The sequence below is a fragment of the Plectropomus leopardus genome, chromosome 7 (assembly GCF_008729295.1).
Source record: "Plectropomus leopardus isolate mb chromosome 7, YSFRI_Pleo_2.0, whole genome shotgun sequence".
NCBI lineage: Eukaryota > Metazoa > Chordata > Actinopteri > Perciformes > Serranidae > Plectropomus > Plectropomus leopardus.
The window spans coordinates 22,545,634-22,600,296 of NC_056469.1; the positions used below are offsets into that span (position 1 = coordinate 22,545,634).

The 54,663-nt window shown below is 37.7% G+C and overlaps 4 protein-coding genes across 4 annotated transcripts; 2 read left to right on the forward strand and 2 right to left on the reverse strand.

Annotated features, from left to right (window-relative positions):
* The first annotated feature begins 753 nt into the window (after positions 1–753).
* LOC121945197 (meprin A subunit beta-like) lies at positions 754–51,441 on the forward strand. Its single transcript, XM_042489251.1, has 22 exons — positions 754–810; positions 1,440–1,536; positions 20,923–21,086; positions 36,478–36,558; positions 41,165–41,208; positions 41,974–42,070; positions 43,581–43,663; positions 43,827–43,913; positions 44,252–44,267; positions 44,388–44,426; positions 44,589–44,614; positions 44,784–44,868; positions 45,222–45,339; positions 45,480–45,658; positions 46,170–46,388; positions 47,779–47,940; positions 48,701–48,931; positions 49,059–49,508; positions 49,598–49,771; positions 49,894–49,999; positions 50,108–50,170; positions 50,503–51,441. The coding sequence occupies exons 8-22, from the start codon at positions 43,851–43,853 to the stop codon at positions 50,579–50,581; spliced, it is 2,010 nt and encodes a 669-aa protein (XP_042345185.1). The 5' UTR covers positions 754–810; positions 1,440–1,536; positions 20,923–21,086; positions 36,478–36,558; positions 41,165–41,208; positions 41,974–42,070; positions 43,581–43,663; positions 43,827–43,850; the 3' UTR covers positions 50,582–51,441.
* Positions 15,152–16,840, reverse strand: apoeb (apolipoprotein Eb). The gene is made up of 5 exons (XM_042489248.1): positions 16,800–16,840; positions 16,474–16,539; positions 16,234–16,384; positions 15,781–16,068; positions 15,152–15,614 (listed from the first exon to the last, which is right to left on the reverse strand). The coding sequence occupies exons 2-5, from the start codon at positions 16,514–16,516 to the stop codon at positions 15,269–15,271; spliced, it is 828 nt and encodes a 275-aa protein (XP_042345182.1). The 5' UTR covers positions 16,517–16,539; positions 16,800–16,840; the 3' UTR covers positions 15,152–15,268.
* LOC121945196 (apolipoprotein A-I-like) lies at positions 24,500–25,980 on the reverse strand. Its single transcript, XM_042489250.1, has 4 exons — positions 25,793–25,980; positions 25,634–25,684; positions 25,377–25,527; positions 24,500–25,255 (listed from the first exon to the last, which is right to left on the reverse strand). Exons 2-4 carry the CDS (start codon positions 25,671–25,673, stop codon positions 24,679–24,681), a joined length of 768 nt encoding a protein of 255 aa, XP_042345184.1. The 5' UTR covers positions 25,674–25,684; positions 25,793–25,980; the 3' UTR covers positions 24,500–24,678.
* Positions 28,035–30,730, forward strand: LOC121945195 (apolipoprotein A-IV-like). The gene is made up of 4 exons (XM_042489249.1): positions 28,035–28,323; positions 28,430–28,481; positions 29,400–29,550; positions 29,908–30,730. Exons 2-4 carry the CDS (start codon positions 28,442–28,444, stop codon positions 30,482–30,484), a joined length of 768 nt encoding a protein of 255 aa, XP_042345183.1. The 5' UTR covers positions 28,035–28,323; positions 28,430–28,441; the 3' UTR covers positions 30,485–30,730.
* Positions 51,442–54,663: the final 3,222 nt, after the last annotated feature.

Below are 54,663 nucleotides of genomic sequence, written 5' to 3' on the forward strand. Positions count from 1 at the left end.
TGTCTTGCAAACTACAAAATCCAAACGGATGTAGTAAAACATCCTGGTATTTTTGGTATACTGAATTTGACATTCTGAGACATACTTGATCTTTTTCTGGTATCTTATATATTATAGTAATATGGATGTTGGATCGCACAGTCTCAGGGTAATTGTATCCAATCTCAGATTTCTTTGACCAGTATTCAATGTGTTATTTCAGTCTTTATCTTGTATGCCAGCCACAGATAAATAAGAGTAGGAACCAGCCACGAAATGCAGTCCATTAAATTAGTGCAAGACAAAAAACATGTTAAATTTGATCATTTTTACAACACGAAATGGCTAAAAATGAACAATATAACAATCCAGTACCTAAATGCTTTATAAAATAGATGTTTCAGTGAAGTCTTTTCATATGTAGCATCAGAAAAGAAGCTGTAAAGGCTGCTGCAGTAAGACGAGTGATTACCTGCTGTTGTGTTGGATGTACAGATCCAAGATGTGATAGTCTTCTCTGCAAGAGAGTTTTCTCAGCTCACATCTGCACAGGATGATATAGAGGGGGATTGCAAATAAAAGTGTGCATGCACATTTACACACACACACACACACACACACACACACACACACACACACGTTCACCTTAACAAAGTCTAGAGTACACGACATTTACTTTAAATGTTGTTTTTTTGTGCCTTTATTTGATAGGACAGCTTTAGGGTAAACGGGGGACAGAGATAGAGGATGATATACAGCAAAGGGCAACAGGTTGGAATTGAACCTGCAGCAAGGACATAGCCTTTGTACTTTGGGTGCCTTCTCTACCAGGTGAGCAACTGGGCACAAAATATGACAGTGCACGTATGTTATAAGTGGAACATCTTCTGTGGCAAACAAACCTTTAAAGCAGCTCAGGTGTTGTTAAGGAAAGACATTTTTTGAGCATCTCAAAGTCAAATGGTCAGCAGGTCAATCAACCAGGACATTTCTAGATATGATGCACTGTACCCAGAACAAGGCATGCTGGGATTTCTACCTGTACCATTAACCATCACAATCTGAGACAGACTCCATGCAGGATGATACACAAACAGTTTTATAATGATCTAAGTTTATTTATTTATTTCATTTTACACTGTATTTTTCTTTTAATCTGTCTGTCCTAACCTTTACATTAATGCAAATATTAGCACTTAATGACAGCAGCAGCCACTAAAATTGGGGGATTTATTTGTTTAATAGCAGGACTGAATGTAACTTGTTGAATGTATTTCAAGGGAAATGTCAACTACAGCAGCAGCGCACCTTTTCATACCAAGAAACTGCAGGTTATTCTCATAAATGCTGTATAGATACCATGTCATATATGTTAATGAATTTACCTCCTCACATATTTTATTCATTGTTGCCTTGAAATATTCCCTCTTATGATCTTCATCTCTTCCTATTTCTCGCAGAACAAGCTGGGTTCGTACAACAACATCTACTACAGAGACTGACATAACCAGCAAAACATGATGAAACCTTAAGACATGATCAGTTCACCATCGAGTGGTAAGAATATTCATTTATTGTCAGCTTGTCTTAAGTTTTGAGGGGGTTGATCAGTTGGATTGGTTACTTTCAGTGGCTTCTAATTGCCAGTGGTTGTCTGGATCTTCTACCACACAGAGCTTTTGACATGAGAGGCCCATTAAACGTAACAGAAGTCTTCCTGGAGAGTCGGGTTGTATTGGGGCTGGTGTCTGAGCCAAAAGTTGGCCACATGCTGAAGAGATATTTGTCAGTCAGGAGGAATAAAGACGCCATAAGCTCAGAATTACAGAAAGTGAGACTGAAGATCTAGAGACCGTACCTTGCAACAGTAAGATGAGACCGAAAACAAGCTCTTTTACATGCATCTGCCATGAGAAACACAACTGTCAGCAGTTCATGCGTCATGTTATTATTTTTACAATGCAAGAGTTGTCTGCCAAGTCAATCAATTTGCAGTGCAAGTTAGATGTCACAATTACTGTTTTCTCCCCACATTACTATAAATCAGTTCTGTCTGCAATAAATTCATCTGAATATCAAAGAAAATCCCCCGATTTCAAATCAAATGTGTCCATTCAAAACTAATATGTGCAAAGGAGTGACTAGAGCAGCATTTCCATCAGCAGGTCAGTTCCTTTCAGTACATAGTTTTTTGCATTTCCATTTTGAAAAGTTGTGTATGGTTCCTTTGGTACCTTTGAAACTGTCCTAATTTTTAGGGGCACCTAGCACGCTGATCCAGCAATAAAAGGTGGAGCTAGAAACACTGCAGTCCATTAATTGGTCAGTAGAAAATCAGCCCTCTGTGCTTAGGGCTGAACTGTGGCTGGTTTAACCGCTGTTCCTACCATCACAGTTTTTTAACACATTTGTAAATTAAAAATAAAAATTTAAATGATGTTTCACAGCCTTTAGCAGCAACTGAGAAAAATAATAATTTCATTAACTAGGCTGACTGCTGGCAACTTTTAAGGTTGAAATTATACCTTTGATGTTACTCCATCATGAGCTGACAACGTGACAACAACACATCTTAAATTACAATATGACAACTTTGACCACTCCATCTGTTTTTAATGTCTCTTTTGGATGACATACACTTTTAGTAAGCTTTTAAGAAATGTATATTAATCGTGACTAGATTATATGACAGCCATATTCTAATCCTCACTTAGAGAAAAAAACGTCAGAGTGTTGTTCCCGTTGCCCTTGGACAGCGCTAAACCCCTGCTCGTCCTCATTAAAGTTTTTTTGGGGGGAGATGTAAAGGATGTCCTATGATGTAAAGCCTTCTGAGGCACATAGTGACTCATGATAACAGGCTTTATAAATAAAATTGACTTGACAAGGAGTCAATGCGCAAACCCACTATTTATAAATATCTCATGGAGAGTGACTCTAACTCCAGCCTGCTCTTTTTTGTTCTGAAAATGTTGCCATGCAGCCCTTTTTCTGTGGACAATAAATGGGGTACAGACTTCACTCTCAGTGAACACAATAAAACAGTTAGGGCTGCTAAATTGGGCAGTGAGTGACAACAAACTCACCCTCATGTAAGAGTACTGTCTGCGGTGGAAAAGCTAAATAGATCTAGGGTCTAGGTATATGTCCTTACGTGTTACTTGTGGTTCCAAAGGTGCTATACCAACAGCTTTTGATAGAAGTGCTGCTAAAGTTTTAATTTTACCTTTTCCTCCAGCTCTGGCCAACAAAAGCTGAATCAAACAAGTGTTACTGAGACGTTTTATTTGTATTAGGTGACTGCAACAACATGCACATTGGTCCAGATCAGATGACCATTCACAGTGCTGTTTTATAAATAATTTTTTGACAAACATCTGAGAGACAGCAAAGCAACAGGTCTTTGACTAAAATATTACAAACATAAAGTAGAAATCTGTTCTCTCTTAGTGTCTCTTAGACTGTTTTGATATTACAAATAAGAAAACACTGATAATTGTTTTGAAAATTTTATAAGATTTCAAAGACTAAGAACTTAAAAGCAACAGTGAAACCTGACCTTCGCTTGTGTCACATGAAACTACTTCTATTTTTCACAAATATTTGTGTGATTTGTTTTTCTTTCCTTTTTAATGTTTTTTTTGAATGCCAATGTAAATGTTTGATCTGCAGATCATGAACTCTTGATATCTTTTAGCGATCAACATTAGCTGAGTTCAGTAACTGTCGGGGCGCCCTTTGGAATCAGATTTCTCAACCCATTAGGTGGGTGCTGATATGTATTCAGGTTAGTCAAAGTCTCTGTGCCTCCGAATGTGTGTTTTTATTATGTCAGTACTTAATATCACTTACTGATATTTACACCGTTATGCCATGGCCAGAGAAAGGCTCTGTGCTTGCTGCATGTCCAGAATGGGAACATCTCAATAGTTCTCATTCATTAGTTAACAGCTCATAACTACATCGCACTCACAAACTTGATCTCACAGCTGTGTAAACACATTGGGTTGAGATTTTTTCTTTTTTTTAAATTGTGTGTGTTTTTTTTAAACATTGTACTGTTCTATCGTAGTGTGTTAAGGTGACTGAATGGGTGAACAAATGAATTGATTCATGGCACACTTTTTTATATCATACATTTCAATCTTTGGGTTTGGGGCACAGAATCAAGTATTTTCAAGTCAAAAGACTCAAGTCCAAGTGAAGTCACGAGTCAGCACGAGTGGTGTTAAAAGTCCAATTCAAGTTGCAAGTCTTTTTTGATTCTGTCAAGTTGAGTCTAAAGCAAGTGGCAAACTCCGGGACTGAAAATGAAGCTAGCGCAGAATTGACAGCTCCTGTAATGGCCAGTGGAGGCTGACTCCAGAAGCCAGTCAATCCCCATAGACCCCAACACGTTCTCATCCCAAGTCATCGCGTATTGCCACTTTGTCAGTGGACTTTTGCATCTACATATTATGCTCGAGCTATCCACCTGTGTCCGCTGCTGACATTCCTTGAAGCTGCACATTAAAAGCGCATGGTTAAATTAGGCAACAAAAGCAGGTTGTTTGATTTAGAAAAAAACATCTAGGTTAGGCTCAACATTAATACTGCAGGCAAACAGCAGGGATCTTTCGGCTCCTTATATTACATCGTTACCGGCAGCGTTTCAACCTGATGCCGTCTGGCAGCGTTAGCATACGGTCACAACAGGTTCCATTTGGCCAAGATATAAACTGACGGCGCCAATCTGCGTATTATACTGCCGTGCTAGTTACGCCAACCAGCAGCTTATCATAACACAGAGCATTGTTCTGTCCAGTGTTGTATTCTGTACAGATTGTAAATCCCTTTAAATTCACTACTCAGTGAAATGGCTGAAAATGATGTGCTCAGTGACTAACCAAGAAGTAGAAGTAGTTGTATCTTAAACTAATTGAAGCAAATGTAATTTAACATTAGTTTAATATGATGCAATGTGATACTTATCTGTGACCTCTGCAAACCATCTGCTGACCTCTGTCACCCTGTTCTCTTCACGGGAAAAGATTTCAATGTACTGGGACACCTGGTTGATTATTAACGCAGTATAAACAGTGACTTTAGCCCAGGAGTTGTGAAATGCCAGAAAAGCAGCAGTGTTGGCACTTGCCCTTTGGTACAACCTATTGACACAAATCAGCTGTTATCTGCCAGACGCTGCTGGCTGTTCTTTGGTAAAGTAATCAACTTTAGCGCCCACTCATTTGATATCAACCCTAGTGCAAACTAATTACTAGGCTGAAGTTCTTGAAATTCACATAATCCCATTAATGCTTGGTTGTTTAATTAAATCAGGGTAAACTTGTTTTTTGATGATCTGGAATTGGTAGTGTTTTTATTGAATATGTTTGTAAATGATAATAAGAAATACAGCATCAAAAGAAGTTTAGCTACATCTAATACAGCATTTGTTTGTTTTTCCTCTGAACAGAAATGTCTTACAAGTCTGCTCTTAAATACAAAAAACAACAGCAAAAATCTCATCATGAAAATGGGACTTTATTATCAGGATTAAGTACAATGAAATACAGATGCTCCTCGTTTTAACATAACACTGATTGTGCTCTGATTGCATCAGTAGAAACTCTTAAATGATGAACTGCAAGGCTTGAAACAGTTCGAGTTAAACAACGGCCTCTCTTAATCTGTTAATATTCTAACCAGTGGCACCCAGAGTTTTTCATAGGGGTTTCAAGATAGGGCCACCAAAAATCTTGGGGTGGTACACAAAAACCAAAAGCTGTAACTGAATTTCAGGACTTGTATTATGATGTTGAAGTATATGGGGTAGTTGAAAACTACAGGGAGCATTAATAAATTGCATACTGATAGGCTTAGAATTATTTTGCAGTTAAAATTATTAATTACCTGATGTGCATAGACTTACACTGGAACAGTTGACATTTTTAGCTTCACAGCCATCCTGAGTTGCTTTAAAATAAGTTGCATTTAAAATACAGATTATGAGTGGTTGTATTCTATTACAGTTACAGTTTAAATTGGAGATATTCTGAATACTGTTACTTTCTTTAAAAGAAATTGCTTTAAGATTAGTTTATTTGTTTCATTATATTTGCGTAAACATCATGTCCTAACTGATTGCGATGTGAGCGAGCATCAGTTTGTGTGCATTTCTTTCTATTTAAATGTTCCAACAGGCTGCAAAAAGTGTGTGCAGTGCACCTGCCACACAATAATGACAGAGGAGATGCACAGTCAGGACACTGTCATGTGTTTTGACATAAAAATCGAAGGCAAATGAGCTCAGTAGGATGACTTTGAAGTATATCAAAAGTAATCCAAAGCAGTCTTTTTTTTAGTATATTTTTAGATATGGATTCATTAATTCAAGTAAATCAGTGTTTAATGTATAAAAAATGCAAAGACAGAAAATTCAGCCTGCAATTACATTTAATTTCCTAGTTGTAAAATGTAATCTTTAAAATAAATTAATCAGTAAATCTAAAATTACTTTGTTCATGCCACTTTCTTCTATAAAGTTTCCCTTGTCTTAAGAAATGTCCAAAACATATTGCCTTTAACTTAAAAGACAAGTGACACTTCTTTCCAAAAATTAAAAGAAAAGGAATTTGGGATGCTTTGAATTTGAAACTAATCTCAACCCATCAACCAGCTTCTTAAACTTGACTTATTTGCTGAGTACACTCACTTCTTATTTTATCTCTGTTGAGAAATGTGGATGTTAACACACAATTAATTTGAAAATGGGAAAAAAAAACTTTTTTTAAATGTCTTTATTTCACTTTTCCACAAAGTTTCTTCAAAAAGATTACATTTAAATTATTTTACCAAAAAAAAAAACCCCAAAAAAACACCTCTTTACAAAGAGGGAACATAACCATTTTGTGTGGTGAGCAGAGCGGTGAGAGCAGGTCAGAGGGCAGGTTGTAGGATGGAGGCAGGGACCTGTTTACTGGGTTGAGTCCGTTAAGCTGGTCTTCAGCCAATCAAACCCTCTCTGGAGCAAGTCCCTGAAGAGGAAGAGGACAAAAACCGCATTAGCTGAGAATCAAAATGTGCGTGTGAATATCTGCGTATATGCTATTTTACTATATGTGTGCGCACGCTTACCTTGACTTGGTTACAAATTCACTCCCTTTTACTTCATCAATGAATGTCTTGGCCTGCTCAGTCAGCGCTTTGCCCGCCTCAGTCAACTGGTTGCGAGCGTTGGCAAATCTCTGTTCCACGGTGTCGTCCTGAGCCTCTGCAGGTTAGACCGATCGACAGAGACAAAGTTACACAACTTGGTTTAAAGGGAAGAACAAAACGAAGGCTATTTTTCAAAGGCCATAATTAACACAAGACCTACCCGTGTATGCGACCAAAGCCAGCATCAGCACGGCAACGGCAAGGTACAGTCTCATCTTGGCTGTGACTCTCTGAGGAGGAAGAACAGACGCAGGTTGCGGTTCATTCGTGTTGCGCAAAAAAGACGTTTTTATGGCACAAGGATAAAAACAGTTTAAAATAAACACCCCTGTGCGTCAGCACCGCCGCAACCGGATAGCTCCCTTTAGGTCCAGTCCATCCGTTACAATTTCATCATTAAAAACTAAAAGCTCAATACCCTACTATCTTTGAATTTTCTCAATTGTGTTTTACCACAAAAAAAAAAGTGAGAAAAGTGCATAAATTCAAACAAGTCATTGTTTAAAAGCTATATGCTTTAGCGTCAGCGTCTTCTATTTAAGAATAATTGATTTAATTTCTAGGAAAGATGAAAAATAAATGTCAAACAAACCTGCTGTCCGTCTCAGAGGAGGGAAAAAAGTTGTGTGTGTTTGAGTGTCTGTGTGTGTTCCTCTTTGTACGCCGCTCGGTTCTTGGAGGGTGCCGCAAAACACCAGACTTCAGTCAACAACATGTACACGTGGAGACCTTGAGGTGTCACTGCTCCCTTTATTGACCAGTACTACCAGTACTGATGATAAACACGCCACAGAGCAAATCAGCTACGTGCCCAATTAAATAATGATGTAAGACTGCGCCGCACGCGCATGAGGTGATCTAGTTAAACACAATTATCCGCAACCACTGTGTGCAGTCTTTAATCAACATTTGCAAAGGGAAAGTGAATGAATACCAGTGGCTGAGTGTTTGTATTAGCAGGAATGTGTCCCTGAGGCACATGTAGTGTAAAATAAAATAATGATGTGATCAGAGTTTATCCGTCAGCTGCAATGGTGTCAATAGATAAGGTGAGATGCAATGCAGGAGGAACATAGTTCAGAAATGATAAAGTTATTGCTAATAGACTTGAGCTATTTGGAAGCTCCTTTGGACCTGAAGTGTTGACCAAACATGAACTCAAATAGCCTCACATTTATTGGTAATGGCTAGTCAAGTTTTTTTAGTTTGTTTGTTTTTTTTTGTTTTTTTTTAAATATCAAGCAACTGGACTGCTTCAGATTCAAATACGTGTGTCCTAGGACTGAAAATATTTGTTTGTGAGAATGATGTACTTTCACATCATGTAGATTTTCCTTGAAATTAAGTTCGTTTTTTGTCTTGTCTCATTTTTTTATGTATCAAGTAGTGATGGATGAAATACTAAAAGCCATAGTTGAGTAAAAGTACAGATATCTTACCAGAAAATGACCAGTAGAAGTTAATTTGTCTATTAGAATAATACTTGCATAAAAAACTTAAAGTATCCAATGGTGTAATGTAAGTAATAATACTTTGTTGCAGCATTTAAGTGTTTTTTTTGGGAGTATTTGTACTTTACCCGAGTTTTTATATTTCTGTCAGCGTTAACTTTTATTCCTCTACATTTCCCCTATACATTTTAGTTAGTAACTACAAAATAGAGAAGGAGAGGAGGAAGGGAGGCAGGGACAAATGGATGAGTGAAGAAATGGGAGGAAGGAAAAACTGGATTTTTTGGTTTAAATCCTGTAAGTTATAGGAAAAACCCCAACTATTTTTCTTAAGAGTAATTTAGTGACCATTTTTTAAGGTGATGTATATTACAAAGACAAACACTTCATAATTCTCAAAATTTTGACCACCTATTTTTTATGTAACAGCATTTACTTGAACTTTTACTTTTATACTTAAGTACATTTAATATCATACAAATACTTGTGATACTTAAGTACAGTAAATAACAGATTCTTTATTATTTTTACTCAAGTGTTACTCAAATAAAAGAATTAAGCTTCTACCAAAGTCTTTTTCTGGTAAGAAATCTGTACTTTTACTCCAGTGTGACTTTCATCCACCACTGAAAATATCTAATATTTAATGTATTTAATTATAAAAAATATATTGTATTGTATTAAATGTACTTGGAAGTAAAGTAAAAGTAAATTCTCTTAATTTAAAAAAAAAAAACAGTCATAATTATGAGTTGTCTTCTAAGCATCCACCACCTTAAAAATACAGTACACTTGAAAGAAGAACAAGGTCTTCTTCCTGACTTAAAGCATTTACAAAATCCCTTTTTTTATTTTAATTATTATTATATTTTTATTCCTCTTAGTTGAGTAAAAGTATACATTTTGTTTAGGAAATGTAATGAAATATAAGTGAAAGTTGACAGAAATATGAAAACTCAAGTAAAGTTAAGATACTCCCAAAAATACTTTAGTACTGTAATGAAGTACTATTACTTCATTACATTACACCACTAGTATTGACACTATTATTTTATAACTGTTTTGACTTGTTGCATGCTTCAGATAACATTCAGATAATTTACTTTAAGTTAAGTTAGCAGTGCCACACTATAAAAGTACTTCAGTACAACTAGTCCTGCATTCAAATTTCAAAGTAGCAAAAAATGTACACAAAGTATCAAAAGTAAGTACTCTGCACCATAGCACCATTGCCCAACTAATGCTTTTTATGCCTCTGTAGTGGCAAGAGCTGTGGCAGGAGGCGTTATGTTGTCAAGTTGTCCGTTCATCCCATTCTTGTTAACATGATATCTCAAGAGCAACATGAGGGAATTTCTTCAAATTTTGCACAAACGTCCACCTGGACTCAACAATGATCTGGTTTGATTTTAGTGGTCAAAGGTCAATATCACTTTGACCTGGATTCTATCTCATTCTTGTGAATATGATATCTCAAGAACATCTTGAGGAAACTTGGCATAAAGGTCCACATGCACTCAAGAATTACACAATTAGAATTTGCTGGTCGAAGGTCACTGGGACTTTACAAAACATGTTTTTGGCCATAATTCAAGAATTCATATATTGAAATATGACAGAATTCCGACTGAATTATTATTTTATTATTCAATCATTAGTATTGAAACATTAACTACAAGCAATACTAAAGTGTCAATATGATCAAGATGGAACTAGTTTAAACAGTAACTTCAGCAGTCAAATTGATGTAGTTGAGTAAAAAAAATAATATATCCATCTGAAATGTAGTGGAGTTTAAGTAGGAATTAGCATGGAAATGTTTCAGGTAAGCACAAGTACCTTAAAATGTAGGCTACAGTATGTTTTCATTGATAATTCCGAATTATTTTGGCCAACTTTTCTAATTGAATATTATCCCTGGTATCCACAAACCTACATTTTGAAGTGTATAGTCTTCACAGTGAAGCAGACAGATTTTTTTGCACTGGTCTTTTTCTCCCCTTTACCGCTTGACTAAAAATTCCATTGTCTCATTCAAAGTTCTCTTTTATCCCAAACTTCCCTTTCTTCAAAGGGAAGTAAGTCAGACAAAGCCATTTTTGGCCCACCTTCTAAGTTAGCATGCAGTAACACAACAGTACAGTCAGTTGAACTGCAGTAACCCCTCATTACAAGTGTGACCTGAGTTAGCGCCAGGAAGTCTGTGTCTGATGGTTTGAAGGCCTCGTCTCTGCTTAGCAAATCTGTTTTCACACCAAGCGGTCTGCTGCAGAGGGCCAAATGCCCATTCGTTGCCAATGACTTGGCCTATAAGGTGCTATCGCTATGATGAATAGTCTACAATTGAGTTAAACGAGCCTTCACATGCCTCAACACCCACACATTACATCTGAAAGGCTAAATCTCCATCTCTTTTGTCATCAAGTGGCCAGCAGGTTTATGTATGAGCTTGTGCTTGCGTGCATATAAGCTCTTCTTGAATAATTGTAGGAGGCACACGGCGTGAAAGTGCACATCTTGCATGCTCCTAATTTGCAATAACAAGCTTACAAAAAAGCTGTTTTTGTGTTTGGCCGAAGGCTCCTGTGGTGACTGATTGTGCGTGCCAGCTCTGACGGGGAGGGAAAGAATGGAAAGAAGAGAGGGGGTTGTAATACGAGGTAAAATCTCTGCATGGGGTGTTTTTTTGGAAGGTTACTTGCAGTCATGGGCTAGCTAGCACCTGCTAGTTTGCTGGGACTTTTTTGTTTTGTAGTTGCTGGGCAGTACTCAGGGTGCAGACAGCCTATAGGAGCAGACAGAGCAGAAGTGCTGAACTGGCAGGATGCTTGTGGTTTTCCTGTTTTTACCATCCATGAATGTTCCTTGCAACAATGGATGGTTTACTGTAGGAGTTTCACTTGTCTGTTACTAAATAAGCACTGGTTCCTGAAAGGAGTGATCTAATAGGGGACAAACACCTATTCATGCTGTTAGTCATTCTTTCACTTTGCATGCAATGCCCTTTAACACAGATAAAAAGGGTAAACATGTTTTCTCAAAACACAAGGTTGTTTTGTTGAAAAAAAGAAGAAGAAGCTTATATTTACAGATAACTGACTTTCAGAGACCAATATACAGTTTACTCAGCATATACAGGTTATATAAGATTATTCTGAGGCATGTGCCTTTTTCTGATAGCGTGCAGTAGATAGTTTAAAAGAAATTGTGTGGACTTGTATAATTGTTTGCATACCATTAGGGCATGCAAACAATTAAATTATATCAGTTCTCAAGCTGTCATTTTATGTGACCGTCATGATCTTAGATTTCATAGCTTTATCTTAATATAACATGCCTCTCAGAAATTCTTAAACCATCTCCAGCTCCTTAATCAACCCACTGAAACCTGGAAAGACATAATTTTTCCTGTACTGCTTTCAAATGCCTCTGACATGTCTTAAAACCCTTGAAATATGTGCAAATTAGTTTGATTTCTTTTGAAAAAACCAAAGGCTAAAAGGCACTGAACAACTTGGAAAGACATGTCCCACAAATTGCATTTGAATCAGGAATAATAATATGTTAATAATGATTTTTAAAATATATGGGAAAATGTCTTGAAAACTGTATTTATTAGTATTATTTTTAGTGATCTTTTTATTTATTATTATTAGTTTTAAGATATGCATATACAGTGACAGCAGGGGTTTATGATTAGTATCATAATAATCATTATTTGTTAACTACTTTATCTATCCATTTTTTTTGTTTTGGTACATTTTTCAGTTTTTATTTTACTTTTTTCTTTTCTTTTATACCATTTTCTTTTTTTTTTCTCTACATTTCAGGTAATTTTCTTGTAACTCCTGTTTGCTAGCCAATTTGCTTAGGTTTTAAAGGGTTACAATTAATCTCAGAAAAAAAGTGTGTCCTGCTATTGAAATTCACAGGGTTTGTGTTCCTTTATGAGGAGAATGTAGTTTACTTTATCTCCCAAAAAAGAAAACACAGCTGCATCTCTGTGCAGCATGGATTCAAGCGGAGGGGTCAGACGAGAGGAGAGGCTATGATCAAGGGACAAATGGTGTCCTCTGCTGGCCTCTGCTCTGTACTTCAAAGAAAAAAATCCTGCTGAGATTCATAAGCATAACCTTTCTTTTTTTAATTTTAGGGTTGAGTGATCTGAGTTTAAAAAAACTATAGCCATCTTTCCCCCTTAGGTGGATCCAGATGTGAAGCAAGCTGAAAATCTCCTTTGGGATTTATATCCTTTGTAACCACCATAGTGTGGTAGGGTTTCAGACTGGGGACGGATATGTTCCTTAAAGGAACACTTCACCCACAACATGACCATTTGTGTATTGGTTAGTCATGAAAGTTAAAATAAATTAACAAGTTCTCACACAACTCAAGCATTATAATCCAAGTCTCATGTTTCCAGTCAAATGCTCAGCAATTCCCAAACACATGCATTTTCCAACCTCACTGTTTAAGACTGAACTAAAAGGGACAAACTTGTGTGCTCCCTTCAAAGCCAGATTCTAATAAAGAGGTTTTTAATGAAAGTACTTGTTTTGGGGAATTACTGGACATGTTGACTGGATAAATGATGCTTAGATTATATTGCATGAGTTGTGTGAGAGTCTGTAAAAAGATGTTATGATATAGCTTTGCTGTTAAACATGGTCCCCAGACAATCAAAAAAATCAATACATTTGCCACTTTCTGCAGAGGCATGAATTCAAGGAAATTACCCCAAATTAGTAGAAAAATACAAAAGAAATTACTTAATGTAATGTGTTTGGCGTAAATCGTAAGAATTCTCTAGAATAATTTTGAATCAAAAATCAAAAATTAATCACAAAAAATATGAATATAAGTTTAGTTTTAGAAATGTTCCCCTGAATTTTTAAGTTATTTTCTGAATTAGTAATTTAGATTTAATTCAATTTCTTGTCAAGCTACTCGTTGCTTTTTTCCCCATGTTTTTGCAAGAAATCAAACCAATTTGCTCTGGTTTCAAAGGTTTAAATACTTTTGATAGGCACCTGAAAGCAGCACAATAAAAGTGATGTTGATCCAATTTTAAAGACTTTTTTTGTGGCAATTTGCCTTTAATAACAGAGTGTGGAGACAGACAGGAAATCTAGCAAGAGAGAAAGTTCAGCAGCATGCAGGGATGGTCTCCCTCTAGAAGAAAACATTGCAGTTTAATGAAATGCATCCTAACCACAAGGCCACCAGAATGCAAGTGCTTGCAAACATATAAGCACATGAATGCACAATGTTTAAAAACATGACCAGTGCATTGATGACTATCTTTTATTGGCTTGTCAAAGCAAACGTTTGTAAGTAAACGCACTGATGCACAGTTTCTAATCTGATTTTAGCCGGGATAAAGGTCGAGATGATAATGTCACCATCAAGAGAATTCAGTGCAGGGCACAGTGTGTTCCTAGATATCTGCCTGGATCAAGAGAAAGGAATCTGGGAAAACATCTTTACATGTCAGGACTGGAAATACTAAGCTGAGGGTTTCAGGGGTGGCTGGATGAGATATTGAGAAAGGGAGGGCGGAGTAACAAATACCTTTTTTTATGATTCATAATTAATGTAGTAAAGTAAATTCAAGCCACAAAAAAACAAAGACGGCGAGGGGGCCACTGTTTTCATGTGTCAGAAAAGAGCTCACATGCACCAGTAGCTTCAGATAAATGCTGTATATAATTGTCCCCTGAGGCCTTATGCAACAACTGATTCATGCAATGATTTAACTTCAGAAGTTGCTCAAGACGATAGTATCAGCACATGTGGTGCTTTTCAGATATTCATTCCTCTCGAGATTATTTTGGACATTTTCAACATTATATTTAAACTGCTTTTGAGGCTAAGTGTACAATAGTGGATCAGCATTAGCTTTGTTAAATCTCCACTTGTTAGCGTAACCAAACCCAGCCTTAAATAATAGATTACTCTTAAATGTTTGATCAGAGATATACAAGCAGTGGAAGCAGAGCATGTTTTTCTAGGTTCTTTTATTCACTCAGCACTGTTCAGCACTCTGACAGGGCACTTACAGTGAGCAGCATGGTGGGCATATGACATGTGACACACAAGGGACTGACAGACAGGCAGCATTACACTTGTCCAGAAATGAATTGTTTTACATCCCCCTTCTCTGTGAAGAACAACAAGAAATGCACACAATATGGAAGGGCACTTTAGTGGTTCACCTCTAGGAAAAAGATGTGCACACATTACTGGATCTTTTGATCATCATCACAATTCAGTGCATTTATTGAAATGGAAGACACTTGCGTTTGGTGCATTTAGGGATGATACAGGCTGGGATCCCGGCCTGTGAAGCTCAGCAGGTATATTTACATCCAAACAAAATGTAGGAAAGTCAATACAAAACCTTGGGGGGGGGGGGTAGGAAGCTAGACCAGTTAATAAAAGTAGAAAAGCAAAGCCTTTTTGGGGTATTTAAAGCTGTTATTGGTGCTATTGTTCAGTGATCAAAGGGTTGATAAGAGAAGCCATCATCAACCCCCTTATCATGGACAACAAATCACCCACATGAACATATCATCAGTAACTCTCAACCCCCAACCCCCCCCCCCCCCTCTGCCCGCGTATTTAGAAATCAGAGTCTTTCTCTAAGAGGTGGTGGTCTCCTTGACCTTTTCCATGACATTCTCAATCTGCTCACGGATCTGGGTGGCGTAGGGGGCGATCAACTCGGTCAGCTCGTCAATTTTGCCTTCCAGGGAGGTGCGCAGCTCCTGAGCGGTGGCCTCCAGCTGGGTCTTGATGCCCTCAGCCTGGGTCTCCAGCTGCTGGCCCAAGCCCTCAGCCTGGGTCTTGAGAATGCTGGAGATGTCGGTCATCTTCTGGCTGGCGGTTTCCCTGACCTGCTGGACGTAGGGCTCAACTTGCTCCTTCATGCTGTCCATGTTCTGAGAGGCACGGGACTGGATCTCACCCATGTAGGTGGACACAGTGCTTGGGAAAGAAGAAGGAAACATTAAGATTTCATATTTCAAAAAAAGATTTTTTGTTTACCCTTTTTATCTGTGTTAAAGGGCATTGCATGCAAAGTGAAAGAATGACTAAAAAAATCTTTTTTTTAACTAACAGTTAAGAATGCAGAAGTCTCCATAAAACTTACTTGCGAATCTCCTCAGTGTCCTTGTTCAGGCGCTTCTTCAGTTTGGTAGTGTAGGTGCTGATGCGGCCGCGAACATCATCGCTGTTCTGCTCCACCATGGACTTGAGCTCACCAAGATACTGAGTGCTGCGCTCCTTGGCATCCAGCATGTCCTTCTGGAGCCTGTTGGTCAGGAGCTGCAGGTCCTGAGTCAGCTGGCCGGTGGAGACGTCGGTGTAGGGAGCCAGCTTGGTCTGGATTTCATCTTTGTACGCTGTTAGCTCTGCCATGCTGTCAGTGATCAGAGTGCTGGAGGAACAAGAACAAGATGATCAGACAGGAGGAATGTAGGCATAGTGTTAAGGGTTAAGAAGATGCAAGTTTGGAAATAACAGAAATGCATCAGCTAGAGGGTAAAGTATTGAAAGTGCCCATTGAAGATAAGTAAACAAAGGAATGACAAAGTTAGCTTACTCTAGCTCCCTGCTGAGCTGAGAGGCCTTGAGGTCCTGCACGACTCCATCGGCTTTCTGGTTCAGGTCAGACACGTATTGCCAGAAGCGATTCACGCTGTCCTCCCAGCTTGGGGTGGCATCAGCCTGGCGCACAGCACGGGCATTGCAGCCTAATATGGGAACATGCAGAAAATCAGACATAAAATCCAATAAACTGGATTCATGTAAGTAAAGACTTGAACAGCAGTGGTGCACTTACCAGTGATGACTGCCAGAGCAAGGATCAGAGCAACAGCCTTCATGATTGTTGGATAGACAGATGAACCTGTGAATTAAAGGATGGGAAACGTCAGCAATCAGTAATGTTAAACTTTTGTCTACATGAGTTGTTTTACAACATAAGTTAGTGATGTCCTAATGACATACATTAAACAGAGAAACATAATGTGAAGGAATGTAGTATCAGTGTCTCACTTAATAGCAAAAGAAAACACAGTGACTCACACACTAGGCAAAATAGACTATAGAGGCTAAAATAAGATAAAAGCAGGAGGTCTCTGCGGGACCAGCGCTCCTTCCACTCACCTGAGAAGTCGAGCTTCCTCCGTGCTCCCTGCACGGTGACTGAGGGCTTTTATACAGTGGCGGGAGGCTGCTGCTGCCGCTGCGCGTGTGGCGCGAGGGGAGGGCTGTTGATTGTCCGCGTGCGCGCGCCTTCACGTGGTGATGATGATTTGTCTGCACAGATTCCTGTTTCTCCTTCCACGCAACCTGCTACCACACTGCGTCCGAAGTTCTCACAGGTTTCCATCGTCTGAACGAGTGATTGAGCAATGTGCAATAACGGGGTGAAAGTTTCCCATTCAGTGTTGTAAAAAAAAAAATTTTTTTAAATCTGTGTTTGTATTTTTCACACAGTGAAGTTTACAAAGTTTCAACAGCAGAGAAACTTTCATGTATTACTGCCAGAGGTAGCAATAAGGCAAATGTTAAGAGGAAGTTTGTTTGGGTATGAGACTGTATTTGCTATTCTCGTGTTTTATGTGAATCTGTAAAGTAACTAATAAGGCTGCCAAACGAATAAAAAAGATGTAGTGCAATGAACATACAGTGTATTGCCTGTGGAGTACAGGTAACGCAAAAATTAAAAACTACAGTAAACCACAATGATCCTAGATGTTTATTTAAAGGGGAATTAAGCCTATTTTCAAAATTCATACATGTAATTCCCATGGTCCAAGACCATCCAAAAATCTTAGTAAACATGAACAAGTCTCTCCCAAATTCAAAAACTGGAGTGCTAATGCTGGGTTTCATCCAAAGTCAGAGGTCGGGATTTCCTTGTCATTTTTGACTTTGAACTTCCAAGTGTTCTATGTGCTCAACACCAAACATAAAGAAAAAACATGACAGTGAGAACTGCTGTTTCTGTGGCTGCAACTACACGGTCAGCAGGGCCAGAGGAAAAACTAAGCATAAGCTAATAGACGCCGTTATATATTTTATTCTACTGCATTTTTATACGTTGTTATATATTTGACATCAATTTTCATGCATAACAGGTTTTACTATATCATAGTAGATGTGCTATTTTAATTGAATACATGCAAATATACTTTAGGTTGCCTTTAAATGGATTTAATGTGCACCTCAGTGGCCTCCATGGAAGCTGCTTTTTCTGTGTGATGTCAGACCACTGAGGTCAGGGTGCATTGATTTGCCCTGAGTTCACAATTAGGAACTCTGACTTTGAGTAGCGTTCCATTATATGTTTTTTAGTTGGAGGTTGGAATATTATGAAATACCCCACTCATGAACTTTCAAGCTTTCATGTGTCTTAAAACAGAAAGCCGATAGGATTTTTCCATTGTAGTTTGGATTACTGTAGAAAAGAAGCTCTTTGACAAACATAATGTCTCTTACATGTTTGTTCAGAAAAATAATCTTCTTTTTTTTATGCCTAAATGCAGTTGTCAGAAGAAAAATGCTAATGTTAGGCCACAAACAAACTACACCACCAAAACAAGGCTGCAAAGCCTGGTAGGTCTGATGAGGATCTGTAGTTTCATTTAGCCACTTGTTAGCAACCTTTTGTCTTAAGACACATGAAAGCTTCAAAGTTCATGAGTGGGGTATTTACTGACAAATTTTATGTCGTAGAACAGAATGTGATCTGTTCAGCTTGTGTTAACCACAGACCTCATTTCAGGCTTCCAACCAAAAACACATTCAAAATTCGCATTGACTTTGAGATAAGGAAAAGAGCGATGCAGAAATGTTAATTAATTTTCAGGTTTTAGGAGTCATTGCAGGGGCGCTCTAGAGAATCATGATGTAAGCGGTACTGAGCAACACAAAGCATTGTGGGACTTAAGTACGCAGAAGCTACGGTAGAGACCAAGTACTTTCAGACCACTTGGTTAAGTTTATATCTTATCCAGCTTAAAAACACACTGGATTGTTGAACGTTTGCTGCATTATCAACTACCAAAACCGTTGTCTGTCAAACCTATAAATGTTTAAGTCAGTCAGTGACCATAAACCATAAACCTGCAAACCGAACCTGAAAGTTTCTGGGAAGGACCATCACTAATAGCAACCATTTTGCTGTTTGTTACATTATATGTCATTTCCACAGGCCTAAATTTCACAATATAAAACGTGTTTTTTGCATTTTGAAAGTACAAACATAGGAAGAAAGCAAGTATTTGCCAGTCTTTTATGTGGTTAAATCTTAAGTATGATCTTGAGCACGCAGCTGACAGGTATAGTGGTTAGTTTACATGATGTCACAAATGTGCTCTCAGTGTGGACAGAGAAGCACTTGCTTTCTGTTGGGACATGTTGTTAGGCCTGCAGTGACATACATTTACAGGACATTATGACTGTATGTTGGACTTCATGATGGCATGAATTAGAGTAATATACAACAGTATAAACAGAATTATATGGATTTAGCAACAGTGTACCAATAATTGTATGTCAGAAGTGAATTTGGTGCTTTTGGTACGTAAGTATATTTTGTTCCTAAATTCATTGTTGTACTTAACCTAACTTTTACCTCTTTGTGGTGGTAATGCTGCTTTTACTCAAGTTAAAGACTTAAGTCATTCATCTGCAACTGAATAGTGTAGGCTTGCTGTTAAAGGCCACAACTTTGCAAGTTTTTGCAGGATTGTTAGCACCAACACTTTAACACATGCATTTCAATCTAAATTGAAATGCAGTGATCTCTGTTGACACCCCACCCATGCACCCTGAAGACACACAACCCCCAACACATATGGCAGCTTTTTTCATTTCAATGCAACTCGCATAGTTCAAGTAGTGAAGCAAATGTAACTTCTGTATTGATATCATATGCAGTGAATTGCACTCTCTGTGTACTTATTTTGCTGTGTTGTTTCGTGACATTGAGCTATAAATTACCAGTAAGAGCCTGAAGTACAAATAAAGTGTCAGCTTGGGCATGTTCAGGCTTGGGGGATCCTCAGGTACAGCCAGCCCACTTTACAAAACAAGCTTTATAGGTAATAAAATACAGAGAAAATAAACTAATTTATTCCGTGTAAACTGGACTCTGAACAAAAGTAGTGATTATACATAAATCAAAACTGAAAACATATCTGTTTTTATGTCCTAGATTTCCACAGAGAAAGAAATTTCCAGGATTTGAAATTGCCACAGGAAAGGGAATGTTCGATGCAGAAAGAAATTGTTATTGGGCAACACATACTTGTTTAGTAACAGAACATGAGCATGTTTTTGTCCCACAGATGTGTTTTCATCAGAAAGACCTGCTATTTTCCTGTTATGACAGATCATTGTTAGAGATCTTTTTTTTTTAATAATTCAAATTTGGCAGGATGGTTAAACGCTAACAGCTATAACATCTGGTTATATTTTGTGATTTTAGGTGATAAGATAAAAGACGTATTTTAAAAAAAACTCACCATGCATTTACAAATCACATTTAAATAGTTATGCGACACCCTATTAGCTATGACATACTGTATCAGTGTTTGTTTTGCAGCTTAGTTATATAAAAATCAAATCTCTGATTTCATCATAGCCCATGTGTAAAGCCCTTTGCCCTTTAGGACTTGGCTTCTTTGTTGTCAGCCAAACAATCATTTTTCATAGAAACCCAACTTTACACAGGAACAAAGTTTAAATGGGCTGGCTTGGTCAGGTAATTAGTGTGAGAACATGATAACAATACAGCGTGATAACCCAGAGGGGTGAACTGTGTTAGATGATTTGGAGATTGTACCTCTACGAATATTTCAGCTATTTGGGAATAAAAATGTTTAAATAATAATTAACACTGAGATGTAACATGAGATATTCAGTTCAAACTCAGAACGGTTGGGTGTCACTTTTCAGTCAAAAAGCAGAAGACCTTTGACCTTGATATGTCACGATGAGTGTGTGTGATACTGCCAGAGGTGTGTCGCACACAGAAAGATACTGCATGTTCAGCTAGATAACAAGTCCAGTCCAGTTCAAACACACAAACAAATCAAGATCAGTAGCATAATCCCACCATTCTGCATAAAACATTGTCACGCAATGTTTTTGTATGTTTGTTTCAGGATTTTGTCTTCTTGTCTTGTTATCAAATTTGAGGAAACTGTTTAATCTCTTAAGATGTATTTCTAGTCGGATAAAGACACATAAACTATATTTTTGTGTTTGTATCATGCAGACACGATGGACCGCAGAGGCCAAACTACACACATGTACCAACAAAGGTCACAGGCCAGAGCTCACAAACCAACAATGTTGTGCCTTCCTCTGCTGAACCTCCAGGATACAGAGGCAGAGGACAGACGGGGAAGTGAAACAGAGAGAATCAAGAAGATCCATGAGGTAATACAGTAAAATAATCTGACACAGTCATCTAAACTGCAGCTGCTTCTCCTTTTGCTGCGCACCAACAGACGCAAAGTGCAATGTTTTTCACCAGTGCGTGTAAGGGCATCTTTAGATGGTTTGAACGAAAGTAACCCCAGCCTGGTGGTGATGTTCTCTGGAAGATTTTGGTTTTTGATGATGTCTGGATGATCTCACCCCTCTGAACAGGTGAGTCAGCAAGGTTACTGCAGTTAATGTCTGTGGGTTAAAAGTTGTTGAACTTGACGTTCAAGTGTTTTTTTTATGCAGCATATCCCCCATCATCTAATTGTGAGTCAGAGTGCCATCAGCTGATGGGGAAGGTGTGCCAACAGAGCCAAATGTCTGAGCAGGCCTGCTGTGTGTGTATAGCATTGTCTCACTGTAATGACGGGGTCACAGGTTTAATGCATGCAGCAGCTCATGCGTGTCCATCAGCAAAAGTAACCTTGAGTCACATTGCGGCCTGCTGTCATTCCCTGTGCTGTGCTTAGGGAAGAGGGTAGGGTAAGTGCATGCTTCTGCTTTAAAGCCAAAAAACAGTCTCATGTCTACCAAGGAGTTCAAGCTGTGCAAAAACTTGGTTGGTTGGTTCCTCAATGTTTAACTAAAGAGTTAGCTTGACATTTGAGGAATACATTTGATGGATACCTCTCTTTTGCCAATGTTAAATGAAGCTTCGGTCAAGAATTAGTTAGCTTAGCTGAGCACAAAGTCTTAAAGCCTTGAAGCATGCTTGAAGCATGGAGTGTCACATGAAACCAAAAAAGCTTAATTTTCATGGTATGAAATGCCCTGTATCTTTTGTATTATTGGGCCCATAAAGCGAGTGACACTCACGGCAGCTGAGCAGCTACCACTCAGTTTAGCCATCTGCTAACTTGAATGGGGATGAAATGATCTAATCATGTGGCCCTTCTGGACTTTTAAAATCAAGGCCTGATAGTGAAACAAGTCATTTTGTGAGCGTTGTGATGCTCAAAATATGTATGCACTGATTTACAGATGTCACTTTCACATTGTAATTCCATGAAAATAAAAGTTGTTTTTTTTTGACCGCACGTTATCAATCGTCCACTTTAAGACACAATGTAAGGTGAGCTTTAAAGCCTGGTGCTGTACCTTGGGGGTAAACAGCGAGCTTTGTCAGAAATCACAAAAAAAAAAAGAAATATTCCCAGACATCACACTCTGTTAAATAACATCTTGACATTTTTATTCTTTGATTTTTTTTTTCTGTACAGATCCAGCACTTTTTATATAACTTGTTAGTTAGGTGCTACGTTTACCTTTGGACAGAGCCAGGGCAGCTGTTTCCCTTGTTTTCATTGTTCATATTTACTGTACAGACACCACAGTGGTATTAATCTTAATCTGACTCTCTGCAAGAACACTGAACGCTGTTATTCTTTTTATGCATCTCCTTAGATACATTTTCTGACAGCTGAAAAAACAAAAAAAAAAGACTAAACTTAAGTGATTCGTACAACAAAACAAAGTAAGGGCCTTGACACTCCAAGCCGATAGATGGCTCTTGGTCACTGGCGAGCTGTCAGTGAACATCTGTCACGCTAGTTTTTGCATGTCCCTCGACGTATAGGCACAAGTTGGCCCTTGTCACTTTTTTTCAGGAGATTCAAGGCATGAGTTTAAAACACATTTGTTATGTAAGGTATGATTATTTCTTTTAGCTATTGAGCTCTTTTGCAGGAATGATTCATAATAGTTTGGTTTTGTTGTTTACTAATGCTCAGTAAATATGATTTGTCCTTTCACCATCGGCTTTGTGTTGCTAACATGCTAATTGGCTCCCTTTCTGAATGACAAATACAGACTACTGGGGCCTGCTGGTATGGAGAATTATTGTCTCTCAAACAGACCCCGAATGTTCGTGGTAGTTGGCCATTGGCTGCAGTCGTTGTGTGTTCAAGTGCAACGTTTTGGCCAAGACACAGACATCTTGAGGCAACACCAGTCAGCCGTCATCGCCACTAGTTCTTTGATGATGGTTTGGTTTGTCTGCAGCAGATTATTTTGTTATAAACAAAGCCATGAATTTGTTCTGAGAATGCACATTGCACAACACGCTTTATTAAACAAGCTTTTTTCTGTTCATCATCTCCTGTCTGATTGCGCAATGCTTAAAACAACATCTTGTTTTTGCTTTTAAAAATCTTTGAAGGTATTTTCTCTTTAAATAATTGTCTAATAACTTGGTTTATAACCCCCAAATCATAATTTTGCAGCTGTTGTACAAAAATGCAAACTTATATCCAAACTAAATAACTGAAATGCAGTAAAAATAGAAAAGAAAGAGAAAGGCGTAAACATGGGTTCTTAATTCGGTGACACCCCAGTAAACATTTACCTTAGTACATGAGGAAAAGTATTACAACTGTTAACATGAAGATTTGGAATACAACCAAAAAGCCTCACATAATCGGACATAATGAGAAATGAGAGCTGTGTGTGTGCTTGCAGGGTTAATGGTGAGCACAGTCTGTGACAGCTGGGGGCTGAACAGAGGAATGTTGTTTGCCACTGGGTAAGGCAGCGTGGGAGCAATCTGGCAGCAGGGATGGAGGCACAAAAGGAAAACTAAAAAACAAGGGGGAAGCAGGATGTGTTATATAAATCTCCAGACTTGCAAAGACAAACCTGAACATGCCCGGTCCAAGACCCACAACTGAATGTTAGAGGGGCGTGGCAGGGGGGCAACCTGAACTGAACAAACAAGAAAGGATTTATTCCCCACTTATTTTTATGTGGAGCTGATATGGAAAGTTTCTTGCTTTCTTAATGTTGTAAAAATTGAAATCCATGTATTAAAAACGGCATGCTGCTGCGTTGCCTTTATCTGCACATGAATATTTTTGAAGTGACTCTATATGTTCACCAGATGGCACTAAGTCTTTAACAAGGAGTCTTGTTTCATTGTTTCCAGTCCAGAAAAAACAACTAGTGTGTCTGATGTTTTTCATGTATGGGACACTTGTAAAGTAGTTCAAAAGAAAATTATGTTTACATTGGCCTGATAACTAAAATATAATTGTTTTAGAGCTAATTTAGATGATCACACTGTTTAATTACATAGGTGTGAGTGACTGCATTGAAGATACTGTTTGTAGTTTCCATTTCTACATTTAACAGCATTGTAATTATTATTTTACGTTAGTGTTTTCATTTAAATATGAACAACAAATTGCCATAATTTGCAAAAAAACCCCAAACATTTTGGCATCCAAAACCAAACATTTTGGCAATCTGAAACCTTACCAATGCTCATTTAAAATTTCACCAAGGCTGTATAAATAACACAACAGACTCGCAAGTTTTGCTTTAGTTTTATTTCCTTAATATAGGAAGAGAAGACGGTGTATGGTCACAGACCAACACTCAGTGTTTCTCATTTATCTTTAATACATCATTTTAATAATTCAAATATATCTAAAGACACTTGCAGTTTTCAAAAAAAAATTTTTTTAAATATTGTTAAAGCATACATTTTGCTGGGATCAGCGAATTTTTTAAGATGCAGTTTTTTTCTGTTGTGGAGGTGGAGGTCGACTTAGTTGGCTTTGACAAAGGACTCGTAGAGGGACATCAGCTGGGCCTGGAGGTCCTGAGTGTAGGGGTCCAGCTTTTCCCTCAGCTCATCAACGTAGGGTGTGGCCATGTCTTTCACCTGCTTGGCTCTCTGAGTCAGCTCACCTTGGACCTTCTCGGTCAGGGGCATAATCTTCTCCTTGAAGTCCTGCAGGTGCTGGTCCACTTTTGTCTGCATTTCTTCGCTGTAGGGCCCCAGCTGAGCTTGCAGGTCCTTCACGCTCTGCTCCAGGCTGGCCTTAAGCTCCTCGCTCCTCTGCGTCAGGGTGGCCCTCAGGGCCTCAGCATCCATGGAGTCTGCGAGGGGGGTCAGCTCCTGTTTGAGCTGCTCCACTCTCTGCTGGATCTGGGCCCTCATGTCCTCGGTGTAGGGCCCCAGCCTATCCTTGACTGAGCCCAGCTCCGTAGTCACACGCTCTCTCAGCACATCAGCCTCTGTGGCGACTTTGTTGATCAGTTCCTGGGTTGCAGGGGAAAACTGCTCCTGGATGCTGACTGCATACCTGTTGGCCACATCAGCGCTCTCTGTCAGACGTGCGCTGGACAAGAGAAAGAATTTTGTCTTTAGTTCATAGTGAGGAGGAATCACGTCAGTTACCCTTATTTGTTTTTTACATTCTTATCATGTTAACAATGGTACAGTGGTCTTTTTTGACCTACCTAACATCCTGTCCAAACTGTGATTTCCTGATCACCTGGAGGGTGTCATCAGCTGTCTGGGTGGCCTTGGCAACGTAGTCCCAGAAGGCATCAGTCAGCACTTCCAGCTGGGGCTTGGGTGCATCAGCATAGAAAAGGTTGGCCTGGCAGCCTGTTATATAGAAAGCAAGAGCGTTAAGAAATTCACCATGGCAACTCTTTATCACCGTCATACCAATAGATATTATTCCAAGCTTCAACAGTGCCAGCATGCTTACCACCGAAAAGGGCTAAGACGAGCACAGCAAGGACTTTCATGGCTGTTAGACCTGATAACAAGGAGAGGTACTACTGGTTAGCAAAACATGGTCACAAGGAAATATTTCTGAAATAAAAAACCTCAGCTGCTGCACTGTGCTAATTCATTATCATCTTACCTGAGTGTCTCCTCTTGGAAGAGCTTGTGTTCAGCAGGTGAGGTTCTGTAGCTTTTATAGCAAGCCCGACTGTTGTTAAACCAAAGTCCAGGTGCTCGTGTCTTGTTGTCACCCGCTCTCACCTGGACTCATCTCTTATCCTCACTGTTACCAGTAATTCCACGCAGCACACATGCACAAGCCCATACTTTTACACCACATACACACTGAGTATATAATTTATATTCTACTGCTTCAGAAATAAGGAGATCATTAGTGGGATGTATTTTTTGCCTTGCTTGATGTTTGTGATTTGTCAGTGTTAGAAAGTGACATAATGTTTTAGTTTGACCTAAAATTAACCTTGTCCTCATAAATCTTTCTGTAATCACTTAGCTGTTAGCTTTTTGTAACCACAGATAACTCTCTGCCAAGACTCTCCGTCTCGTCTTTATTTGTTTCATGTCCAGCTTTGATTAGATATGTGAATCTTTTATTGTCTGTTAGCTTGACATTTTACAAGATGACATTACACTGACTCACAGTTCTAGTTTCTGTGTCAGGCTTATTCCTATGTGTCAGTTTGGCCAAAGGTGGACACACTCAAACACTGTCAGCTTCTGAAGGACAAAGTAGACTTACCAAAGTTCACTTCTTTGAAACCATCTTTGAAGAGAAACATTTCAGTTTTATTTTTCTTCATACAAGGAAAGATCCTGTTCAGTGTCTGTTAATTGAAACTAGAGCGTTTAATATAAAAGATTTTGATCTTTTTGCGCTGAGAGTCCCTCAAGACATTTATAAAAGTGTGCTGAAATCGATTTATCTCCTGCTTCTTTTGATACATCTGTTTCCAGTAACTTATTTCAGTTAACATTTTGAAGACAAAAGCAGTTTTGGAAATACCACAGTTTGATTAAATGCTTATGTGACAACCCACGCAATAGACAAGTCATATTTTCATACTCAGAATACGACCTTCGTTTTTTGTTGGGGGTTGCTGAATTAGCACACTGACAAGAATCTGCATTCACAAAAGTATATATCAGCTGTCAGTTTAGAAACTAAACGCCATCGTTCAAAGTCAACATTAAGTCACCATAGAAAGTAACCGCTTGAATGTGGTAAACATCGGTACAAATAGAGTCCATAGAGTAAAAGGGAAAATAATGAAATATTTAGCAGCTAGCAATAATAGACAATAATAAATTAGTTGTGGAGACAGTGTATTACACTGTGGTGAAGTCTTGTTCAACCATAATTCTGAATTTCAGACAGCAGCAATGTTACAAACACAGTGTAAAGAACTGCAGAGAAGTCAACAAACGGTTGTGGAAACGTGTGAAAGCACCATCATTGGCAGTCAGAGCTGAATAAAACCCAGCTTTATCACTAACACACTTTACTCAGCTAATTTCAAAGCACAAAAACACGGTTTGTCAAAATGCTTTGAATATTGAAAATGCACAAAATTTAGATTAGTGAATTCAGACTAATTTAGACACTACATAGTTAGCATTTGGGAGAGCCATCATAGAAAACATACTAAATCCAAATAACATTTTTGTCACTGTTTGGCTGTCCAGGTTGTGTACAGAATATTCAGGGCTTCAGACTTAAGTCTTTATTTTGTTGCATCTTGCACTTTTTAAAATGACCTTTGATAGTTTGTGGGTTCTTTTAAACCATTAAATATACTGTTTTCCACAGAAGTCAGTATGTGACACACTGTGATGTCAAAGAAAGTGTAATTTTTGTGATGTTCTTGTCCTTCTAAGGGAAATTTTTTGTTGGTTATGTGGTGTAGAGGCTGGGGGAAAAAATATTTGGTGAATCTTTTTCCTTATCTTTTTAAGCTACTTTCTCAAAGCGACAGTGACAACACTATATATGCTCTTATAAAATAAATAGTCTTATTCAATCTTCCCATTTAAATAACTCACAATCTGCCTTGAGTATCACTATAAAGTCTTGAAAATGAAATGTGTCAGAAAGACAGTACTATATCAGCAAGCTGGAAAATACTGTATTTTTTAAAGAGGGTTAGACAGGTGACTGATTGACTTCAAACACAATGTATACTACTGTTTTAAAAAAGTTGACATTTTATTTGTTTATGTTTGTTTAGCTTTTTTCATTATAACAAAAAAACATTTATGTGGCTGTTTTATTCATGTTGCTTGACCTTAATACAAAGTCCACAGACGTAAGCACACCAAGGTTATCTGGCGTTATCTGCAGGCTGTTAGAACTGGACAACGTGGATACCTTATTACTATTTCCTGAAGGAGGCTTTCTGGTGGAGAACTAGAGCAAGGTGTTAGACAGCCACATAATATCCTGTAAAGATTGTGTCTGCATCATAAAGTCGGCGGTCATGTGATGTGTAGCCCTGAAAAACAGAGCCATGTTGACAACATGGAAGGGACTCCTGAACTTTGGGCTCTTGACTACAACTGTCATGTGGCTTCAGTATATATACATGGACGCGCCAGTCTGACGCACTCACAACACGCTAAACACCAAGAGAGATACACACAAGCCAAAAACAGGTGAGAATTTCGCTTTATTTCCAAATAAAAACTTGCAGACATATCATAATCTTGCAACATTTCCAATGCAGCTTGAAAGTTAACTATATCATATGTGTTTTTTCAGCGAGGAGCAGTCATGAAGGTGTTCATTGTACTCGCCGTTGCAGTGCTGTCTGGTAAGATGCTTTTTGTTTTTGACTTTAAAGTATCTTTCTACATAGTCAAAGCTACAAAATGCACCATTGCCTTTAGTGGTGGGTGATATGAGTTGTTTTTGACAAAATACCTCAAAATCAGTAATTCAATGGTATTGTAGGGTTGATAATTGGTACTTTCACTTAATATATTTACATAATTCGAGTTTTTACATGTAATCATCAGTAAGGTGGATATGATGAAACATAAATCAACAATATAATAAACACTCAGGATATTACAACACACAAAATCTATAACAATGTTCAGCCTCATATCTAGGGCTGATACTTGAAAGTCAGAGACTCAAATCATCAATCGAGGACCCCTCACTTGACTGAGATTACTTCAAGTCAAGTAGTAATTTTTTGTTTTTGTTTTTTGGTTTTTGCTTGTTAGTGTGCTGTGCAGTATACTTGTGGTAGTGTTTTAGCCCCAGACTTTGCTGCGGAGTGAGCGCTCTTGACTTTCACGCTACTCTTTGGTACAAACAGCTGCGGACACAATGCAGCGGCACAGAGGAGGCATGACTTTGCAGCTCTTAGAGGACATCAGCTTTGCTCTTCTACTTAGAAGTGGTGAATTTACAGCTCACAGCAGGTTAATACGATACAGTCTCTGGCTTTTGTTTGATATCCAGCGTTTGCAAAAAATGTTGCATATTTGTGATCTGTTGTTAGTGCAGTTAACTTGTTTACCATATTACATGAATGCTGCTGTCACACACACAAATTGTTGAATATTCATATTGAACTTCAGAATCAGCTACAGCCCTACTCATACCCAGATATCAATATAATATGGATATATTGCCTAACCATATTTAGCAACAAAGACCAATCAAAATAAACTGAATTGCTAAAAGCTGTTTTCAAGTTGTTCTCTTGTCCATTCCACAGGCTGTCATGCCAACATTTTCTATGCTGATGCACCCAAACCACAGCTTGAAGTGCTGACTGATGCTTTTTGGGACTACATTGCCAAAGCCACCCAGACAGCTGATGACACCCTCCAGATGATCAGGAAATCACAGTTTGGACAGGAAGTCAAGTAAGTTATGTGATACAGAGGACTGTGGTGGTTAACACTTTATCACTTGAATTAGCATTAGTTTTCTTGTGCTGCATTCAGATGTGTTTCACTAGCATTTAAACCAACGAATGAAAAAATTTAAAAATACCACCCTTTAGCAATTTCTTGCTGGTTTCTTTCTTTTTCCTTTCTTTTTTTTCTTGTAACTTTTTACTTGCTTATATTTTTTGGGCCATTACTTGTCAAGTTGCTTGAGCCCTCTCCCCATGTTTCTGACAGAAAGCAAGCCAAGTTGCTCAGGTATCAAAGGGCTAATGTAGATATGGTTTTAAACAGACCTCTGACGGACTACCAATTTCTTTGTCCATCCCATAGTGCCCGCTTGGCAGATAGCACTGACATAGCCAGCAAGTATGCAGTCACTCTGCAAAAGCAGCTTCCCCCTGCAGCCAAGGACCTGATGACCAAGATCAGTGCAGAGGCTGACAAGTTGAGAAAAGTACTGACAAAGGAGCTGAGCACCGTCAAGGACAGGCTGGATCCCTACACTGAGGACATGAAGGCCCAGATCCAGCAGAGAGTGGAGCAGCTCAAACAGGAGCTGGCCCCCTATGCCGAATCCATGGACTCAGAGGCCCTGAGGACCACCCTGATGCAGAAGAGTGAGGAGCTGAAGGCCAGCCTGGAGCAGAGCGTGAAGGACCTGCAGTATCAGCTGGGACCCTACACAGATGACCTGAAGCTGAGGGTGGACCAGCACCTGCAGAACTTCCAGGACAGCGTGACCCCCATGACCGAGAAGGTCCAGGTTGAGCTGAGTCAGAGAGCCAATCTGCTGAAGCAGATGGTGGCCCCCTACGCTGAAGACCTGAGGGAAAAGCTGGATCCCTACGCTCAGGACCTCCAGGCCCAGTTGATGTCCCTCTACCAGTCCTTTGTCAAAGGCAACTAAGTCAACAGCCACAGCTGCTCCATCATTTATCAGAAATGCTGGCATGTTTGGTCTACCTCTGCTTGAAGTATAAGATGTCTGAATTGTACTGTAAACCAAATTAAACTAATATTTATTGCTAGGTGCAAAGCAAACCTCTGCACTTGTCAAAAATGTAAATACTAAGTTTTTATTGTGTGTTGTTGAGTTGAAAAAAATGTAAGTGTCTTTGTAATTTCTGTAAGTTACCAAAAATAAATAGATAACCCTGAAAAATACACATTTGTATTTGTAGTCTTTTACAAAAATATCTAATTCTACAAGAATTAGAATTCAGAACAAGAATTCTGCATAAATGTAGAACTGAGATCCTCAGTCTTTTCAATTCACAAATAGAAACTGGATTCACAAATAACTATTTGAAAGTTGTAAATGTTAAAACAATATTCAGATTTTGACAGGGTTTTTTTATTTGGGGAATTTGTGTATTTGTAGGACAGTTTTATACTTGCAAAATATATATTTTTTTGAGTTTACATATCTTTTCCTATATTTGTGGAAGATGTTTTATATTCACAGGTTACACATTAGCACTTGGTGTGTCGATCAGTTCACACAAATAATACAGAGACAGTTCTATCTCCATAATGAGCCATCCTGAAAGAACACCACTAATGAAAGTATGATTGCATAAACATACAGAGGGACTACTGTGGCCACAAGCTGCAGTGGGACATGTGCTGCTTTTTTTCCCAGGAAGCAACTAATATTTTGACTTAATCTCCCATGTCTTAACATGTCAGAGTTTCGTCTCCCACTTTCTCCAGAGGCAGACTGTTGCTCCTAATCTGGTACTTGTCAATGCTTGCCATGAAACTGCACCTTCTTGTTGTCAGCACTAAAATAGAGAAGTGGATGTGAGAAACGTGGATGACCAACGTGATGTGAGAGCGGCCTAGACAAGTCAGTTATGAATTCATCCCATTAGATTTCATGTAAAACAATATTTGTTGCTCTAAAAATCAGATGCTTTTTTAAATGACTTGAATTTTTATTTCATAAAAAAGACATAATTGCGCAACCTCTTATTGTTGTAAACATGCAAAACAAAGCCTTATAGTCCCTCTATTGACACTGTGAGCATCCAGCGTGGAGGTTCAGAGTCCAACGACAGTCCAACACTATGTTTACACTCACATGCACACATTATTCATATTTCTTTCCTACTTAAATCAAAAGAGATACCACAAAGACTGCACTGAAAAACAGTGGGTTGTTGTCTGACTAACCAAGACGCTGCAGTAAGTAATAATAAATTAACTAGGTTAAAGCTTAAGTTTTTACTTTTTCCTAAATTGTAAGTTCTTAGGATTCAATCTTCCCTTGTCAATCCCTCAATGCAGCAATTTAACCTTTTGAAACCTAAGATATTTGTTTGATTTCTTTCAGAAACATGGGGTAAAACATAATGAGCAACTTGTCAAGATATGCCCTGCAAACTGCAAAAAAAAGTAAAAGGTGACAAGGAAATTATCTGAAAAATAACTGGGAGGATGACTACGTTATGAAAAAAGAGAGAGATGTCAACCTTTATATATTGAACAACAGAAGTTTAAAAGACTTGACATTTAAGGAGTTGGTGCTATGTTGCAATTTATTATAAACTTTATTTGTTATTTTCTTAAAACATGTTACAGAAAAAGAAGAAAATATATATTTTTTTAGTAATTTCTTGGGGTCTTTTTCTAGTCCTTTTTTAAACGTTTCATGGTTTTGCTTATTTTAAGGTAATTTTCTTGTAACTTTTTACTCCTTTCTTGCAAATTTTTGAACCATGTTTTGTTAAGTTGCTCGTCACCCTCCTCCCGTGTTTTGGGGAGACGTCAAGCCAATTGCTCAGGTTTCAAAGGGTTAAAGTGCTACACTTAGTGAGAGAAACTATTCAGACTACTGACTGTGAGACTTTACAAATGCTAAATCTGATCTCACATTTTCATGCTCCAGCCTGTTTTACACCTGATTAGCACTAGTGTGTGCACCTGAAAAGCTATTCACACGACATTGTCAGTCAAAACAGGCAAAAGGAATTATTAAGGCCTGGATGCCAACGGCCACTTTGTAACACTGGAGGCTAGACTGATGTCTGCCCCATTCACACTCAACGGCACGGACCACTGAGAGGAGGGAGGTGTTGTTTGACGCACACAAGTTTCTTTGAACAAGACACATCTTGCCTTAATCACCGCAGTGATAAACAGAGGCTCAGTGTTGTTTTGATGTAGATGAGATGTTGTTACTAGATTGTTGCTGGCTTGATAAGAAGATCAGTGCCTGTGGAGATGAAAAGATGGCTGTGTCCTGTCGATGGGTCTTTGTAAATGCTCACAGGATGTGTTGTTTGCTCCTCCCTGTTCCCTGTGAGATGGTCTTGTTTGAGAACAGGATGTTTATGTGGAAATTTTCTTTGGGAGGTGAACACTTTTAATATAATTAAACCTGACAGCCCTGCAAGAAAGATGTGAAGCCACTGTTTAAACTTCATTGACATTGTTTCGGGGGGGGCGGGGGGGGTTCTTTCATCTGATTGCCTCAAAATTTCCCCCCTTTATAATCAATAGTTCAAGTCGGCCAAAAAAAAACAGGACTGCTATGAGCCCCACAAAGTTAATATTTGTTGAAGACAGTGTCTGTTATAGGGAGTTTTCTGATTGAGTAACAGGTAGAGTCATTTTTTAACATTCAAGGTTAGGCAGGAATTGTCAAGCCAGTGTCACCTTGCGACAGATAACAGTACCATCAGCTCACATTTGTCGCCCAACTCTTGTGGGAAACTCTGCGATGTCACTGATATATGAGCCAAACAACAAAGGTCCAAGAAGTGATCTTTGTGGTATTCCCATTTTATTTTCAAGACATTCAGATTTAGACTAACGGAAACCTGTTGACTCCTGTTTTGTAAGTAAGAATAAAACCATGTTTTTGCCCAGGAATATTTTATTAATTTGAAAAGCAGAGTGACTTTTTTGAGAGTATCAAATGCTTGTTATGCCTCTCTGTGCCAGCGATACTTGTGGCTAGAGGCATTATGTTTTTGGGTTGTCAGTCTTTCTCTCTGTCCTATGTTTGTGAATATCATATAACCCAAATTCTACTTTGAGTCAAGGATATCCTAATTTAATTTGGTGGTCAAAGGTCAGGATCATTCTGACCTTGCGTCCTTCTCATTCTTATGAATGATTCAAGAACATCATAACGGAATTTCTTAAATTTGGCACAAATCCATTCATGCCAATCATGTTTTGAGTTGAAATTTATTTGGAGCATGGGGCCCATTCTGACAAATTAATTCTTTTAATTTTGATACTTTGAGTACAAGGGCAGCACGGTGGCTTTGTGGTTAGCACTGTTGCCTCACAGCAAGAGGTGAGGCAAATCCCGGTTGGAACGGGGTTTGGTCCGGGCGGGGGCCCTTCTGTGTGGAGTTTGCATGTTCTCCCCATGTCTGCGTGGGTTCTCTCCGGGGTCTCCGGCTTCCTCCCACAGTCCAAAGACATGCAGCTCAGGTTAATTGGTGACTCTAAATTGCCCTTAGGTGTGACTGTGAGTGTGTATGGTTGTTCGTCTATATGTGTCGGCCCTGCGATAGTCTGGCGAACTGTCCAGGGTGTACCCCGCCTTCCGCCCGATGACAGCTGGGATTGGCTCCAGCCCCCCGCGACCCTTACGAGGACAAACGGTTACAGAAAATGACTGACTGACTGACTGACTTTGAGTACATGTTGTTGATACCTTTCTGCTTTTATGTAAGTAAAATTTTGAATGCAGGACTTGTTTTTGTTTTTTAAAATTGAGTATATAATGTTGTATCACTGCTTTTACTCAAATAAATGACTTGAACATTACTATTTTATCACCGTGAAAAGTTTAACACTACACTGTCAGCGTTCCCTGTGCCAATAAAAAAGGCTACACTGCCTCCTGGTGGTGAAAGTGTGACAGAGCAGTGTTAAGGGCTTAAGTGTGACTGCGAGATCTTCCTGTGTCGTGAGTGGAAATGTAGAAAGAATAAGCATAAGAGATTCAGTTGCTCGCTAGTCCACATCAACAAGTCACATAAGTAGACTCTGTGTAGCACTTGAGGTCTCAGCATATTTGATGAAGGTGATGTACTTGCATTGCTCTTCCACTTTTGGAAGGTGTACCTACATGGTTTATTGCACAGCCTATTGTAAGTCTGTTTGGATAAAGAGTGCAAGTTAAATAAATGTAATGTGGAATTTACGTGTAATGAAATATTCTGTACTGTGACCTTTCAAGATCACTCCTCCACCTTGTTGAAAATATGCTGTGTGGAGTTTTGATTGGTTGCTGTAGAAGCTCGAATTTGGCCCTGTTTTCATGATCTGAAAGGACGGGCCTGTGGGTTTGCATTTGTAGAACAGCCAATAGGCACACCCTCTCTCTCTAAGCCTGAAAACAGAGCCGAGACAAGGTGCAAAGGTCCACTTGAATTACAACATGCCCAAAGTGAAATTCTTGTTCACTGAGAACCCCAAAACTGCCTACCTCGGCTTTAATCAACTATGACTTTATTCAACTAGTGCTTTAAGTATCACTCATTGTGAGGATTAAAAAAGTAAGAATATAAAATAATAATTGCAACATTTTAAGATTGATAAAACCTTTTCATTTCTATATAAATAGATATTCTTTATTCAATGTAATTTACTCTCAACTTGGTTCCCAAATTATGAATTAAACTTAAATATCCATCAGCTTATATGGTCCAGCATGAAGACAAAATTCTTCCATCGTCTGTATTGTTTTTTAATTACTTCACATGATAGATTTCTTTGTATGTTTTTTTTTCTGCAATCATCTCTCAGGTTTGAGTGAGCAGGCTGTTTGCTCGTATTGCTACAAGAAATCATATCTGATCAAAAGTCGAAGTTCTGGTGGGGCAAATGCATCGAAACTCTTAAGAAGTAATACTTAAGGATGTATTTCTTTCTTGACTTTGCTCTGATTGTTGCTCTTGTACAAAGTTTTCACTTGTTTAAGCGTAAAATGGAAGTACAGGACGTCTTTATATTTTAACCCTAACCCCCTAAAAGACAGTTTGTATTGTTTTTTCTGTTTTAAAAAGATAAATACAAGATTTCTTAAATTGAACTTGCTGAAACAATGGCTCTCCAGTTTGCAAAAGTCTTAATGATAGGTTTTTTTTAATGATACTGATGAAATCAGATTTCAGTAAGATTCAATGCACAAAAGGAGTGTTCGAACACGTGTGTTGAACACGTTAAGTCTAATCAGCGCTCAAAGCAGGTGTGAGATGGATAAGTGACGCCTGTCAACACGGGCTTCTGTCCAAGATAATGTAAATGTCAACATTTGATGTTTGCATTGATGAAAGGAAGCATACGAAAGAAAGACACAGGTACAACAACAGATTTATGAAAAATGGCTTATGTAACATATCTACCGATCGCTGCTTTGATATGCTGCTGCACGTTTCTATAGACGTAACCTTTTCTAATGCTGTCACACCTTAGTCACTTTGAAAGAGAAAAGAAAATGTAAATAGAGTTCACAAGAATCATGTATGATTTAATCAACTGTGCAGGTGAATTTTAATTAATTTGTTTGTTCTTGATTTGCATACTAAATGTGGTTACACTGTTTTTTAGAAAGAAATGTTGATCCGAAATGTTCTGGTTGGGGCCCTGGAGATACACCTTCTTTATCAGCTCAGAAAACACACTTAACATTGTTTTATCAGCTTTGTACTTTATGACCATCTCTTATGACATAATTGCTTGTTTGCAGCATTTTGACCTGATGACATGTTTTAGAAGTCAGCAGGTCATAATGGATTTTTCGTCCGTTGTTGGTTTATTTGGATTTATGTTATTGGAATTATATAACGCTTTTTTTATGACAGAGAAGGGACAGGAAGCTAGACCTATCGGGGGTCTATTTAGTAGAATTAATGCTGTACATTTCTTTTCCAGGGTCAGTTAAAGGATCTACGCTGGAAATACCAGATGATATAACAGACTCACAGGGACAGATGTCTCAGATGAAGATAGCAGGTAATCTACAACTTAAGTTACGATCTCTATTTTGAATAAGGTGTGTATGAGAGATTGTTTGGTATGCATTAAAAAACAATAAACAAAAAAAAAAAACTGTAAGGAGGCAGGTAAGATGTACAACACAAATTCACATGAGCATCAATGATGATGTGGCAGGGAGCAGGTGAATCATGTTTATAATAGTTTTTGATTTTTCAGTTTTAAAAAAATGTTTTGACTTTTCAGTTTCATTTCAAGTTAGTTTTTAGAGTGCATTTGCTATTTTTCAGTGCTTCAGAAAGGATTAGTTTTAGTCTTTATATATTTAGTTTTACAGTAATTTTTACCAGGTATAATGTCTCAGATGTGTGTAGCTGCATATGCATAAAAACTATGTAGCTGGAGAACTGTGTAGAAATGTCCATTATATTTAAATCTTTTGATTTGGGAATTAACCTGAGTGATCTCACAAATACACTGAGAAAAAAAAACGCAATGGCATTTGATCGTCTACCATATTTAATCCTGTGAGGGAACTCCAGCATTGCACCATCTCCTTGAATGTCAAGTCTGTTGAATTTCTTTTGCTCAATATATAAAGGTTGACTGAAATTCATACTATGCCTCAGTAGTTTGAAAATAAAACAGTCACACTGGATATTTTATGTATCCGCTTGTTCACTTAACCTATCCTACCTTTGTTTTTACATGTCTCTGCGCAACTAGGCAGTGATATATATATCCCCAACCCTCCCCGAATTTTCAAATATACTCAAAATTTCTTACCCTTAGAAAAAAGAAAACATTTTTCCCATGCTACAAAAGGCAACCATGCTCCGCCATTCAATATAAACATTAGCAAATATAACCATAATAATATGTGTATAGTCAACAAATTGGTATTATTATCAATACTGAATGTAGTATTAAGGTTTACTGCAGTCTGGTGCCGTACCCCAGCAGAAGTTGCTTCTCTTTGGGTACATATAATCAAGTTTCAGCACTGTACTGTCTCTCCATTTTATTTTTTGAATGTGTTAAAAAGTGGAAAATTAAAATGTAAAAAGAATGTATCACGAATAGACTGTATCGCTTTTGTCTGTTATAGTTTTTGAGAAGTATTAGTATGGTCATGGTATAGTATGTCATAAAAAAGTAATTTTAAAAGTCATAAAAATGTCTTCTATAGTGCATCTTTAAGAAGTCATAGTGTGTGCACTTTCTTCTGCAAATTAAATAGTATTATTATCTTACACACTTTCTGACATAAGCCCATGAAAAAATGAATATAACTTTAGAAATATGCAATACTTTAAAAAATAAAAAAAATATTTACTAAGCCTGCGACTGAACAGTTGAGACCTTCCCAGGCCTATTTTGTGGTCTAACTTGTCTAACCATGTGAATCCAATGCAGAACTATGACAGCATAAACTCCCTAAACCAACCGTAACAGATGTAGCTGACAGACAAATGTAAAGGAGAAAAACAAAATACCAATATATGTTGAAAGGTGTGATGGTTCACAGGACACTTAAACCAAAAAATGTAGAAAAGCTTGTACAGCAAAACCCTACCTCCTCTGATATAATGGGAAACAGTACAATCACCATCCAACCATCACACAACCTCTGTTTAGCTAAATATCAACTCAAAAACACAAAATAATAAGTTTGTAATAATATATATATATATAAAATAATATATATATATATAATATATATATATATATATATATAAAATAATATATATATTCTATTTTCCAATATTGAATTTTGCCTTGCACAAACCTGACAAAACAAATCTTTTTTTCTGTCATGTCATTTAAAGAAAATTTGATTTCTCTCTCTTTCTTCCGTTCTTTCTTTCTATATACTGATGGATTAAGTGGTCCTATGCAGGTTGAGACAATGTTTGTGATTCTTTAGCTAAGGAGTTGGAAAATTTGGATAAATTACCCGTCACTATTTGCATTACTTTCGCAGCTGTGACAGTTTTACAGTAAACTGTAGTATTATTTTAGTATTTGTGAGTATAGAAGATATTTACTTTATTTGGACCAAACTTTTACTGTAACAGCTCTTGAGGAAATCTCACTAGAGTCATTATATTTCAGACTTATTTATACTTATTATTTCATAATGAGACATGAATGGGCAACACATTCTCATCAAATATCATCGCTTTGTTAGTGGACTTTAATGTTTACATATGACACACCCCTGTGTCTGGCCTTGATGATCTGAGACACCGTCAGTTTCAATGTATGCCTGTTAAATGTGACTTTTAAGAATACAGTTTTGTGATCACCGGAAATGTACAGTTTCTGCTCGTTAGATGCATAGTCATTTTCAAAATATACTTACGTCGATAACACACTTCATATTTACCTTTATTTATTTATTTTTAACATACAAGATAGTGCACACATTACACTTGAAGAAAAACAAGGTCTTTTTTTTTACAACTTTAAGAATTTAAAGAAAAAAATTAAATTTTTCCTTTCCTCCCATTCCTTCATTTGTCCATCTCTCCCGTCCTCCCTTCTTCCCGTGTTTTGCAACATAAGTGCTTGGCAGAAATGTAGTGGAGTAAAAGTGAAAGTTAACAGAAATATAAGAACTCAAGTAAATACAGATACTCCCCAAAAAACATAAGCATTGTAATGAAGTATTATTGCAGGTATTATTACTCAGGTACATTACTCCACTGCCAGCAGCTTTATTATAATGCTGCCAAAGGTGCCCTTTTGTGTCAATGTCAGATGCCAAAATTACTGACCAAGCAGCAGTGTTAGTAGTACCAAGTTTCCTGGCAATTCATCCAAATAGTGGTGACAATTCACTGAAAATCACAAACATGAACCTTGTGGTGGCTCTATAGCAGAAAAGTTATGGGATCCCTAAAATCATTAGAAAATATAATGTGGGAACTATAGATATATGTACAAAATTTCATGACAACCCATACAAAAGTTATGCATATATTTCAATCTGTACCAAAGTGGTGGACTAACCAACTGCAAACTAACACTGCTTTCTCTTTGCTAAAATGTACCAAAAGCTTTACCTTAGAGAACCTCTCTGAGGCAAAGTTTAAAACTGACATCTGTCATTGTGCTTAAGATCGGCCATCTTTCATCATGAATCCAACAATAGGAGCTCAACTTAAACATATAATCATGCACATTGTGTCTCCTCTATTATATTTCAAAGGTGGTATGTTGATAGTTCAGTCTGACTGAAGACGTCTGTTCAGTTGTCTCTGCTGCACATGTAGGTGCCTCTGTGTACAGACATATACTCATTTGAGTTGTCTGCTATAAATCAGTCAAATCCAGATTCATAACTATCCTTCCAACAATATTGGTTTTGCAACAGGTTAATTTATTCATCAGCCTGTTAAATATACAGGTATGTGCTGTATGACTGAAAAAAAATCTAGATCAACTGGTTGGGGGAGCCTCTGTCACCATGTCAAGTAGAGAAGAAATGTCACACCTGAGCTCTGCAAAAACTTAAATGAAGCTGAAATGTTAGTTCACAGGGCACACATAATTGAAAAATTTAGTATATTCAAATTTCCCCATTTTTAAGACTGGCCAACAGAATATTTTATTTTTTTATTTATTGTTTTGATTTCCCACCTGATTTTTTCATAGCGCAGTAGTTTGCACTTGGGCCCCTGAAGGTGAAATGTCTGAAATGTCATGTGCTGAATTCAGTGGTGGAATGTAACTAAGAACATTTACTCAAGTCCAGTCCTTTTTCTGTAAAATTTTTGAGGTACCTGTACTTTACTTGAGTATTTCTACTTTATGGAACTTTTTGCTTACACTGCACTTTAATTCATAAGAAAATACTGCACTTTTTACTCCACTTTAAAATCAACTAAGTCATTATGATGTAGCTATAATTATTGATTAAGCAACCCAACAGTTTATACATGTGTTAAAATTAGCTCCACCTTTATAAGCTGCAATATTAAAGTGATGAACACATTGATGCATCAGTAAGTATAGTGCAATAAAATAATATGTATTATTATGCAATGAACTGCTCGGCATAATGAGTGTTTTTATTTTTTTGTACTTTTTGTACTTTCTAGGCTGTGGTATTACTGTTGACTATACATTTGTAACTTCACTTGCCTCAGAGGTGAAGTTTTAAACATATTGTAGAGCTGTGTATTGTGCAGTTTGGTAACTGATGATTTAAAAATGTTCTTGATCCAGGCCAATAAATTAGGAAACATTTTATGGACAGTTGCACATTTTTATTAGTGAGAATTGTTTTTTAAATGTACTTTATTTTTGTATCTCGCATCATATTCACATTCCAATTTTCCATTTTTACCACGATTTTGAGGTCATGACTTTATAGTCATTTAAAAATGTATTATTGTTGTGCTGATCATGTTCACCTTGCATGAGAAGGCACATTTCTATATTTTAATTATTACAGAAATGTACACATATTTGTTTTTGAATATACTCATTTTTACAGTTAAAAGGAATGACTTGTTAAATGTCAAAATTACTAACGCTAACACAGACAAAGCAGAATTACAGATACAGCGTAAGCCTCTTTAAAAGCATTAACATATTTCTGTTTTATTTTTTTAAGGGATCCATGATGTGGAGGATTTGGATGGAGCTGATTCAACAAAGGTAGGATGGAATAGAGATATTAGTTGTAATTGATAATAAATAAATAAAGGCACAGAGAGCAAAGACAAACTTGACGAAGTCCAATAGATTTGAAGCAAGACTAGACAATCAAGTGGGCGTTGCCATTGTCAATGGCACACTACATGCACACCAATATCTCCTCATGTTACAGATAGTACAAAAAACAAATATAAAAAATTCAAAATATAAAAAGTAGAGGTGGATGGATGGATGCAGTGCTCTATATTGCGTGCTTTACGTATTTGTATTTTGTACTATCTGTAACTGTAGGAGATAACAGGCTTTCTTTGTTCCTGGGCTGCATTTATCTCCAACAAAATATAGCAAAATATTTATTTAAACAGTAACAACGGTGCGTTGAACAACATGTTGTGTTGCACGGGCCAACTGTCTTTTATCACGGCTGGGTTCAATTCAGTCAACTCATGTTCACATTCCCAAAGAAAGTGTGAGATACAATAAGTAAAAATCTACCAGACACCCACCAAATGAAAGACAATGACTGCTGCTTCTCTTTGCTCATTCTGATTTTGATGGAGACACAGTGGTTTTTAAACATAAATCTGTTTACACAATTACAGCCTTTAAAGTGATCATTGACCTTTTTCATGTCTCCACGGGAACATTATCCTGCACATACTATAAATAACCAGGCTTGGATTTATTTGACTATTATGGAATATTATTTAAGACAGCATGTTGAGTTTGGTACTATTAATTTATAATGCCTTTATTTCGACCTAGGGAATCAAGACACAAACAAGTATTGCAGGGAGTGTCATTTTGAGTAGGAAGACATCATGGGACATGCCTGTGCCAAATGTATCAGAAGACAACAGTGGTGAGTGATGGTCAACAGACCCTTTTCCTTGATCACTGTTTATACATTGATAAGGCATTAACAAATCAGAGGATAAACTGTCGTGGAAAAACGTTCATCTTGACGTTGTATGAGAACAGAGGGCTAAAGGAGTCATTCTGCAGAACTAATCTTACCATTCAGTCAGAAAGAGATATGCTTACCTCCCAAAAGATAATCAATTAAATTTCCTCCTCTCTAAATTGATTTCCTTTGTGTATTATAAGCCACTCCTCTTCTCCCCAAAGGTGTTACTCTTGTGTTTGAAAGCATGTTAAGCATGACCAAGGTATTTCAGTTGATGAGTGATGTAGTTTTCCCTTTACAGTAGAGCTTGAGTTTCTCTATGCCTTTGGCTGAACAATCAAGATATGACGGAGATGGTTACATAAGCACTATCTGGAAAAACATCAAAGGTGGTACAATGACACCAATCTTTTATAATGTTTCTCAAATATTGTCTGCGTCACATTATTCAAAAGCAATGTTAGACTACAAGGTTAACCTAGTATATTGACCATTGTAATGGCTCATTGTCTTGTGTTTCACAGTTTACTTTTGTACCAAATTTGTTTTCAGGAGTTCATTTAAATAGATTTTTGCCAAGGTTTAATGTCCCCATATATCCAAAATGTCTTTTTTTGATGCCAGAAATCCCCATATTTTTAAAAACTAAATCAACATCCAAGTTGCTGTTTACTTGTTACTGCTTCTCTGATATCAGTGCAGACTGGTAGGGTAGCTCACATAGGAGTGGTAGGGTAGCTCACATAGGAGCACAGTTTGCTAAAATTAGTCTACAGATCACTGCAAGGTACCTGCTGATAAAGCAATGTTCTTTTTCATCTATGACGCAGATGATACTGATAACGTATTGGAGTCTTGTAACTATGACCTGAGGGGTAAAGAAGGATTTAAAAACAAGGGGTCAGGGTAAAAAATTAGAAATGAGTCTTTGTTGAAGAGATGGCAGCCTTGTTAATTCAGATATCATCTTGATGAATTTAGTACATTTAAAAATCCTAGCCACAATTCTAAAGACAGGTTTGTGGCTGGTGGTGTATACTTGTAATACCATTTAACTTCCTTGTGTCTACTGCAATACTCTAAGAGTGTAAGAGTTCCATTTACTGTGAAATCTGTTCACAGCAGTGTGACGTGATGATTAAGAAGCTAATTTCATACCATAGCATGTGAAAATAATGCTCAAGTTAATAGAATAACTGAAGCAGCATGACACTTGTTCTGGTGTATGGACTGTTCTCTGGCAGTAGAGGAATTACACTTGAATGCACTTCACAAAAATGGTAATTACCTGACATGTGAAGGTACTGACAAAACAGGTGACAATGAGTGAAGATTTTTATCTTGACAGCTCTGCAACCAAAACAGCAATTGTTTGAGTATTTGGAAAGAATTTAAACAATGTCACAAGACTACAATTGCATAGAGTTGTCTGAAAAGTGTAAAACAAGTTTTGTTTTCTGAGAAGGTCGCCATGCCACTTAAAAGTCTCCTGTCACAGCCAAAGCTTTTCAAGTGCAGTTGAGGAAAGGACCATCAAGTTGGCTGGAGGTAAACACAGATGGGCATCTTTATCCAATTTTTCATTACAAATTAAACAAACAGAATTTTCAGATAAAGTTAAATGATAAATATATAGTTGCTTCATTGGATTTCAGTACTAGCATTTATGACTTTTGCATGCTTTTTCATATAATCTCTTGAATAATTTCAGTTTGGTCCGAGACGCACTGCAAGGATGAAAGCCCTCGTTTTTCTTTTTGTAAACTTGGCAGTTTCATCAGCATTCACCCAAAAACCAGTAAGAGTTACTACTTTTTTGTACTTTTTGTACGTTACTATATTTTTGTACTTCTTACGTCAATTTTTTCTATTTAACTAAAATGTGATTCATTAATAACGTATGGATTTTGTTGAACGTTTGAAGACACATTTGCAATACTGTGGACTCCTGAGCTCAGATAGCCATCAGTTTTCAAATTTGAGTACAGTACATTTTACTTGTAGACCAGCATAGTAATTACAGTAGTGATGAGCACACATCAACGACTCATAGACTACAAGCAGGTTGTTCCTTGTGTCACTGTATTTGTTTTTGTGAACAAAAATGGTTTTTTTTGTTTGTTTGTTTTTTTACAGATTAGAGACATAGTTGGTAAGTTACATTTTTTTAACATTTGTTTTTATTTCATAAGATAAATTTAACCTCTGTTTTTTTATTTAATCAATATTACTTAATAAGTTATCATCTTGTATGTTTTTTTTTTTTTTACAGACATTGGTGAAGACAAGGACATAATAGAGGCAAACAAGGGTAAAAATTACAGTTTTCATTTCATTAAGTGGTCTGTTTTGTGAAGCTCATATATGACAGAGCACCTTTGTTGTGGCTTCATAGTGTCGGTAACTATTAGTAACTTATTTCTTTGTTAAAAACATAAACATAACCATTCACTTTTTAATGCTTTCTTCTAAGATTCCATGACAGATGATATTCTGGAGGTGAGTTTAGCACAAACGTAGTTCATTTTTAGAATGATAAATATGTATGTGTGATTGGGTGTGTGTGTGTGTGTGTGTGTGTGTGTGTGTGTGTGTGTGTGTGTGTGTTTGTGTGTGTGTGTGTTTGTGTGAGTGCTTCACCAAACACATTTCTTACAAATCTTCTCAGAAACCGGACACGCTAAGGAGTGCGATTGTTAATGAAAACAGACTGTGGACATCCCCAGTACCATATGTTTTGGAAAATGACCTTGGTAAATATGAGTTTTCTGGCATTATAACCTAAAATATTTGCCAGTATTAGGGAGAAGCACACCTACGGGGCGTGTAAGGTGTAAGGTTAAATATGTTATGTGTCAATGTCACTAATTGCAAAAATCAGCTGGAGGCTGTTGTCAAATAGCAAAGCAAAGGTATTTGGCCTGCTGTTGTGTCATTATCGTTCCAACCCATTGTATGGTAACACAGCTACCGTAAGGAAAGATTTTTAAGAGTGTCTCAGAATAATGTACACAAGCAAGAATACCTCATTAATCAATTGTCTACATTTAAAGTGTCTTTTCTTTTTTTTTCTTCCTTAAAACACAATTCCCATGAAAAATGGAAGAGCTGAATGCTAAAGGAGTCATCCTAAAAGCCTTCGACCAGTTCAGGTTGAAGTCATGCATTGACTTCAAACCAAGGGACTCTGAGGAATATTACATATCTGTCCAAAAGAAAGGCGGGTATGTTTATGATAATTTACTCAACACATATGTTGAACATGCTTTGCATTTGCTTTGATAAATGAGGCCCCTGGGGAATACAGTTACATGAAGGTATAAATTTGATGAGCTGTTACTGATGAGTGCTTTTTCCGTTCTAGATGTTATTCATATATTGGCCGAGTATCTTCCACTGGACAGGTCCTCTCCATCGGGAGATACTGTGATGAACTTTCAACCGTTGAACATGAGTTCCTCCATGCTTTGGGCTTCCACCACGAGCAGTCCCGATATGACCGAGATAATTATGTGACCATTGCATTTGAGAACATCATAGCAGGTTACATTTAGACTTTTATTGTATTATTCTTGTTCTTTACATTCCATTATGTCAAGGTGTATGAGGGACCTAGAGAGGGTTGGACACAAATACATTTATGCAACAATAAACCTATCATTGATTTAGTAATTGTTAATTAAAGGGAGGATTATCAACAGTATTTAAAAGTTAATCATAACTGATGTCAAAAACGATGTATTAATGCCTGTTGAAACAATTAATGAATACGTAACATATTTCCAACAGTACTTAATTTTCTTTTTCACCTGTAACCTCATCACTGATGGTGCATCTCTGTGTTGTACCTCTTTCAAAAGAAATTCTACCAAAAATGTTTTCCTCTGTTCAGGAGGTATTATGCTAAAAAAAATTCACAATAAGTGCATTCCTGAAAAACGTTTGAGAAAAAATTAACAATGATTGGTGAATTATGCTTTAGGAATCTATCCTGCTCTCAATTGTTTAATTATAATATGCCATAAATGATGGTCTGCTTTTATGTGTCATCTAGGTATGGAATTTAATTTTAGGGAAGTTAGCAAAGATTACAGCACCACCCAAGGAGTCCCATACGACTACTTGTCAGTGATGCACTATGGCAAAAATGCATTCAGCAATGGCAATGGGTCGACAATCATCACAAAAGACCCACGGTTCCAGGACATTATTGGTCAAAGACGGGAAATGAGTCCCAGTGATGTTCTCGAGCTGAACCTCCTTTACAAATGCAGTAAGTGTTTGTTTATTTCTGTTATGCCATTCAGTGTGAACATTTTATACCCTAACCCTAATCCACAAAAGGGTAATTGTTTGCATCATCTCAGTCCCATTTTTCAGCAAATTTAGTCTTAGGAATGTAATTACAAAATATCCACCCCAGGTACTTTTACAGGTAGATTTTTAGCAACTCAGGAACCTTGTCTGTGTTTAAACAACAGGAATCAGGATCTAAATTCACCATTGCCTTCCAAAAAAGACCAACATGTGTGTTTTAAAATCTGACTCCAAGATCAAGAGTTAGACATTGATTGTCATTATTTAACAAAATTGCTAAAATGCCTGCTCTAAAAATGATTCAAATCAACATTATCCACCTTTTCCACCAACATGGAGTGGGTCATTGCAACTCCATATTGATGCGTTCTGTCTGATGCACACTGTGATGACATCAGTGGGTGTGTCACGCCTCTTTCAAACCTGATGTCATGGGTTGCACTTCATGTCAAGGAAGACCTACTAATTTTTGGTTTCATTTGAGAACCAACTTTTTAGGGTTCTGAATCAATTTATATTTGGTTAAAATTCATTGAAAAGTTGAAAAACAGGTACGGAACCAGCTCCGTGTTGGTGAAAAAGGGGTATAAATGTGCCCTGCATCGAACCAGTTCAAGAACTGGCACCAAATTTGATGGAAAAAGGGGGTAACTGTCACCTCTTTTGTTAAAGTTTGAAGCAGGTATAGGGAGCTAAAAGTGCATGTTGAAGGTCAGAAAAAAGATCAGGGGCATCGTTATCCGAAGCCAGCGCTGAATGTTGGTAGGAGACATCCATACACCATGACCTCCCTCCAAAGAGTTTTTGCAGTGATACAACATCAGGCTATTTTTGTCTTTGCAGCTGACAGAAAACAGTCATTATTCATAAAGCCACAGCAGGACAAGAGTTTTAGTGTTTTAAGTGTTTGAACAAACAACCAGTGTTATTGTTTTGCTACTACTCTTCAAGCAGCTGCAAAACATGTATTTGACTTATAATTGATATTTAGTTAATTTGGAGGAGGGAGCTCTAAAATACTCCAAGTAGCAATTAGGACTTTACTGGAGGAGCAAAGCCTATGCCTATGCCTATGCTATTGCGTGTTAATAAAAACATTTCTTTCTGAAAAATATATCATACAGATGAAGCTGTGGCATTAGCCTGAGTGTCATCAAAAACAATTTCAGGGGTTCATAAAAGGTTCCTGTGCAAAACTTAAAATAAATAAATTACTTACCTATGCTTAAATTGCAGCTATAACACATTGTCTAGTGATATGTTTTTTATAGACTTTTTAAAAAGAAATAGGCTTTCAGGGTTCAATCAGTAGTCCTCATTCGTGTGATCTTCATTCACCCCTACAGACTCATCTATTGCATTTAAGATGCACTGCAGCTTCTCTGACGGGACCATGTGTCAAATGAATGGCTGCTCAAAGAGTGGCCGTGGCTGGGAAATGGTAAAAGCCGCTCTTGGGGGTCCTAGGACTGACCATACCACTCTACCTAATGGCAATGGTGATCATGGTAAGATTTCATAATAGAAAATGTGCAATTGTTTATTGCAAAAAGCTTAATTAAAGACAATTATTTTGGGTCCTTGTCTGTTAGTTAGGGCATTGACCTTGAGCCACAATATTCCCTGTTCCCATCAAGCGGTAACTTCCAGAGCCGAAAAATGAAGTCAACGCTTAAGTACAAAAAACTACAGTTCTGTAAATGGCCACTTGAGGCTGGTTCCAATAATGTGTTAATCCACATAGATCCCATTAAAATGCCCAACTTTACAGCAGAAAGGATAATGCTTACAGCCTGGCACATAAAACAGTTTTGGTCTCTATAGCTTATTTATTATATAACTGTACAGGATGATTTCTTTTATAACTCACCAGTTACATTTCAGAAAGGCTTAAAGTTATGCATAATTGAGGGCACAGCCTCTTTGAGTGACCGGTTGTTTATGTGGCGCCAACACAGTCTAGAGTCAGATCCATCCTTCACTTCTCCACCGCTCTACCCTCTCGTCCAAATTTGGTAATTTCTGGCTCCAAAAATGCAAGATGCCCATGGTCGAAATGCCAAATTTAAGTCTTCAACACAGGAGCCAAGTGATGACGTCACATGTAGCTACATCTTTTATTTTAAACAGTCTATAGGAAGCCTGCCCAGTTACACCATACACATATTACATCTCTTTATTACGACACTAAAATACTATTTTTTCTAACTAACTTTTATTACATGAAGATCCACCATAACACTTTCATTTTCAACAACAATATTGCAGGTCACGGTGCAGCTTACTTCATGCATGCTAGCACAGCAAAGGGTAAGGAGGGAGACTCAGCCCGGCTGGAGACCCACACAATGACTCCCAACCGGGATTGTCATGTCCAGTGTCTCCAGTTCTACTATTACAATAGTGGAAGCCCGACGGACCAGCTCAACATCTGGATCAGAGAGTTTCAAGATGAATGGGACGCCAAAGGAACCCGCCGCCTCATGGCACAGATTACTGGTAATGTCAAACTTTATGATTGTCTGGTATCATCTGTTCTATATAATGATTTTGAAAGCTGCACCTTATAGTGCACCAATTAATATGCAAGAAATGTGATTCACTCATCACAAAACTGTTCTTCTAGGTTATCTAACAACTCACTGGAAGCTCCAGCATGTTTCCCTGGATGCCACCAAGCCCTTTCGGGTTGAGTTTGAAGTCCGTAAAGGAGCGGGAGACTCTTCGGGCGGCTTCTCAATTGATGACATCAATCTGTCCGAGATCGAATGTCCACACGTAACCATGCAGATTAATGACTTTGAGAACCTTTTGAACACTAGCAAGTATGGATACACTCTATACAGCTCTCGGCAATACTCCAGAGGCGGCTATGCTTATGCAGTCGGGGCCGTGCTGTACAAGACATATTTTGGATTATTTGTGCAACTCTTGTCTGGTGAAAATGATGACAAGCTGAAGTGGCCTTGTCCGCAAAGGCAGGTGACCTTTGAAATGCTGGATCAGAACCCCAAAATCCAGCTGCAGATGTCCAAACAGAGGAGTATAACAAGTGACCTAAGTCGATTCTCTGATGGTAAAAGAACATGTAGAAAGCCTTAAAAAATCATCAGCATTTCCTGTCTTTTATTTACCTTTAATGTTCTATATTTTTTCTGTAAACAGGTACCTTCAGGTGGGACAATCCTCGTAAGACTGGCACTCCATATGTAGATGAAAATGGCGAGACCATCTATGCCGGACCTCTGCTTGGCAGAAGATTTTTTGCCTATGCTAAAGAAATGAAAACCCACGACTTCCTCAAGGGGGGAAGTGCCGTTTTTGTCTTCAGCTTTCAAGGCAGGGTGAATTTTCTGTTTGTTTAGTGCCTTATTATGTAACTTTTGCTCGAAATTCTACAGCAAACTTGTTTGAAACATTTCTCCACACTTAATTGGGAGTTTGCTTTCTTGCTTTTCTAGATCTTACTCCTGTTGTTAATGGAAGTACTCTACCATGCCCTAAAGTCAGCCCAGTGAAGAGCCCTAATCATCCTAAAGATCATGATGAAGGCCCATGCTCAACACGGTAGGAAATTGTGTTTGGTAAACTTTCACCACTGAAACAACTTCTCATTTCAAAACCAAACTTTGAGTAATTTGATTTTCTTTTCAAATGATGCTATGCCTTTTACAGGATTGTACCCACTACTCCTCCAGCAACCACCACCAGTCAACCTCAAACAACAGATGATGACAGGTATTCAGATTTACTTACAGAGGTTACACTTGCAGCATCTTGTTAGTTGTGAATTCAGCGGGTTTGAAAAGTTTAATTTGATGATGTTGGGGTGGGGGGCAGGTCTGTATGTCCATATTAAGCAAAAAACAAATATCTATAAAATTGCATTTTAAATAAGGGTGCAATAAGTAAACATAAATTGCACTGCAACTACAGAGTGCATAAACCATTGTTTATTACAACAACCTTTGAAGTTAGTTGTGGTGGGGCCTATTTCAAAGCGCTAGGGGCTATGTGTGAAATGTCCTCTGTCTTCATTTATTTAAGCTGTTCTTTTCCTCCTGCTGCAGTGTTTTTGGTTTCTCTGCTGGTTTGGCCTGTTCTCCAGTCCTCATCCTCCTACTCGCACTGATGCTTTTGATTCCTTGATGTGTGCAAATCTCACCTCTACACATGAACAGGACCAGTAAATTTACCACTGACCGAGTAATTCGGCAGGTTTTACTTCTCATTAAATTTCTTTTGTGTTTTCAGTAGGTATAATACAAATTTATAAGAAAACAAAATAGTTTTAAAAAAGGTGCAATGGGTATAGAACTAGTGGAATATGTCAGTAGCGTTGTTAGGCCTGGGCATCGGAGGCTTCAGCCCTGAATGTTAAAATATGTAGGCAATATATATGTTTCATATTAAAGGCCTAATAATGATAAAAAAAACTCCCAGATTTAATAATCTGTTACTCTGTTCATACACCACTGTTCATGTAAATACATACTATTATTACAGCTCTAGTCAATACATTTTTTAAATGATAGCAGTTGAAAAGTACTCTGTTCCTACTCAATAGAAATTACTAACAACTTCTAATATATTTTTTAATCAGGTCTCATAATTAATCTGGGAAGTAAAATGTTTTTAAGGGTAAATAAGGTGCCAGAGTGCATGACAAAACATCAAAATAGGCCATGTTTATCAAAAAAATACTAGGGGGAGAATCCTCCCAGACCCCCCGACAGAGGTCCAGGCTAAGACCCCAATGGCCATAAATCCAAGAAACACCCCTGGTAGATGCTATGTATTGGTGGTAATGAAATGTTTGTTGTACTTAGGTGTTTGTTGTGACCATATATTTGTTTGCATTTAGATTATCTTTTGTGGGCTCATCTTGAAAGTTTTCCTTGATTTCTTACAGTGTAGCAGTTCTTTGAGGAAATTTAAAAAACCTCATTGCTTTGTACTGGCTTTGTAGAATTTTATGGCTCTTTCTGTACAGTGGCTCTTGATTTAGGACAAGCGTATTTGAGAATTAAAGAAAATGCATACAACAACATGGTGTTGTTTGTGGTCATTGGGAAATTTTTATTTGTATTTTCTATTGGATTGTACAGGAAGTAGAAAATGAAAACTTGCCAGCTGAAAGATGGTCTTCTTGGTGGGTGTTAAATATTAATAAACTTGTTTTATTTCCAAGAAATTATGTAAATTCTGTAAAAGAATCCAAACCATGTGATAGCCTGTCATAGGTGGTGCAGGATCGTTCTAACTCATTGACTCACTCTCAGAAATCCTGGTTGTAAGACTGTCAGAGAAGTGTTGAGTAAACCAGCATTAACTGGTTTTGTATGTTTCTTGTTTTGTTTGTGTAGTTGTTTTGTTGTGGTTTAAGTTGATATACCAAAGTTGCAAAGAACATTTGCATATTTGTACACTAGGCAGATATAGAGAAAGATAGAAAAATTGGAATTCATTAGTAATTTGTGTACACCTGATAATTACAGGTCTAATCTGTGACCTCTTTCACATTATACTTATTGATTTAACCCATTTTTAGTAAAATAACTGAGTTATCGCTGAGCCCCTCCCTCGAACGCGCCACAAACCAATCACATTTCCTGCAGCTACCCCATGCACATGGTCATCCTGCTAATAGAAATCCACAGAGAGGCATCAGAAAATGTGATTTTCCTGCGGTGTTAATGCAGTTATAACTTAAAAATAGCCAAACCATGTACATGGTGTAAATGTGCATTTTCTCTTATTACCTGAACCTCAGATAAACAGAGCAAAGTGTATATGTTTTGTGTCCAGTTGTGTGCTCAATGTAGTGAAGGTAAACAAGAATGTCGACATTGTTCAAAGGTAAGGCAAACAAAGTGTTTGCAAAATTTGCTGCAAAGTGACAAGTGTGTAGCCTGGATTATCTGGAAAGTGGGGGGGCGGGATCTTCGTTGCATGTCATTAAATGCTCGCGGCAGAATCAACCAATCACAGCAGCGTAAAATTTTTATCAGATTTTTTTCGGTTTATCGGTCTCCTAGACTCAAATAAATGTGTTGTAGTCGAAAATTCAATATTTATCGCTGAAATGTAATGAAGCGGAATTATAAAACAGTATCAAATAGAAATACTCAAGTAAAGCTACCTCCGACTGTAACTAACCAGCTAGATTACTTGAGTAAATGTCAACGGGTGTCATTAAGTTACAGGGCAGCGACACTCATCATTGTGCCATCAGTAACTCCTGGTACATTCAGCACATTCAGCTCTTAATATCATTTCTCTTTCAGGTTCAACTGAACAAATTACTGAAGTGGTTAAACAAATGGATGGTTTTTTTTTGTTTTTTTTTTACAGTTATATAGTTACTATATGAATCGATGCAGTCAGATAAAGCTGAAGTTCTCCGTATTAAATAAATAAATAAATACATAAATAAATAAATAAAATCTGCCAGAAACTACGCGCTGCTGTGATTGGTTGACTCTGCTGAGCATTTGATGACGTACGTGAAGTTCCCGCCCCCTCCTCTTTCCGGATGATGCATCCTAGCATGTTGTTGACATCGTGTGTAACACAAATTTTTGCATCGCAGCAACAATCTGTCACCCTGCTGCCATCTGGCAAAAGATTCAGAAGTATCCGCTGCCGTACCACCAGACTACGGAACAGCTTCATTCCCCAGGCAGTGAGACCCCTTAACTATTATAAAAAATCTACCTTGTACCTTGTAGCTTATCCAACGTTAGCTTAAATTAGTTAATAGCCGCTAGCGGTTTGGCTAACTCCATCGCCGTAACGTTAGCTCATCAATCATCTATTCAATTTAGTATTTCTGTTCTTTGACAATCGGACATCGGCGTTAACTGTAGTAAAATATTGCGACTAATATTTTTGCGGCTGTTACCTCCTTTTCCGTTCAAATACACGGAGTCTGACTACTTTCTGGAAAACAATCATTCACGTTAGCAGAAACCATAGTTTACTACTCCAGCATAACTTAGTACCGACGTAGTAACGGAGACGTTTCCTAGTTCCTGTTGAGTCCGCCGGCCAATTTAAATTTATGCTCTCTAGAGATCGTGTGGTAATCCCAAATTAATTAAATACCACAGATATTAACACAAAAATGCTTAGCTTGCTCAGTCTTATTATAACCAAGATATCTGCTGACAATAATGACTGTCAGGGCACAGCTCATAGAGGATGCCAAACATTTCAAATAACTTAATAGCAAAGTAAAGTCCAAATTATGAAAAATGAATTATGAAAAAAAGACAGAAGTATCATCAATTCTAGAAAGCACGACATGTTATATGTAATGAAATATTCTGCTTGTTGATGACTTTTAGCCTTTTAAACAACACTTTAACTGCGGTCCAAATCACTCAACCTATATTTCCTGTCATGTCTAGATCTGGATTGAGAAGCTGCAGTTGTAGTTTTATGCTTACACAGTTAAATATCACTTTTTGTCAGAATTTATAAGTGTGTGTGTTCAGAACATGGTGGGTTATAATGGTTATTGTCAACTTTGTTAGTTTATAGCGTACACCATATGTGAATTGGGTGTTACTCTTAATCAAATGAATTTTCACCCTGTAAGTGAGTTGTTAAAAATGAAAATGTATCAGTAACAGGCTATAATGTTTGCTTCTGTTGCGTAAGATAGTTGAATAGTAACATTTCTGAATTCTAGTAGATCTTTACTTAAGGTTTTTTGGTTTTATCTCACATTTGCTTTGGCAATATAAACATTTGTTTCCAATGCCAGTAGAGCCCCTTTGAATTTAATTGAATTTAAACGTAACCACATTAGAAGCCAGTGCACACTGCAAGGTGTTAAACGCACCAGTCACAGTCAGTCACAGCATGTACTCTGTTAACAGAAAAAAACTTTAAATAAGAAAAATTCATTCCAAATCTCTGAAAATCAACAAAAATAAAATGTTTATCCGACATGTAATATTGGTGATTCAGTCAGTCAGCTGTCTGATCCTCTGAGGCTTGGACCCGAAATCTAACACCAAAACTTTTAAACAGATTATGACAGGAAGCTGTGTAATATGGAACATACCTACGAGCTGAATTCAAACCCAGAAAGGCAAAGTGTTTCTTATTTTAAAAAAAAGAACCAGCTTACCTAAACTTGATGGAGCGGTCTTTGGAGCAGTTAGAGGCACTCTTGTATTGGAAAGAAAAAGAAGTAGGAAAGAATAGAAAAATATTCCTTC

Excerpts from the sequence above, each read along its gene's own strand:
- apoeb (XM_042489248.1), bottom strand. The coding sequence starts at position 16,516 with ATGAAGGCTGTTGCTCTGATCCTTGCTCTGGCAGTCATCACTG. Across the intron at positions 16,385-16,473 it reads TGCTCTGGCAGTCATCACTG|GCTGCAATGCCCGTGCTGTG; the intron begins GTAAGTGCACCA and ends TTCCCATATTAG. Across the intron at positions 15,615-15,780 it reads GACACTGAGGAGATTCGCAA|CACTGTGTCCACCTACATGG; the intron begins GTAAGTTTTATG and ends TTCTTTCCCAAG.
- LOC121945196 (XM_042489250.1), bottom strand. The coding sequence starts at position 25,673 with ATGAAAGTCCTTGCTGTGCTCGTCTTAGCCCTTTTCGGTG. Across the intron at positions 25,528-25,633 it reads CGTCTTAGCCCTTTTCGGTG|GCTGCCAGGCCAACCTTTTC; the intron begins GTAAGCATGCTG and ends TCTATATAACAG. Across the intron at positions 25,256-25,376 it reads CAGTTTGGACAGGATGTTAG|CGCACGTCTGACAGAGAGCG; the intron begins GTAGGTCAAAAA and ends TCTCTTGTCCAG.
- LOC121945195 (XM_042489249.1), top strand. The coding sequence starts at position 28,442 with ATGAAGGTGTTCATTGTACTCGCCGTTGCAGTGCTGTCTG. Across the intron at positions 28,482-29,399 it reads CGCCGTTGCAGTGCTGTCTG|GCTGTCATGCCAACATTTTC; the intron begins GTAAGATGCTTT and ends TCCATTCCACAG. Across the intron at positions 29,551-29,907 it reads CAGTTTGGACAGGAAGTCAA|TGCCCGCTTGGCAGATAGCA; the intron begins GTAAGTTATGTG and ends TCCATCCCATAG.
- LOC121945197 (XM_042489251.1), top strand. The coding sequence starts at position 43,851 with ATGAAAGCCCTCGTTTTTCTTTTTGTAAACTTGGCAGTTTCATCAGCA. Across the intron at positions 44,615-44,783 it reads TGACAGATGATATTCTGGAG|AAACCGGACACGCTAAGGAG; the intron begins GTGAGTTTAGCA and ends AAATCTTCTCAG. Across the intron at positions 47,941-48,700 it reads TAATGGCAATGGTGATCATG|GTCACGGTGCAGCTTACTTC; the intron begins GTAAGATTTCAT and ends ACAATATTGCAG.